The sequence below is a fragment of the Borostomias antarcticus genome (genome assembly GCF_949987555.1).
Source record: "Borostomias antarcticus genome assembly, chromosome: 5".
In the NCBI taxonomy this organism is placed as follows: Eukaryota; Metazoa; Chordata; class Actinopteri; order Stomiiformes; family Stomiidae; genus Borostomias; species Borostomias antarcticus.
The window spans coordinates 16,110,885-16,173,304 of NC_140238.1; the positions used below are offsets into that span (position 1 = coordinate 16,110,885).

The 62,420-nt window shown below is 43.0% G+C and overlaps 2 protein-coding genes across 2 annotated transcripts; one reads left to right on the plus strand and one right to left on the minus strand.

The window, feature by feature from the left end:
* Positions 1-9,407: 9,407 nt before the first annotated feature.
* On the minus strand, positions 9,408-12,802 carry LOC311309631 (galectin-3-binding protein A-like; the record flags this gene model as incomplete). The annotated part of the gene is made up of 6 exons (XM_084438962.1): positions 9,408-10,515; positions 10,666-10,745; positions 10,840-10,928; positions 11,118-11,249; positions 11,439-11,642; positions 12,775-12,802. The coding sequence occupies 6 exons, from the start codon at positions 12,800-12,802 to the stop codon at positions 9,408-9,410; spliced, it is 1,641 nt and encodes a 546-aa protein (XP_084295088.1).
* Positions 12,803-17,953: 5,151 nt separating this feature from the next.
* Positions 17,954-49,663, plus strand: LOC311309632 (T-cell receptor beta-1 chain C region; the record flags this gene model as incomplete). The annotated part of the gene is made up of 6 exons (XM_084438963.1): positions 17,954-18,073; positions 45,223-45,262; positions 48,675-49,031; positions 49,134-49,157; positions 49,266-49,372; positions 49,524-49,663. 6 exons carry the CDS (start codon positions 17,954-17,956, stop codon positions 49,545-49,547), a joined length of 672 nt encoding a protein of 223 aa, XP_084295089.1. The 3' UTR covers positions 49,548-49,663.
* Between the last annotated feature and the right edge of the window lie 12,757 nt (positions 49,664-62,420).

Below are 62,420 nucleotides of genomic sequence, written 5' to 3' on the forward strand. Positions count from 1 at the left end.
TCATATTTGACTGTTCTCCCCCATCCCGGACATTTTTTACAATATTCGTACGAATTTACTATTCGGTAAAAAGCTACTATTTGTACTCATCCGAATACCGTATTCGGGCACACCACATGTGTGTGTGTGTGTATGAATGAATGAATGACATTTTTGGACATGCAGCTATAGTTAGCCTGACAGTTATGGTGCATTCGTTTATAACTGGGAGGTGGCAAATTGCGACTTGCTACTAGGAATTATTAAATAAAACACCGCATGAACTCGCACTTCCTCGTCGCAAATTCGGATATGTTTCTCAGCCCCCAGTTGCTCGAATGCACTAGATATAACTAGGTAAACTGTGATATAATGGTATATAGCTCGAATGCACACAGGTCGGAGGTAGGTATTTTGCCACTTGCGACTTGCCACCTCCGACAACAAACGAATACACCATTAACCGTTAACTAAGGAAAAATGAATGCCTAAAAACAAACACATACTAACGGTGTCGTGGGTTAATGCGAAATCAATGAGTAAGCTAATTATCGCATTTTATTCCAAGCGATGAAACAGTACGAACGTGCAGGAGCTCGCGCGAGCCTGCTAGACTCGAGAAGACTCCACCATTGCCCGTAATTAGGAAACAATGGCCCACGACAACACTTCATAAAAGTTATAGTGTACACAACTGAAATATTCTCAAGTTGCCAAGCCAACATTATAATTTAAGCTACAATTACACAAAAGCGAAAGTTATAACAATAATGCTCTGGAGCAGACAAGTTCTGTGTCATAATTTACCAAGGTTACTGAGCTAGACTTCAAATGAGCCACGGTGATGGAAGGAACCGAACTCTCGTTAAAATAAGTCAGACTTGGTGAAATAAGACAGGATTTGCCTTAATCCGGCTTGATGGAATACCCCCCCTGGGTGACGGACGGGGCAAGGGCATCCAGGATGACACTGGTTCGAAATGAGCTGCATTAAGAGACAGTAGGTGTGCCGGAAGAAGTCTGCTTCCGACAGGGGGAGGCACAGCCCAGATGTTAGGACGATGTGGTGATGAATTAAACGTCTCTCTCTCTTTACCCAAGACAGCAGAGAAGCTGTGTCTCTCTCACAGCAGATCCGTTGATGGATGTTTCCAGAAATGTATCCACTTAGATTCCTCAGTTTCTTGATCTTATTTCCATGTAAGGTTTCCTCATGCTAATGCAGTTCTCAATTATTTTAACCTATGTCTTTCAAGATTGCATACTGTAAAACACAATTGTCTCCCCTTGTTGTCATTAACAACCACAATTTGAAACATATTTTCCACAGGTGCTGTGAAGTGTGTGAGTTTTTGGCAGCTTCCATCCCAGATAGCCAAGAAGGACACCAAGGTGGAGATTCAATGCAGTCATGATGATAACAACTTGGATACAATGCTCTGGTACCAACAGAGACCAGACAGTCGGGATATGACCCTTATTGTGTATGGCTATGCCACTGGAGATCCTACTTATGAGAAGCAGTTCAAGGAAAGGTTCCAGATGATGAGAAATGGCAATCGGAACGGAACTCTCATCATCCCCAAGACGGCTCTCTCACACTCAGCTGTGTATTTCTGCGCAGCGAAAGATATCACAGTGATGTGGCTTCATACCACTCCTTCACCAAAACCCTGACACGCTCACACACACAGGAAAACCAGTTCATACCCCTGCTCAGTCATTTTGGTTTCTCCCTATTCATATTTTAAAAGTTTATAAAGGTCAATATTTATGAAAATACTGGGCATTCATTTTTAACATTTGTGTCAGTCACCAGCACCACACAATTAAAACATCAAACTCATTACAGAATGTTTACACTGAAGTCTTCTCATGTACAGTATAGCCTATAATACTGTAGGCTATATCTTGAACCAGGCCAGGTATGGCTGGCTTGTTTCTGTTCAGGACTGGTAGGACGTTAAAAGAAATATAGGCTATTTTAATTTGCGTGATACCGGTTTTCAATCTGTTGGCATATGAGCTTAACTTTTATAGTCATTAAGCAGGGTTAGGTTTAAGATTGACAATTCATCTTGGAGCTGCAGGTTTGGTAATGAGAGTGTAGTTTCAGATATTTCTTTTAACCCATGGAAGGTCTTCAATACAAATGTGAGAACATAAGAATGTAACTTGACCCGCGGTATTCTAACAGACGCTTTACGGCATTCCGCACCACCGCTCGCATGCCCATAGAGGGCGCAGTAATACTAGGCTACTCATTGAACCATTGACCCCCTCATCTCGCACATTAGATGAGCCTACCTTGTTCTCAAACTCCTGTTGTTCTCTGTCTGGTTGTAATTTAATTATTACGAACAAAGCCTATCTATCTATAGTATTTATCTCTGTAACTGTCGCCGGGTCTGTATCTGTTAACTCATGTGTCGGGACAAGTAGATCGGTTTAATACAGTAGGCTAACTAAGTGTTCTCATATGGAACATGGCATCAGGACAAGTAAGATGGCTAACGATGGCTATATCCAAATGCCTAGAAATAGGCTACTTGTTAGTCCATCCTATCCCAGTGATTTGTCTAAGGATAAGCATGCCATGGCTTTTTCCACTTTATTCAAGATTCAAGATCCGTATATTCGCCATGTACTGTACATGGTTTACACATCCATATTGATGTCTGCATCACATAGGCTACACTTTTAAAACGTTCATCCACTTTAGGGATCCATTCCTTAATGTGCTCAAAGAAAGCCTCAGTAGGCTACCTAGAGCATCTGCATCAGCAGGCTATCTATTCTCATGAGATGAGTCCTACAGTTTAGTGTAGAACTGGGGTCCGTAGGCAATAGTATCCAGCTGCAGGCTTGCATGCAGAAGTTTCAGTGCTGCAGAAATAGGGCCCGCAGGGGGCGTGGCCTTTAAACCGGGTACTTGATCTATTGGCCGCCGACATCATCCCCGCCGAGTATCATAGCTCTGTGACCTTTAGAACCAAAGTTATTAACAAACCAGGCCAGGTCCAGCCTGGCTTATGTGTGTGGCTGGCTTGTTTCTGTTCAGGATTGGTAGGACGGAAGCTAGTCATGAAATAGCTGAAATAGCTGTGAATTTAAATGACATGAAATAATGTCTGATAAATTAAGATAGGTCTTGTCGCCTGGACACATCAGTTCCAATGCTTCCAATGCTAATCCAGCACAATAAGAGCGGGATAGCCAGTTAGCTCATGAGCTCACAACAACTAGCAGCAGCTTCCATAACATTAATGGTAGCGGTCAGTGGCTAAAGCAGTTACACTGATGATTCCTGTAACGTTAGCTAGGCTATTTTGCTGCAATTGGTTCAACTTCAGTTTCTGGACAAAGGTAAGGGATAAACCCAGATAACACAAGGCTAGCGGACCTACAGCTGGTCCCCGATGGAAGAGTTGGCGGACCTCCGGTGGAATATAACACAAGGCTAGCGGACCTACACCACGTCCCCGATGGACAAGCTGGCGGACCTCCGGCCGAATCTGCTGTGACCTTTATTGGGTATATCTTTGGGGATCCCAGTTAAGAGGGCCAGTTTGAGGATATTCTTCATGACTAAAAACGGCACAGAGAAAGGAGCTTTCATCATCCCCAAGTCGGCTCTCAGACTCAGCTGTGTATTTCTGCGCTGCAAGAAATATTACAGTGATGTGGCTTTATACCACTCCCTCACTAGAACCCTGACACGCTCACACACAGGAAAAACAACTCAAACCCCTGCTCAGTTATTTGGTTAGTTTCTAACTCTTCATATTTCAGTAGTTAAATAAAAGTTTACACACACTTTATGATCCATATGCACCAATATACAAGACATTCATTTAACATTTGTCACAAATAACATCTCACATTAATATTATTAAATCCTAAAATCTCATTAATATAAGCACTGAAAGCTTGTGACTGTTTAATATCACCACATCAATGGAGATACTGTATACTGCATGCAGTAGGCCTATATCTCAGCTCTAGAATTTCTGTGAAATATTGTGGTTGAAAATGAGCTGCACTAAGAGAGTGCTTCCGATAGGGGCCCAGATGTCTTAATCAGGAGGAAGAGGTGATAAATTACACTAATTAAATGTATCTCTCTCATCTCTCTTTCTCTCTCTCTCTCTCTCTCTCTCTCTCTCTCTCTTTACTCAAGACAGCAGTGGGGGGAAGCTGTCTTTCACAGCAGATCTGTTGATGGATGTTTCCAGATATGTATACACTTGGATTTCTGAGTTTCTTGATCTTATTTCCATGTAAGCTTTCTTCATGCTGCTGCAGCTTTGATATTTTTTAACCTAAGCATTTAAAGGTTGCATTCATTTATATGTCTGTAATACTGTACATAGCTTCCATGTTGTCTGTATAGAACATTCTAAATGTCCATATCCTAAATGTCTTTTCCACAGGTGCTGTGAAGTGTGTGATGTTTCAGCAGTCTCCATCCCTGATAGTCAAGAAGGACACCAAGGTGGAGATTCAGTGTAGCCATGACAATAACAACTTGGATTACATGCTCTGGTACCAACAGAGACCAGACAGTTGGAATATGACCCTCATTGGGTATTTCTATGGGGATGTCGTCTATGAGGAGCAGTTCAAAGAAAGATTTCAGATAACAAAAAACAGCAATCTGAACGGAACTCTCATCATCCCCAAGACGGCTCTCCCTAACTCAGCTGTGTATTTCTGCGCTGCGAGTACACAGTGATGTGGCTTTATACCACTCCCTCAACAAAACCCTGACACACTCACACACACAGTTCATACCCCTGCTCAGTCATTTGGTTCCTCACTATCATATTTGAAGTTCCATATTTATGAGAATACTGGGCATTCAATTATAACATTTGTGCTAGAACCACCATCTTCCACTATTAAAACACCATAGGGGGTCCACGGTGGCGTAGCGGTCTAATGCGTCCTCCTTTGTGTCGATGCAGTTGTCCACCGGGGACCGAGATTTGCGCCCTGGTCTCGCCAGATCCGAGTTTGGCCGGATCCCAGAGGGAGCAGCACACTGGGCAGCCGCTCCCTGAGGATGGTTAGTTTAATCTCAGCTGGAGGGTTCGTCATGCTACAGCGACCCTGGTGTCGGAATTACGGTCGCGAGCTGAGCGAGTCGAGAAGTTGTCTCTCCTTCACATCACCAACCGAAATCTCAAGTGAAGTCTACTGAAGTATTCTCATATAGGTTATATCTTGAATAATAATACAAGCACTATAAGCTTCATCAAATGTGGTGCAACTAGGAAGTAGTTAGAACAGTAGATTCGGTACTGCAAAGTCAGTCCACAGGAGAGGGGCTACCATACCATAAGGTTCTCAGTGAGTGTACATCTGATCACAAACCAGGAACAAGCACAGGCCAAGCTGCTTGTTTACATGGATCTTTATTCTCATGCCAAGTGAGGGAGAGTCTTCTAAGGGACAATTTATCTATGTTTTGAACTTGAGTCATTCTTAACTAGTTTCATAATTTCTTTACCACTCTAACTCGTCCTTTACCCTCTCTGTCTCGTTCAGGCTGAGGTGTGAGCATGATGACAGAACCCATGACTACATGGACATGTTGTACAAACAGGACCAGCAGGGCTTCAGGCTCATGGCCTACCCTTCCCAGGCTCACTACGAGGAGCAGGAGAGGGACTTTGAGATGTATTTCAGCGTGAAGAGACCTTTGATTACGACGCCCACCTTACAGATCGAACGCCTCCCAGTGCAAGATATGGCGGTATACCTCTGCGCTACCAAGTCTGCACCGTGGAACAAGACTCACGTGACCTACTCTGTTGTTTCCTCTAGGGTTTTGTTGGTGTGGTTGCAACGTCATTCAGCCGTGAAGGAAGAAACCAGTAACATGCTTGTCACAGTCCTGGTTCAGTCACTGTTTCTGTTCTCCTCAGGTGAGCACATTAAATAAGAGTCGTATATTCTAGTGAGCACTGCCACTTCCAACGGCATCGGCAAGTAGCCTATACTGTAGATAGCAATCTGAAAATACAGGTCACTTTTATCCATCGCAATGGTTTTACTAACCTGTGACAACCGAAAAATGAATTATGTTTCTTCTGCCTCAAACGCCCCCATCAGGTGAGGGCGCTGTCCCCACCGTGTTCCAGATGCCCAGACACCAACTCGTCTCTGTGGGCCGGAACGGTACGGTGACACTGCGGTGCAGCATGGCCCCGGGCTTCGGCATGACCAGCTACACCATGCTGTGGTACAGGCAGGCCCGCCACGGGGCCTCCGTAGAGTACCTCACCAAGGAGTATGAGGAGCCCCAGGGCCGCCTCCAGGCGTCCATCGACGTTTCCAAGAACAGCTTCACCCTGCAGATCTCCGAGCCGGCCCCAGCAGACGGCGCCACCTACCTGTGCGCTGCCAGTCAGCACAGTGCAGCGTGGTAGCCGGGGAGCCGTGCAAAATAGCAAGTCTGAGCAGATGACATTGAGCTTTGCGTAACACAGATGGCGCGCAGGAAGACATTGTGGTTTTGATAATAAACGGTCTGTGATGAACTGTCACAGCATGACCGCCTGTACAGTACATTCTGCAGGGAAACCTCAAAAGGGCTGTTGAACTCCTGCGGTCGATTCATAGTGATTGAGGGAGGGGTGGTAGTTGTGAGTGGGTGGGGACTACACAGAAGATGAGAGAAAGAGAGATGAAAAGTGACATACGTTCGTCGCAGTCCCCTCATTCATGTCAATATGAGGCTGTGCTATGTGTTCATGGCATTTCTCCTGACTTACAGTAAGGACTGTATTCCATCTTAACACATGTAACTCAACACTGTTCTCTCTCCGTGTGAATTCATATATATCACTTTTCTCTCCGACAGGAACAACAGTTGGTGTAACTGTCACTCAAGATCCTCTAGCTTTAGTAAGCAGAGATGGAACTAAATCAGAGACTCTAGAATGTGTACACGACGATGCAGATTTCTACAGACTGTCCTGGTACAAACAGCTCCGCAACAGGACTATGCAGCTAATAGGTTATTCTGCGGGGACAGACGTGGTAGATATTGAGCCTATCTTTGAGAAATCCAAGTACACGATGACCCGGCCTGTGGTGACCAGGTCTTCCCTGCAGATTAACAACATGGAGGCCGTAGACTCGGCTGTGTACTTTTGTGCTTCCAGTAGGGCACAGTGACTCAGAACAGCCTGGCTGCCCCACAAAAACCTGCGGTGACATCAAGAGAAGAGAGGACAGACATCCACTTTATTATCATAGAGCAACTGACACACCCTTAGTGTGCAGGAAGCAGTGACCAGACACACACACAACACATATGAAATTTGATCTCTGCCTTTGACCCATCCACGCTGTCCTTCCTCCAAGGGCAGCCAGGAGCAGTGGTCAGCTGTCAGCGCCCGGGAATCAAGTCCAAGTGCCCAGTCCAAGTCCTGGTCCGGGACAGGGAAAAAGCAATACTACATGTTTTTCATACTGGGGTTCTATGTGGAGGGAACCAGAGAGAGCACAGGGAGAACATGCAAACTCAGCAAAGAGGATATACGGCATGCTCACCCCACAAGTATTGCCTTTGATGTACAGTACAGTATTTTCTATGGTTTGTATATATTATTTTTTGGTGATGTATTGTGTTTATTATGGTGGTTATCTATTTATATGGGTCAATTGCACCTAGGCGGGGTAAGCGCTGACATAGGCCAGAGGGCTGAAACGTGTCCGTTCATTGTCTGCTGTATACAGTATATGCATTAAAAGCAGTTAAAACTTATTTGAGAGTGCGGATTTCCCCCCTTTTTGTTATATAGAACATGTTAACTCCACACAGGAATCTAACCCTGGTCCCTCTTGCTGTGAGGTGACTGTGTAACACCCCTCTTGCTGTGAGGGGACTGTGTAACCCACAAGCAATTTGGCGTTCAGTGTCTTGCTCAAGAACACTTCGACATGCCAGAGGCTGGGATCGAACCAGGGACCTTCCGATTCACAGCCAGCTGCTCTACCTAGAAAGCACCCATAGGAAAACCAGACCAGGTCTAGCCTGGCTTATGTGCGTGGCTGGCTTGTTTCTGTTCAGGACTGGTAGAACGGAAGCTAGTCATGCCACTGAAATAGCTGTGAATTTAAATTACATGAAATAATGTCTGATAAATTAAGATAGGTCTTGTTGCCTGGACACATCAGTTCCAATGCTTCCAATGCTAATCCAGCACAATAAGAGCAGGATAGCCAGTTAGCTCATGAGCATATTTATTCCTCATGTACCATAATTTATGCTAGAATTCAGGAGAGAGGTCCACTTTTTGCTGTTTTATCGATTTCCAAAAAGCCTTTGATTGTGTAAATCATGATCTTCTCTGTTTTAAGTTATTGAAAGCTGGGGTGGATGGTCATCTTTATAAGGCCCTAATAGCAATGTACCAGAGCCTAGTGGCTTGTGTTCAGGTCAATAACCATAAGACTGGTTGGGGTGAAACAGGGCGACATACTTTCCCCCACACTGTTCGCCATTTTTATAAATTATTTAATAACTGAAATTAAGCAAGTAGACATTGGCGTTAGGGTGGGTGATATTACGGTCAGTTGTCTTTGTTATGCAGATGACTTAGTCTTGCAGAAACCGAAATATATCTCCAAAACCTGCTGAATACTGTCCATAGTTGGTGTAATAAATGGAGAATGAAGATAAATAATGACAAAACGAAGGTTACAGTGGTCTGTTTGTGCTCAGTTCAGATGTGGTATCCTGCCTCTGGCTCTGGAAATAGGGCGTTTCCACTCTATCCCAGAAGAGGACAGAAAGTCGATTGTGTAATCTAGATGAAGTTGAGAATGAAATGCACTTTTTGTTTTACTCTCCCTTATACCATGCCTATAGATATAAGCTCTTTTCTAAAATCTCAGATGTTCATGATTTATTTTCTTTTTCTGATGAGGTAAACTTACAATACCTGTTCGCAGAACATGTTTTTCATCTATCAAAGTTTTTGTTAGACGCTTATCAGCTTTGTAAAACTACCATCTTTGTTGTGAGGTAGCATAAATATGTATGTATTTATATGTGTTCGTAATTGTCTTTGCCATCCTTGTTTCTACTTGTTTTGCTTCCCTCTGGAATATGTAGGGGTGGGATGTCTGCCCACCTCCCTTGTTCTCTGTAAAGCGCATTGTGTTGCCTCTGGGTATGAAATGCGCTATATAAATAAAGCTTTGATTGATTGATTGATTGTAGTGTCTTGTAAGCCCATGGGGCTGGGTACCTAGGTGGTGCATGACACTATTGAGATAATAAAAACTTACTTACATACTGTATCCAAGAAAACTTTCCAACTCTAACCAATATGTTGGTGCTTGATTGGTGACAAACCATAATCATTTGATTGGAGGTACAGTGAGATCCTTGAGGCATCAGTGCTACCTAACTACTCCGCCAAGTACCCTGGCCTCACCACAAAGCGATAACCATAATTGTCATCGCGACAGGGGAAGGCCAAGGACTGGCTACTATTACTAATGGGCACCAGAGCCAGGTTCCCCTTGAAGCCCTGGACCTGAGGCACACACTTGCCCTTGCACAGTATGAGCAGCCTGTTGCTGAAGCGAATGCTGTCCTGGTACTGTCTGAAACTGGATTGGGTGGAGAGCCTCACGGCGGGGGCGGAGTCACAGTTGAATCCATTGTATGAACATTCACGTTGGCTCATGAAGATGTTTGCAGCCCAGCCGATACTGGTCTTCTGGAAGATCATACTATTGTGGACCGGTGTGCTGAAATGTTGGCTCCTGCTGTAGACTGGGCTGGGGGTGGTGTAATACTGGTATCTATGCCTAAAGAACATTTCTTGCCTTGAGATTGGTGGTCTTCTTGGTGGGCTTGACATTGCTTGGCTGGTTGTGTTGATGGTGATGCTCCATGGCTCAGCTGTGTATATCCTGGATTGGTATTGAGCCATGTTGGTCTTGAAGCCTGCATGCTTCTTCAGCGTGCCAAAGAGCAAGACGGTAAGTTCATATCCCCTCAGCATGCCACTGCTGTACAGCTTCTCCTGGTTCTTGTAAAGCTGGGAGGTGAACGGCAGGTCGTAGAGCTTCTCGACAGGGATCATGGGTAAGTGAATGTGGCTCAGCCGGGCAGCATGGCTCCCCGGGCCGATGGAGGCGCCCCTCTCTAAGATCCAGCCCTCCGGCGCCTGCAGGAGGAAGGCCTTGTCTGGCACCACCAGGTCGGAGCGAGACAGCAAGGCCAGCAGCACGTCTACGGGGAGCTCCTTCCAGACAGGAGAGCTGGTCAGACCCTCATAGTTCCAGGACAGGTACTGGAGACAGGTCTCCTGGAGCAGCAGGTCCCCGGTGTCCACAGAGTACTGGTAGAGGGACACCTGAGTGTGGAAGGTGCCGTCCTCTGTGAGAAGCACAGGGAAGAGCCTGCCAGTGTCCTGCCTCAGCTGATCCACATCAAACTCAGAGGCCAGCTGATGGAGGCAGTGGGCAGAGGAGACGGTCACCTCTATCTGACGCGTGTAAAGGTATCTAGAGAGCCGGAAAGTTAGCATGAAACAACAAGACAATTAATTCAAAAGCCTGCTTGAGAGGTGAATAATGCAATAGAAATCGAATGAAAATATATAGACCACTTAATATCCACAAGAAATAAGACTGTGTCACTTGGAGGGGCAGTACCTGATGAAGCTGGTAACGTATCTCTTGCAGGACAAGCTCACTTCGATGGTTACGTTTGTGGATTTGCGAGTAACGTTGAACTTTGGGAGGCGGGAGAAGACCAGTCTGTGTGCGCAGATGTCCGTCTCCTCCATACCCAAGGAGCCATTATTCGATTCGTGGGTCACATCTGACCGCCGCGTCAAACAGCTGGTCCAACTCCTCAGACTGGCCCCAGCTGTGATCCAGGAAGTGAACTGTAGTATCACTGCTCGTATTGGTGCCTACAACAGCAGGAGGAGCACAAGGGGTTAGGAGAGCACAGGAGGGCAGAGATGCAGAGCAGTCACAGTCAGGGGCATTGTTGGGTGAGGATGTTGATAGGGGAAGAACAGGGACCATAGTGTTAATGAATTAGGGATGTAGTATAGACAGATATACAGACAGGGTTTCAGATGCAAGGTGAATGGTGCCTGTCTCACAAACAACCCCGGCATCCTCATGGTGGGAGCAGTCGTGTATTCCCCAGCCTTTGAATGAACAAATAGACAGGGACTTCTCTGTTTCATTGCAATCCATGTTATCCAGCCAGATTGGCCCAGAACCTTGCACACAAAAAACATCAATAAACAATTATCTAAAATAAGTGCAGGTAACTATCAATTACATCTTGAATGTTATGTACTCAACCTTTTCCACTGAGATACACATAGCACAAATTAATTTCCACAATAACCGGCTGCCTCCTGCTGGCTGAATGGAGTAAGAAGGGGATAGGCTGGTGAAATGCTCACCCTCTCCATATGTCCCCATGTAGACTGCAGCTTTAGCAGCAGGGAACTGCAGCTGCCGACACACCACCTGGGCTTCTTCCAGGTCCCAGGCATCGTCACACACCGTCCCCCAGCGGCCATCATGGTAGATCTCCACCCGGCCCTCTGATGGCAGTGGACCCCCCACCAGCCTCACCTTACCCTCCCGAGGTCCCCTTTCTCTCACTGTCGACACAGGGAGGGGGCCTCAAAACCAACAAAGTGACTGAACAAATCTTTTTTGGGTTTACATTCTATCTAGAGATAGCTACAGTGCGCAAACAAACTGAAGCCTAGCGGGCGGAACTCATCTCAACTTTTGAAGTTGAAAGTGTAACTTATACAGTATTATGGCGTTGTCTCATCAATAGTGTTGTGCCATAGGCTGACTTACTGAATAGACTCCCTGTTCTGGAGACAGAGACATGAAGCAGGAGCAGGAGAAGCCGCAGGGGATGTGATTACACCAGTCAGCATGTCTACCAACCAGCTAGAGACCCTGACAGACAACCCAGAAAAATACATTTTTATCTCGTCAGTGACTGATGGGGTTGTTTCAGAATGTATAATCACTGAGTTAACCAGTTAACTTTTCAAATCAACTGGATATAGCTGTTGATCTTCTGGTATAAATATGAAACTAAATTCCTTTCACATCCAACACTACATGATAGAATGTCTAAAAACTATTTAGATGTTTAAATTGAATACATTTGAAAATGATTCAGTCATTTCAGTGGATGACTTGAAAGTCTACACTGAAAAACAAAAGTATTGATTAATTAAAAAGAATGTCATAATCCAAAAATCACTGAATCAGAATTAAGTTAAATTCAGTGTTTTTTAGAATTATGCTTTTATTACAGTAGTTTATTTGTCAGGGACAATACAAACAAAATTGTGACAGGCTGCAATAACATGAAACAGTTGTGTTGCATAACCACAGTGAGTTTCTAGCCAAGGCTAATTTGCGACCCAAAACAAAAAATTAAAAGCTTTGTGCCAAATGCATAAATTGAATGAGCCAACGGTGGCAGACATACTGTGCAAAAGGTCCTATGATGATGAGTACAATTAAACGACAGTACTTCCCCAACAATAATAATAAATCAGCACCAAACACGTCTGCAGCTGAAGTGTTCCTGCAGTGACATAGCTACAGTATGACCTTACCTCTTGATATCTGATCGTTAATTTCAAGCCGTGACAAGGTCACACTGCTTATATACTCACAAGGATGAGAGTGTTTGCTGATGTAAGCAGTTCTCACTTCTGTAACTCAGTTCCCTATAGTAGGTTTCGATTCTATAGAACTCACACGACGAGAGGGCCGGATACCCGGTCATGCTCCAACTTGATAGTTGAAGGGTTACGGCTCTCGGCGAGTTAATTGCATCACTTCCCAAATTTGCAATACAGATACGACTGAGACCACCAAGAACGTTTTTTTGTGCAAATGCTTTACTACATAATGCTTATTGTTCATTGTACACCCTGTAGTAATGGTGCATGTGTATGATGCTAATATAACTTGACCTTCCTTCCACAGCATCACCTTTAACCCAACCCCCTCCCTTTCCTCCCTCTTGCCCCCCCCCCCCCCCCCCCACACACTTTGGCTACTGCATGCTCTATTTTATCTCTCTCCCTTCTTTTGTCTGTGTTCTCTGTCGTCTGGCCAACTGTGTTCTAGAATTGTCTGTCTTTGTTTTAGTTTTGTGTTGTTTTTTATGGTGCCATTTTGGTCAGGTGTTGCTCGAAAAAGAGTTCTTTGATCTCAAGCTTCTTTACCTGGTTAAATAAAGGTTAAATGAAATAAAATGAAATAAATTAGTTAAAAATCAACCAGAACACATTTATTATGAGGTGACAAGAGAATTGGCGTGTTACACATTCCTTCAAAATAATATTGTACTTTCCAGAAAAGTCTGACCTTCAATGAACCATGTGTTGGAGTTTTTTGATTTGATGCAATGAAAAGGAAGAATCAAGTGTGAGATTAAACCAAATGAAACCTTTCCAGAATGTGCGTGTGTACAGTATGAGCATGTTACAACAGTTGGAATTTTAAAAAAATCACAACAGTGTACAGTACTTTTGAGGAGCACAGTTGGCCTGGGAAGAGGACGAAGGAACTACCGTCGCTGTGTGTGGCCTACTCCCAGTTCCCATTCACTAACCAAGTCACCAGTCTCAACCTTTAGCCCCTCTGGTCCCAACAAAGAGACCTGTGATCTGTTAGCCCCTGCTGGGCTGCCTGCTCGCCCTCACAGGGACCGTGACAAGCAGCAAGTTACGCCAGCATTGAGTAGACTGGACTGTAAACATCAATCATAGTAGTGCGGCCTGGAATGCATTCTGCTCTGCAAGAGTCTCTCCGTCTCTCCTCAACCTCTTATATGAATTCCAGTCCCTCGTACTTCTGTTAATGAAATTTCAGTCTCACTAATGTGTTACTCACACCATTTGTTCTTTTCTGGTTTCCTACCTGACTGTTCTAACTTTGTAGTTCGTTCCCCTAGAATCAGTCTGTTAAAACTACAATTTGTTTCTGTGTGACATCACTTCCCTATCCTCTTCATCCTGAAACTGCATGTGACTTCCTTTCCCACGTTATAAGATATCACTCCCGAGAGTCATTCACCGCTCTGTTAGCGAAACCCACCTCTCCGCTCAGAGTCCGCTTTGCAAAACGTAACATCAGAATAAACCTATTGTCTCTGTTTAAACCCACCTTGACTGACCACTCAGCGTGTTCTTGAAATCTAAACTAAACCAAGTAAGATTTTCATTCATAATTTGGGCGACGAGTCTGTTTTTTTGGGACAACTATCTTCTTTCAGCGTGTTTTCGTTCGAGTAGCATGGACGCACGGATGGCCGAAAGCCATTGGACCCAACTCCGAGCGCTGTTTTAGGCTAATGGTTTTATCTCGGAGCCCTACTCGTGCGAAGATCTCGCTGAAAATTGGTATGTTGGTCGAATCTTGATTATAGTGGTTATATTCTTTGCTCAGCTGTTTTAACTTAGACAATGGGTTTTATTCGAGCCGGTTATATGTATCTAAAACGTGTTGTCTGTATGTGAAGCTTCTTGTGAAACTGGTTGTTGCTCGAATCGGCTATTGCCGCATATCCGCTTGATAAAACCTATATAGCCTATAACTAACTAGGGTTTGGGTTTTGTTCTGAAGCATTTAAAATGTTAAAGTTCTAAACGTTACAGTACTGAAAGCATTCATAACTCGAAAAGCCTCATCTTTTGTTAACTTTTGTTTTGAGATCCGTGTCGTGGCGTAGTTCGACTCGATAGAGCCTTGTCATTTCAGGCCTGTTATTTTTGTTTTTACTCCTGTTGTGAAGAGCACAACACAGAGATGGCTGTTGTAATTCGAATAGTTCTTTAAAAAAAAAAAAATCCCGGATGATTGAGCTAAATACGACCAGGAGGCCTTTGTTTTATTTTGTTTGTTTGTTCTGTTTGCCTAGGTTGTCATTCTTGTATTGGGATTTGAGATCCTGTTTTCTGTTTTTGTTTAGTGTTCAACCCATGTTTATGCTAGCTTTGTTGAACAAGTGAAAAAAAAGAGTAAAAAAGATATTAACAGGAAAAAAAACAATCTCGATAGGTTGCTTGAACGTGTCTAGTCTTATTTGTTGTAATTTTTACAAGTTTTAATCCATTTTGTACTCATTGGGTTTTATTTTCTTTCTTTTAAACAAAGAAATGTGGTGCTTTTTGTCTGTGAACAGATTGCATTATGGGCTAAATATAGTGATTTTCCCCAGTTCAAGTACGTTATCTGTTACATTGTTAGGGTTAAGTTAAGGGACAGCTTGATCATTTTGAAATTGACTAGATTAGGGAAGAAAAACAAAGACTGCCATAGATTGGTCTCATTTTTCTGCCAAAAGGCCGCTGCTAAAACCGCTCATTGGTTGTAAAACGGTCCTCAATGAAATGCCTTCATCAAAGAACTCTGTTACTCTGTTGCAGCTCATACCTCCTCAGACGTCACAGTTCACATCTCCTCCTGTCACCCATACGCCTGCCATATCACAAGTGTCACCTCCCGTTAGAGCCCCCTTCCCTCCAACCCCTTTGATTTCCCAAGCGTTGCACCCTCCAGGTTACTTAAAGGTGCCCAATGTAACGTGAATAAAAAAATCATTTTTTTGTTTATTTTCAAAATTACTTGATTAAATTGTTCCTTGTTGTCTAATAAACATGTTGAATCACTCAAATGTATGTCCTACCTTGTATATTCTTCGCTAAATTATATTTAGCTAATGTTTTGTATACAACGTTTGTTTATGTCCTCTGAGTGGGCGGTTCCTGCCAGTTGAGTTTAATTGACAGGAGTGGGAGTGTCTCGCTTCTTCATCTACGTGTGCGAGCGGTGCACCGTAGTTTACTGCTAGGTAACGGATTGACACTCAACACCATGTCAGCAGCCGAGGTCAGAAATATAGCCTAGGCTATATAAAACAGCAACCATATGATGCGTGAATTGCAAGAGGGAAATTCTGAAATAACAACTCAAATGCAACGATATGAGTCAGAAATAGTTAGCCTAGGATCCAAAGCGGTCATATATTGTTGTTTAGTCTTGTATCATGGTTACCCAAATAGGCTAGTCTAACCTTTACATTAGCCTATTAGTGTAGGGCCTACTGTAGACCTAGTTAATTTTCATACATAAGCATAATTCAAAACAATATGTTGCAATTCTTCCACTCGGTTCATAGCCTTCAACATCCAGGGGTGGTGCTGGTCGCCGAGTGCGGGGCCGGGGAGGATGATCAGACATACATTCCCTGACCCATTTCAACAGTACATTGGATTCATTCCTGGAAGACTGTAGAACCTTGCTGAAGTCCATAGTGGAGATGGCTTTTTAGTACATTTAGTCAGGGATATAAATCTTCTTAGTTTTATTTATTTATTATTATTACAAATGTTCTTATTTTTATATTTCACTTTTTGGATCAATAATTATGTTCAGTTTATATTTTACTTTTTGGATCAATAAAAATGTTCAGTCTAAAAACATGACTTACTGTACTCCACAGGATACACGGTTCAAATTAGTTGGTAACGTTTTGAAAAAATATGGAGACATTTTTATTCATAGAACAATGTAGTGCCAGTATGAGTCTGAAAATCAACCTTCACTGTTGTACATATGGCATTTAAATAGAGACATTGCAAATTAGAAAACATTACTTCATAAATAGATTCAGTTATCAACATCCCTCAGAGCACATCCCAGAGCTAATAATAATAATTCTGATTTAAATATAGCGCTTTTCACATACTCAGTAGCTTTACACTAGAGGTGGGGGGAGGGGGTGAGACAAAAAGAATATCGCCACAGAACCAACACAAGGACACAAGAAAAGGTAGAGACGGGCTAGGAGAAGAGAAGAGGAAGGGGAGACGGTGGTGCCATCTATGGTGAGATTGAAGTTGTTGATAGGCCAATGTCAAAACATTGCAGATAAGAGCTGTTCAGGAGTCCAGACTGGATCAGGACTGTTTTTTGGGTCCTGTAGAATAGAAAAATGTCATTAGTGTTTGTTTTTCTACATGAATATTTAATGAAATCTGGATGTAAATAATCAGCACATGAATCACAATTCCATATTGAAGTTTAGACTTTGAAATAATCATCACATGATGCTAGTAACACAATCAGATACAGAATGGGCAGTGAATCTTAGACTATTGTTCACATACCAAGTCCTCTGGACATGTGTGCCTGTACCAGGTCCTCAACTGATGGAGGTGGTACTGGAGGGAGCAGACCTAGGTGTCTTGGGTCACTTTCACTTGGTGGCCTCGTCCTCGGAATCCCTGTTCCCGATTCCAGTCGTGTACTGACAATGTTGGCTTGGAGATCACTGATGTAGCTGTAAGTCTTTGGCTCTAATTCTGCAACAACCGTCCAGCGCTGTGACTTCTTGTTGAACTTCCGTTTAAAGCTGCATGATGGAAAAGGGAAAATAAACATAGACACAAAGTACATAAATTACTGTGATAAAAAATTAAATCTAGCTTGATTAAAAAGTACAGCATGGTTAATCAGTGTCCAGCTGATCCATAATGCCATGGCTTATTTGATGTGTGTGTGCCTACTACTCGCTACAAGTATACTTACATTTTATGGCCATTCTTGTTGATTGCCTGGGGCCGATCCTTGTGTGCATTGTAGTCTATAGCTGCCAAAAGGACCCGGGCGTGGCACACAGGAGGGGTGAAAGCGTAGCGTTTGCTGGCATACATCAACAAGTGATTGTGGTAGCTTTCCAGGTCTGCAGTGGATCTACAAATACATTCAGCACAAAGATGTTTCCTTTAGGCTTGTGACCAAGATTAGATTTCTCTAACATTTGATACACCAAACAATTACAGAAGCAAGACCAAGGAGCTGGTTGTGGACTTCTGACGGAGGACAGACCCCCCAACCCGATACCATCAAGGGTGAGGAAGTGGAGATGGTGAACTCATGCAAGTACCTGGGAGTGCACTTGAACAAGAGGCTAGACTGGACAGACAACACGGAGGCCATCTACAAGAAAGGACAGAGCAGGCTGCTACGGATGTTCTACCAGTCTGTAGAAGCCAGTGCACTGTTCTTTGCTATGGCCTCTTTGCTGTGGCCTGCTGGGGAGGCAGCACCAAGACTGGAGAGTCCAACAAACTCAACAAGCTGGTGAGAAAGGCCAGCTCCATTGTTGGACAGAAACTGGACAGTCTAGAGGCAGTGGTGGAGAAGAGGATGAGAGAAAAGCTGAACACCATATTTGAAAACCCCTCCCACCCCGTCTATGATGAACTGTGGAAGATGGGGAGTACCTTCAGCCACAGGCTCATCTCCCCCAGGTGCAGAACAGAGCGGTTCTCACACTCCTTCGTACCAGCAGCCATCAGACTGCACAACAGCCATCATATTGAACACCGAAACAGAATGTGCGGTAGTGAACACTGAACCCCCCCACCCTTCCTCAGACTCATAGCCCCCCCCCGGCTCATAAACACTGCTACCAATACTGCTACTAGCATCATAAATACTACTACTATCATGTTCATTGTTATGTTTGTTTATTATAATTATTGTGTTATGCTTATTATAGTTATTATTATTATTATTACTATTATTATTACTATTTCTTCTCTGTATCTGATTATACATAGGACTTTCAGACAAACCTGAATGTTATGTATTTGTGAGCCTGACGTAGCAACTTTGTGTCAAGGACAATGGCTCTCAAGGCTTGATGCGCTGGCGAGTCCATCTCCATCCACTCCTTGTTGATGTCCTCCTGAGGCTCATGGTGGCATCTTCCAAAAATCCAGCAGTGTTGATTTACCACGTGATTCAGCACACCTTGCCAATGTTTCTTTGAGAAAAATATATTTGAAACACAAATGGAGTTTAACACAACTAGGGGAAATGCACATTCCTGTGTAGGGTTCTACAGAGTATGTTACTGTGAGGTAAATTTGCTGAGATCAATATAACATGGACAACAATAGAGAGGATGGAGGATCAGGTCTGTTGGAAAATTCTCATGTAATCTACATCTGAGTATTTGATAATAGGTCTAGAGGCGGGGTTCTCAATTTAGGCTACAACAATTGAAATGGCTCAGACGCCAGTAAGAAAAGATTAGAAAAATGCCTATGTACACTCATCAGGAACTCATGTAAATCACTTTTAGATGATTGTTTTTACCACTACGCAGGGCCTAGCCATGGTGTAGAGCTGACAAGTTCAGGTTGTGTAAGTAAGTAAATCAGTGATGGTTAGTGGGGACGCTATGCGAGTGACGTGTAAAGGGTGCCAGAGTGCCGTGGTCTGTAATGGACTTGGTGCTTGTTTCTGTGTACCTACCACAAACTCTTCAACTGTGGTTGCCATTCTACAACTGTACCAATAGTGGTTGACTATGTCTCGCATCCAGTACAGTAGGGCTCCATTTCCCTTGAGTTGTCCTGCCTGTTTATGGACAAAGCAGATAGTACAGACCTGCAAACTCTGGAGTAGCGAAAAAGGTGATGACATACAAAACTAACACCCTCTAGATTCACTGAAACTACCATGGTTAACATAAAAAAGGTGACTGTAGCCAAAAGGTGACAGGTTTGCAGGTCTGAGATAAGTGATTAGTCATTCATGGCTTCACTAAGACCACTACTTGGATTTTTTGCATACATCAGATACATACCGCATTGATTTTTTGGGCCAAACACTTTGCACCATGCCACATATCCAGAGAGTGTTTCACCCCAGAGTCTTTGTACTTCCCTTTCTCTGGATCTGTAAAGATAAAACATTTGTGATCGAAATTATTGTAGTAAGGACAATAATTAGTTACAATTCAATTAACATTTTGAACACACGGTATTGACATGGCTACACCGTCAAAAACAGTATGCTCACCCCAGTCCCAATCAATGACACCAGTACTGGTGAGCTCACCTATACCTGTATGCTGTACACCCTTACACTACCCAGTGTTCAAACAACAATATTGCATCAATAAAACACCACACACATAATGGCAAAATTGGGTTATATAAAGATTGATTATATTATTATAAATCAGGCATACTCATCAGCGCTGCGATCTGAATGTGCCCATCAGTGACAAACTTACGTAGACAATGGGATTGGAGGGACAGAACGGTACATTTTCAGAGGAGTGGATGCTATTTCGCCTTCTCGTTCATACCTAACAAACAGCCGACAGTAATGTTACCGATAAAACATCTGCCCCATACTAATCGATAGAAAAGGAGAAGGAATAATATTAGCTAGCAAGCTAGCGAGGCTGCCTTCTCATTCATACCTAACAAACAGCGCACAGTAACATTACAGAAAAAACATCTGCACCATACTAATCGAGGGAAAATAAAGTAATAGGGTTTGACATCCTTGTTTTCAACTTAGCAATCTTAGCAAGCTAGTGAGACAAAAATGACTTACCAGTCCAGTAGAAAGACGGCCACCTCGGCGTCCGTTCTGAATCCCCTCTCAGCCTGCAACTTTCTCCACCTTGTAAAAGCCTCTCCACCAATGTTTACTCTCTTCTTTCTCTGATCCATTAGCCTTCGCCATTGGACATCCCTGTCCGGCTTCATTTTATCTCCTCCGGCAGACATACTGTACTGTACACTGTAGCTAGCTAGCTAACTTGGTTGTCTCTCGAAGTTCTTTCTAAAATACCCCGCTGTGAACTGAGCCAATCAGCAACGAACTGCTGGAATATGGGGGTATAACGTCACTATTATGTGCTCGGCGCGTGTTCGTGCGCTTGCTCGTGCGTCCTCGTGCGCGTGCGAGAAATGACGTATACGCAATTTTCGGGGACCACCTTCTCAAATTTGCTCTAGAGCGCATACTAGTGGTCAAAAACTACATCGCGTACCTTTAACTCCTTCGTCCGAGCCCTCTTCCAAGCCGTACTCTCCTGCTGTGTCTCGCCCTCCATTTGGTTTCTCTGGGATCCCTAATCACACCTTTGCCTCTGCCTCACCTACTCTCTCCGTTCCTGCTCCTGACTCACAAGATGACCGTCCAGGTTATGATCTCAGATCTGCTGGCTCTGTTGATTACCATCTGTTTACTGAGTTTGGTAAGGTGCTCTTACCAATAATCAGGTTTGCAGAGCATTTCGGTCTACTCAATGGACAACATGAAGCCGAAGACGATAAAACAAAAGGGCAGAGGTAATGAGATATTCGCAACACAACAGCAGGTTTGACATTTCTAATGAGCGTTATTTCTGCAACCGCAAACGGCATTTCCTGAGGGAGTGTAGACACTACGCTAGAATGCTGAAGTCTTCCCCTACTCAATAGGGACCTGCACTCTGTCAGTTCTCGAGGAAAAGTTGACTGACAAAAAAGGAGGAGGCACTCAGGATGCAAATAAAAAGTGATTTCATGTGGAGACAGACACAAAAAAAGGAGGAACGTTTCAGTCATTTTGGACCATTTTCAGCCCTGAATGCAAACATTTCAGCATGGTATATATAGGCGACAGCAATTGGCAAATGCCAAAAAAGGGGAGGGGCTGATCAATTGACCTAATTAGTAATCGAGCAGTCATCCTATATGACCACACAGAAAAAACATAGGGTGCGTGGACATGGCAATTAGACCCACAAAATACTTAGACAGATTCCATCTAAACTCCTAGCAAACAACATTGATATGAATTGATAATGTAGAAGAGCAATCAAACTACAAGGAAGTACAGGAGAAATCCAAGTTCCACAGTCCCAGTCCTAGAGTGGGGAAAAAATAAAAAATGAACAAGCAGTCATAGAAAGCAAGATAGAGATAATTCCTCATTGAGGCAATTGGGGTGCAGAGTTTCCATGTAGAATATCCATTTTGATTCTGCTTGCAATAGTCTCTGTTCAAGGTTACCGGTTTAAATAGGAGATATACTCATGCAGCACATCTAATGGCCCCTGCCACAAAACAAAACAGTCGATATATCTCTTATACATGAGAATATAATCAGAGAATGGATTGTTATATCTACCTGGGGCGGCTGTAGCTCAGTTGGTAGAGCGGGTCGTTCAGTGATCGAAGGGTCAGTGGTTCGAATCCCAGCTCCGACTGTCCACATGTCAAAGTGTCCTTGAGCAAGACACCTAACCCCAAATTGCTCCCAATGAGCAGGTTAGCACCTTGCATGGCAGCTGCTGCCATTGGTGTGTGAATGTGTGTGTGAATGGGTGAATGAGAGACCATTGTAAAGCGCTTTGAGTGCCGCTAAGGTGGAAAAGCGCTATATAAGTGCAGTCCATTTACCTACAAACACATGGTGTCTCGATGGGTTCCAGTTTTGGTCCTGACTTCGCCAACCTGTTCATGGGGTATTTGGAACATAAATTTTTCCACAATAACAATCCATTCTCTGATCATATTCTCATGTATAAGATATATATCGACGACTGTTTTGTTTTGTGGCAGGGGCCATTAGATGTGCTGCACGAGTATGTCTCCTATTTAAACGACATAACCCCCTCAATCAAGTTTAAGCTTAGAGCACAGCATGCACGAGGTCCCTTTTTTAGATACTAGGGTATGTATACAAGACAACTGTATCTCCACCACCTTGTATACAAAACCCACTGACAAAAACCGTCTCCTACATGCCACAAGTTTTCACCCTACCTCCTTAAAGAAGGGTCTTCCTTTTTCTCAATTTTTGAGATTGAGATCGAAACTTGGTTATGTGTATTGTTTGCCTTGTCCATGGCCATGTCCGAATACCCATACTAAGATATGCGATTGGTCATTTCAAGCAAATACCTCCCCTTTTACCGTGAACGCGCTCATAGCTAGATTGGACCAGCTGTAGACTTAACGAGTTGATAGCCACTGTCCGTTTAAATCTGTGATTGCGGTTGTAGTTTACTTGAGCGCGCTAGTGAAAAGTTATCCTGGATATGTTGAACGAGCTTCGTAGTAGAGGGCTCTGGTGGTGCTTAGTCAGTTATTGAATTTATGTGCAGTAATTGAACATTTGAAATACTCCTGTTTTGAAATTGAATGAACGTCCAGCCTGGCTTATGTGCATGGCTGGCTAGTTTCTGTTCCGAGGCCTCATTTATAAAACCTTGCTCGTACTAAAGGTTGCGGACATCCGCAAGTTCCAAAAGGTACACACAACGATTTTCTGATTTATAACGAAATGCGCACCCCTACTAACACACGCAGGTTGCGCAAACGTTCTACATACGGCCGCTATAGGTGACGATTCATCTGCGCCACGTGCGGAAATTACGCGGCCATTTATGGAAACGCGAGATCTGCCGATTAGTAGCCGCTACGTTAGAACGACACGTCATTTAGAAGTTGCGGCCGCGTGCAAAGAATGCACGTGATCACGTGGGCAGGAACTTCCGTAATAAACTCACTTGGCTGACACTAGATTTACAGGTATTTATATGACTTGGTCTGCACGTCTTTTTCGCACGGTGCAAATATGGTTGCGGCCGCGTGCAAAAAACGTGGGCAGGAACTTCCGTAATAAACTCACTTGGCTGACACTAGATTTACAGGTATTTATATGACTTGGTCTGCACGTCTTTTTTGCACGGTGCAAATATGGTCACTTACTTACTAAACCCTGACCACTGGCTATATTTAGCATTTGCAGTACCACTGGCTATATTTAGCATTTGCAGTACCACTGGCTATATTTAGCATTTACCAGTACAAAAACGAATTAATGCTATATGGGGATATAGCAGCAGGCATTATGATACAAACCAATATAAGACTGAACACCATTAACAGTTTAGAACATATTATTACACAAAGTACATTACAAATTAAAAGTATACATATTTACAAGGATGAGGTTTACGGTCTGTCACATTACGCATAGCCAGAAAAGCAAAAAAAAGTATGTACAAGCTCTGGCTAGCAACCCATTATCTGACAATTGCAAAAGTTCTAAAAACAAAAATGAAACAAAGTGCGCATTCTGTGGCAGGCAGACCGGGAACAGACCGTTGTATCCCACAAAAAAAAGGTTAAAATTTACAAAAACTATTTACAAAAAAGGCATCCATCCTGGCAGGCTGGAAATGCAGGTTTAGGGAGACGGGCTGGGGGTCACCCACATCTGAATCGAGGGTCTGGGCAGAAGAGGTCATCCTCATCTGAATACTCCACTGTGGTCAGGGCTGGAGCTGCGGTCAGGGGCTGGGCTGGGGAGGTCAGCTGGGCTGGAGCAGATGCCTAAGGACATAATGAAATGTCTGTAAAAGCAAGTCGCATACGTTCATTGGAAGCGTGCCATGTCACTGGATACGAGAAAATGAACTGCCTGACATCACATACCTTTTTGCATCGAGCAGGGGCATGTTTCAGAATCTCCTGCAGCTGGGCAGACACCTCCGTCACAGTGGTGCTTGGCTTACAGGCCATAACTGCACCTTTTAACCAAAAAGGGAATGGTTTCAATGCACATGGCATGAAGCAAAGACAATGTATTATTTTGCGAAAATATGAACAATCCCTTACATAATATGACATTGTAGAGGGTCATATTCTTCAGAGGCTTCTTCCCCCTCTTCCCATGGATGCTGTAGACACACCACACTCTGTGTATGGCAATGGCTGACAGCACCCGCCGTCCACATCTGGCAGATCTTTGCCGCCAATGGAACTCAGATATCGTGTCTGCAAAACATAAAGACAATCATTTACTTTTACATTTCCTTAACACTTCCCTGCAAAAATAAGGAACAAAGTTCTGCCCTGAAGTTACTCACCATCTTCCTTTGATGATCCTTGTCCTTCAGCTGCTCCTCCTCCGTTTTAGCAGGGTGCAGGTCATCCAGTACTGCTCCCCGATAGCTGTCTGCAGACTCGCCGGACAGTCTCTGCTCCAGCCTCTGCTCCAGCCTCATCATTGTTTGTGCCATCTCCCTCAGACTCTGCATGACGCTGGAGAACTGCTGACACATCATCCTCTGGAAGTCTGGATATTAAACACAGATGTGGCTATAAGTAATTGTACGGTCCCATAATGGATATTCAACTCAAAGTATATCCCTACATGCAGCATTAAGTAGTTCACAAAATTCAGCATACCAGCATCTGCAGAGCTTGATGGCAACACTGCTGGAGCTGTTGGTCTCACAGGCGATGGCATCAGAGAACTACCTGAAAACCAGAGGATAAAGGGATGAGCAGGAAACTATGGTGCTTGCGCCGTAGTGATTCTGGCATAAGGGGAAGAATCAACTCGACATGAGACATGTCAGACCCTGACCTGGTCTGGCCGGGGTGCTAATCGCTGATGCATGCTGCTCGTGCCTGGACGTCTGAAGGTCTGAAGGGCCTGGGCTTACAGCGCCTTGGCTCAAAGGACCCGGGCGATGAACATCTACTGCCGAGTAGTGAGATGTGAGATGAGTGAATTAGTGAACTGAGTACATGAGTCTTCAGAAAGTCCTGAGTTAACTGTAAGTGTGTAAATATGCATAGACATTTCACCAACACAAACATGCATGGATACCTGCATTGATAACTGGCAGAGCAGGCCTTCCGGCTCTGGCACCTGGCATAGCTGGTCTGGTCTGAGTTCTGCCGACCGGCTGCCTGGGCACTGGAACATATAGTAGAGGTAAATTAGCTCAGATTAGTCAACTCAAGTAGTACTCTTTTGGGACTGTTGAATGCACTTTATTATATTACCTTCGTCACTGGAGTCATAGCGCGTGTTGCGCTGTCTCTTCCTTGTGTCTTGGGAGTTAATCCATGGATGACTGCTGCTCAAACACCTTCGCCAAGGCACTGGCTACTTCATAATGCTCTGTGTGTTCCTCAGCAGAGACAGAGGTTGTCATGGCTCCTCTTGATGTGCTTTTGGAGGTAGATCTGGGAGGTATAGGAGAATGGGCACTCAGAGCAGGAGAACACCCAAGTCTTGTACAACTCTAACATCACAGCTAGGAGAGCGAATGAGAGAGACCATTAAAAAGGATTATCTCACCTGTAGTACTAGTTCAAATATAGAGTGATTATACGTCATTGTAAATGAGAGCTTACTCTCAATTGATTCACGAGGTTAAATAAAGATTGAATGAATATGTAGCTAGTGGGGGGTTACAACCACACAACTGTGGAGAGAGAATGAGACACTTGGTTCCCTCCTCTACTGGTGTTCATGGCAATGGCCACACACCTGGAATACTCCAACCCTGATTTAAAGGCATAAAAGTGGGGAACACATTCTTGAGACGGTTCCTAAAACTGGAGGGGAAAAAAACGGGAAAATGATCTTCCCTCTCCTCATCACTCACTTCTGCATGGGGCTGAGCTCTACCCTGTCAGCAGTGGCAATACATGGGATAGCGGCTCAGCACACAGGAGAACTGCACAGAGAGGAAGGAGGAGAGAGAAAACCAACAACAAAAAAGGCAAGAAGGGTTAATAACTGAGCGAATCTTGCAAGTTTGCACTGCAGGGAAGCAATTGCTCAATTTCCCTGATATTGTGGCGTCACTGGCGTCAGTGATGCGTCTTATGAATCTCACATGCCTACCGCTAACATTAACTCAATATCAATATTCCCATTTGTTTATCCCGTCTATGGAAACGTATGTGCATTTGTTCTTACGTGTGCCTGCCTATATTGATGATCAGGTGTTTCTCCACCTAAGGGCTGGCCAGACAGAACCATCAGAGACCATTGGGCTGAGCTGAGGAGAGAGCGACATGTTAGAGTGTATGTGTGCATATGTATATGGTGCTCTTCTGTTAATACTCATGAGGGCATTCAACTGAACAAGACTCACAGAGCCTGTGGTGCTGTCCCAGGACTGCCCCTGGGCACGCCTGTCACCGTCTTAGCGCCTCTTCCTGTCCCGCTCACCTGCTTCTTGCTCAGTTCAAACAAGAACTGGGAGGTTGGCAACTGAGAGCATGGGAGGGGAGAGAGAGAGAGAGAGTGGGTGGACCCTCTCGTTGGCTGACATGCACACTCCACAGGACCACGTGATTTCTGACACGTTTAGAGGAACAGGGCAACATGTCTACCACCCTTCACACTCAGTAATTAAATAGATTTTGCAAGACACTATATTAGTAGTCCACATCATGAGTACCTATTATGCAAAATTTGGATTTGTATGTGAGTCTTAACGTAGTACACAATTCTTTACCCGTTTGACAGCATGAGCAACCATTTCAACAGTTAAGAGTAACATGAAATCACATCCCAAAGCCACCAAGATGGCTGCTGTAACCAAAAAAGCCAAGATGGCTGCTATAACAAATCCTGCTAGCTAGCCTAGCTCCGTTGTTGGGGCTTCTAGTATTCTGTTAACGTTAACTTCGGAAAAATGAATGCCTAAAAACAAACACATACTAACAGTGTCGTGGGTTAATGCGAAATCAATGAGTAAGCTAATTATCGCATTTTATTCCAAGCGATGAAACAGTACGAACGTGCAGGAGCTCGCGCGAGCCTGCTAGACTTGAGAAGACTCCACCATTGCCCGTAATTAGGAAACAATGGCCCACGACAACACTTCATAAAAGTTATAGTGTACACAACTGAAATATTCTCAGGTTGCCAAGCCAACATTATAATTTAAGCTACAATTACACAAAAGCGAAAGTTATAACAATAATTGCGACAGAGTAATTTTACGTAGGCTACTTAGCTAGCCATGATGTACAGAAAAAGGCTAATCACGTTAGCTGGCTAGCTAGTTAGCTAACATTGGAAAGAGAGCATCTTCATATAGATAATCATTACAAAAGGGTAGCTTGCACATAACTTTGGTGTTTTATCTGGGACGATACCAAAATACATAGCTAGCTATGTATACATTGAAATTGAGATACTTACAGGATCTGTGTTGTCGCGGGGACAAAGACAGCGTGTTGGTCTTTCTCAATCGTTTCTGTTTCGAACGGAAGTAACCTGTCGTCGTTTTCTTCTTCTTCGCTGGATTTAGTGGCGGATCGCAAACAACTTTAATGTGCATACAGCCACCTACTGTACCAGAGTGTGTAACTTGTTTGTCTAGTTCTTCAATTGTGTCACCTAAGAAAGTAGCCCAATGCCTTGCATTCTTTGTTTTACGTTCACTGCTCAGCGTTCATTGCTCACATTTAGGTTGCAAAATTAGGACTTTATTCATAGGCATATTTTTTATCATTATTTTTATTAGGCCTAGACTGCAAATCTTTAGTGTTTATATTAACTGTAAATGAGAAATTACACACAAAACAGTCTTGCAGGATTTCTCCTCATTATTACAATTCTGTAACTGTATGACTTCAAATTTTATAAAATTTTATAAAAGTAATTTACAAATGTTCTGACCCACTGTGACACATTTCCAATAAAGTCAGATTGGGACTGTGATGTAACCACATTGTCACGTTATTTAATTACATCGTAGTTACGGATTTAAGCAGCAGTGGCGGCTACATTCCCTTACAGCAGTGGTTCCCAAAGTGGGGGTCGGGACCCCCTGGGGGGTCGCGAGACGGGGATGGGGGGTCCTGAGATGATGAGGTGGGGAGGTTGCGAGATCATGAAAACAATTCAAAATATCCTGTTAACCATAATTGTTACAAAAGGTAAAAATAGTATTTACATTAATAATAATACAGCTACTGCTTTTGTAAAATATTACAATAGATTGTGATCTTTTGTTGTTGTTATGCCTATTAGTGCGTGTGCGCGCAAACATTTGCATGCTTCAACCACCTGCAGGTATAATAGAGGGGGTCGCAAGTCTCTGGCACCGTTATTTTGGGGTCGCGGGCTGAAAAGTTTGGGGACCCCTGCCTTACAGTGTCCTTGAGGACGGCTATTTTGGTTATTTTGCGACTGAAAAGGCAAGTGTCAGCTAGGTGTCAGCTAGGTCCGCTGCTGGTACCGTTGCAAAGTTACCACAATACCACCAATGTGTCCCGTCAGTTTTACGTACTGTGTTAGTAGGGACATATGTCCCACACCGGGTTCCCCATTATAAATCTCAATCAACTCTAAACTTGGTGCACGTGAGCGCGCGTTTTGTCCCACCCTCTTAACGCCCATAAATGCCTATAAATGGCCAGTGAAACGCCTCCAATTCACAGAAATCGATACAGCCCAAATCTAACATGACAGCGAATGTGGCAGCAAAAAATCGGAAGCGGCTCATGCATAGACATATACACCAGACGTCGCATTGACGTTGAGTTGATTGCTGCCGGACGAAAAATGCGGCCGCCTTCTTGGTCCGGTAAACGTACCGGTACGGAGCTCCGCGAGTCAACTAGTGATGGGTCGGTCGCGAACGATACGGCTCTATGTGCCGGCTCTTTTAAGTGAACAATGATAAATACATAGTTGTTAGCTGATAGACACAACTAAAACTGTTGGATGCTGCTGTTTTGCACTTTGTAATTTTTTATTTTATTCATTTATTATTTATGTTATTTGACTGTTATGGATAGTTCAAAGACAAAAATATTTGTTTCTACTTATCTTTAGAGTTATCTCTTGATGCAGGGTTACTTTTACTGACTGAAACTGCTGAGGAGAGCGGTTTTCACGTGACATCGGTACCGGACCAATATGGTGGCCGTATTTTGCACCGCTCAATCCATTACGAGTCATACCGTGTTCATATCTATGGGCTCATGAGCCACTCGTCGTCATTGGCCAGTAAGTCTTGCCGGTCCCTGCCGAATTCCTTCATCCACATCATCCAAAAGCAGTAGGCTAGCCTACATATAAAGCAGACATTGTGCGTCATTACGCATTGGAATTGCATGCCTTTTTATACCCACCCACGGACATTATATGGAACAGGTGCGATTGTCATTGACAATATATGAACCACGCACATGCTTGTTTGATTTCATTTCTGGGTATAGGAGACGATACAGGGATGACATGTAGAGGCGAGGACACTTATTTCCGACAATGCTGGATCCCTACTAACACAGTGGGTTGCAGCAACGTTGCACATAAGTTGTACTTAGGTAAATTGCAATGTTGTGACAACGTCCATCTATGGTCGAAAATAACTTTACCCTCCTAAGTCTAATTAGACTTTACTGCAACGTTGCAGAAACATTGGCAACATGGGTCCCTGCAACGTCATCACATAACGTGACAGTAACGTTGTATTACAGTCCTATTAGGCTAGCAATCGGGCTATCCCGTGACGTCACTGCTTGCTGGTTCACAGTTAAAGTAGGCAGGATTCTTTGCCAAACTGCTCCTGTATTATTATTATTTTAAAATTTTCGCTTATATCCTTCATATTGTACTGTATGTTGAGGTTAATAACTCATCTTAGAAATGTTATTGATTGTATATTTCCCTGTTTGTTATAAATTGAATGCTTTTTCATTAATTAAAAAAAATTCTAACTTTTCGGTGTCGACCAAGATATCATTTTTCAAAAGACGAGTCGAGAAATCCCATTCATTCTCTCGGCATTATGGAACGCTACCACTAGGGGGCGATGATATTACTTTCCCTCCCTATAGATGGGTTCGCCGCCTACGTCACAGCAGAGTGCGCACGCAGCCTCTTGGTAAAAAGGCAAACGAACTCGCTAGCCGCAGTAGCTCCGTTTCATGTAGCTAATTATGCCTCAAAGCTGCTGTGCTGTGAACTGTACAAACAGAAAAGGACAAGATGATGGCCACAGATTCTTCAGCATCCCCTCGAGATGTCACCCTTTTCAGAGGAACCGCCGAAAGCTGTGGTTTAAAGCCATAAAGAGAGCAGATTGGGGACCAACAAACACTTTTTGGTGTGGTGCGCACTTCATCTCTGGTAGCTTACGTCACATCTGGGTTTTTTTCTCATCAAATTACATTGATTTGACCGTTGGTTTAGCTATTTATTTGTTTACTTACCGGTAATATAAAATTTAAGTAAACAGAAGTAACTGGGCAATTCCATGTAAATGTCAACCTCATCATGAAAAAATAAAGTTATACTATACATAGCAAAATCACTTTAAAATATATCATCAAGGTCTATATTTTGGTGTACTGAATTCATCTGATCAGATCATTTAAGAAATTGCATATTTCCACCCATTACAACAGGTATCAGAGTAATTAAAAAATAACATTTTCAGTTAACCTAATTGTATGAGTTGTTGAAAGGGCATAAGGGCCTATTTTTTCCACTCACACGGGTTCCACAGCCTCTCATGTGGAGATAAGGGGCTTGTAATGCAATATGTATAATATTGGGTCATTTGAGTTCATCCCTTTAACGGTTGAGCCATGTCAAGATGACGCGCTTTTACAGGACAGCCAATGTCACGTCCGTAACGTTTTTCAGCAAAAGTCGTTATAAAAATTACAATTTACATGCAATATTGCCCAAACTTTCTGTGCAAAGCTAACTTTCACTGATGTCATATATGCATCATATAGTTGTTCTAATCTCTTTCTAAATGTGTATTTTCCACGTTACGGATGTGACCGTTATGGACGTGACATAAACCCCAACATTGCTGAGCGCAGATTTCCCGTTAGAATCGCAAATAACCAAATTGCCAGTCCTGTTATAGCTTATTACACATTCTGTCTGGCATGCAGTCTCGACATCAGTTAAGTAAATTATTATGATTTATTTCAAGTGAATGTCAAATTTGAGATCATTGTCTATCATGAAGCATTTGTTAGAAGAAAGGTTACATTTAAGAATTCCCACCGCGATGTCCATGAAGCATTTAGAGAAGCTCCCGTTTACCAAAATGAAGGCTACAATTAATGGCTACGATTATAAGGTCCATTGCATTGTTAAAACCAGGCCAGGTCCAGCCTGGCTTATGTGCGTGGCTGGCTTGTTTCTGTTCAGGACTGGTCGAACGGAACGGAAGCTAGTTATGCCACTGAAATAGCTGTGAATTGAAATGACATGAAATAATGTCTGATAAATTAAGATAGGTCTTGTCGCCTGGACACATCAGTTCACATGCTTCCAATGCTAATCCAGCACAATAAGAGCAGGATAGCCAATTAGCTCATGAAATCGCAACAACTAGCAGCAGCTTCCATAACATTAATGGTAGCGGTCAGTAGGGCTGTCGCGGTTTAGAAATTTCCCCAGCGATACAAAAGGGTGGCTTTCAAAGGGTGGCTTTTTATGCGGTATTATTGCGCTATTTTTTCTTCTTCCCCCCTGTGCTTTATAAATGAGATTTTTATAGTGTGTGTACTGTAGCCTACCTCTTATTTGTTTCAATACATTTTTATCAAACGAAAACATCGGCTACATTAAATAAATACTGTAGCAGTCAATCGGAATTTCATTACAGGAATACAATGGTGCCTTTTAACACAAACAGGCAATACACAGAATACAAATTTAATAATAAAGCAAAATAAATAGGCTATAAAACAAATATGCTTCTTTTATGAAATGGTTACCAAAGAAAGACAAGATAAACTGTAAATTAAAGTAGGCTCTAAAAAATAGGAAAATCCGAACCATTTAGCCTATAATTAAACAATAGCCTAACAATAATACAATGAAAGACTTCTCTAAAGCACAACTTAACTTGTATGGTAGAGTGTAGGCCTACATGAGAAGGCACTGGCTATACTGACAGGGGTTTTCATGTCCTTGTTACACTTAAGGAACACCAACATATTTACTTTGTGTGGTTTCAGTGAGGATCGGAGTGGGGTAACAATGTTACCGGCAGCACTAAAAACTCTGAAGATGTGCTCGTTGCACAAATGCACATATACTTGCGTGCGACTTTAGAGAGCAGGGGAAATCTAGCTTTGTTTTCGTGCCACCAGGCGAGGGGGATCCCCGTTGGGGTTGATGGGCTCCTCCTGCAGGTAATGTGTGAGTTCTGTGTCTGCTCAAGCTCTCTTGGGAATGCGCACGGGGGTGGTTGCGCGTGACTTCAGCATGTCTCCAAGTGTCCTCCTCTTCTTTGCTGCAGGTGGCTCCTCTTGCGCCTCTTCCTCTCCAAGCGCTTTTATTACTATTATTTACATTTATGGGCTTGAGCGCAATTAAAACCCGACATTTTCTTTCTAAATTGGCTGTTTATAAGTAACTCATTCATTCCGAGTTGTTTGGATGACAGAACTATGCTACGTGCTAGATCTTCTTCCATATAGCCTTCTTCTCGCAATGGACTCGCAAGGTGTAGTAGGCCTACCTGCAGGTGCCATAGAAGGCATGCGAAAACCCTTACATTTCAAATAGTAGGCTAACCTTTGATTCACTGGTGATAAAAATCATAATTGACAAAAGGAATTAACAATCAGACTTCTGAAATACGTTATGAACCTAAATGTGTTCAGAATTATTACGCACGGAATCATAAATACCTAAACATGGATTGGAAGCAAAATTGCGTCTATCGGGCAAAAAAACAATATGCGTGTCCCATTTATTTTGTCACTTATCTACACAGCCTACTGACAAGTGTTAGGCCTGATTGTAAATACATGCTTCGGAAATTGATTTACAAATGGAAATAAATGCTTTGGAAATTGATTAACAAATTTCGAATATCTGTCTCAACTCCGTGTAATGCTGAAGACACGGCCTGTCGGAATGGTGTGTTTGTTTAGGGAAGGCTAAGTGAGAAAAAAGTAAGTCCATACCTGATATTTATTTGACAGCTCTAATGGGAAAAGCCTCATGAAACATAAGAACAAAATGAAAAAACGTTAGTTACCGCGGTTGATGCGGTCGTCTGAGGAGTAGCGCGTTTTGTTTCACAGTACCGTGGTCGTGCAATATTGTGGTAACCGCGACAGCCTTAGCGGCCAGTGGCTAAAGCAGTTACACTGATGATTCCTGTAACGTTAGCTATTTCGCTGCAATTGGTTGAACTTATGTTTCTGGACAAAGGTAAGAGATAAAAAGATTGGAGTAAAAAGATGAACGTGTGGAGGTTTGGGGTATAGTCCCATAAAGTCATCCCCACCAGGGCCTTGAACCCCCGTCTCCCGGGTGGGAGTCCTATGCTTTCACCGCAACTCTACTTGTGCAGTGGAGATCGGCAGGTTGATTTTGGTGTCCTTCTTTATTTTGGTGTGCTGGGACTACTGCCTCTTGTGGTGCCAACAGAGAAATGCAGGTCAACATTGACCGGAGGGAGGGAGGGATAACCAGACAAACGCTATTCTAGGTGTGCTGGCTTACAGCCATGCACAAAAACACACTGCCTCTTGTGGTAGCAACACAGAACTGCAGGTCAACCCGACGGAGGGAGTGACAACCGGACATTTGCTATCTTTGGTGCGTCGCCACGCACAACAATGCATTTAGACACAATCCCCTCAATAGCCTACTATTTTGGCGGCCGTCTTGAAAATCTTCAGAGCCATTTAAAATGGTTTTCTTCATGTCAAAACTGACATTTAGAGTCACTTTAGGTGTCAATAAAAGTGCTGTGATAGTTTGATTGTTGATTTCCCAAAGTGTTTCTATGTGCATTTCAGATGCGTCACATCCATAACGGCACAACGTCACATCCATAACGCTGTTTATTAGGGCCCGAGCACTGGCGGTGCGAGGCCCTATTGAATTTCGAAGGATTATTAGGGCCCGAGCACTGGCGGTGCGAGGCCCTATTGAATTTCGAAGGATTATTAGGGCCCGAGCACTGGCGGTGCGAGGCCCTATTGTATTTCGAAGGATTATTATTCTCCTACCTTCTTCTTCCAAAACAAATGCCTTTTTGGCGGCCTAAACATCGATGAAAACTTTGCAGATACGTCAGTCCCGATGAAAAATTTGATAATTCATGGGTGACGAAAATGGGCGTGGCAAAACGGCTCAAGAGCGCCCCCTGGAAAATTTAAAATGGCGAGCCCCACCTTTCAGTTTGATGTAGGCGAACGAAATTCGGAGGGCATATGTAGTTCATCGAGACGCACTAAAATGTCTCTTGGAGCTATACCCAACATGCAACAGGAAGGCCGCCATTTTGCTTTTAATGTGCCATTTTGTCCTTGTTTTGACCATTTCCATGCCTCGTACTTCGACGAACTCCTCCTACAGATTTCATCCGATCAACTTCATATCGGGTCAGCTTAATCTTAAGACCTTTGTGATCAAAAGTTATCAAAAAAATTGAGTTTTCACCAAACACCCTTGCCGTGGCGCCCCGCCAAAGTTTGACATTTCGCCATAAAACACGAAGTCATCATAACTCCTCCATACATTATCCAATTCGTCCGATATATCTCACGCTTCATGAAGGTTCTGTCCTGAACACATCTATGTGTCAGTATTGCGTCATACTTATAGCGCCACCTATTGGTGAAACAGGAAGTCCTCATAACTCCTCCATACATTATCCGATTTGTCCGATTTATCTCACGCTTCATGACGGTTCTGTCCTGAACACATCTATGTGTCAGTATTGCGTCATACTTATAGCGCCACCTATTGGTGAAACAGGAAGTCCTCATAACTCCTCCATACATTATCCAATTTGTCCGATTTATCTCACGCTTCATGACGGTTCTGTCCTGAACACATCTGTGTCAGTATTGCATCATACTTATAGCGCCACCTATTGGTGAAACAGGAAGTCCTCATAACTACTACATACATTATCCAATTTGTCTGATATATCTCACGCTTCATGACGGTTCTGTCCTGAACACATCTATGTGTCAGTATTGCGTCATACTTATAGCGCCACCTATTGGTGAAACAGGAAGTCCTCATAACTCCTCCATACATTATCCGATTTGTCCGATATATCTCACGCTTCATGAAGGTTCTGTCCTGAACACATCTATGTGTCAGTATTGCGTCATACTTATAGCGCCACCTATTGGTGAAACAGGAAGTCCTCATAACTCCTACATACATTATCCAATTTGTCCGATATATCTCACGCTTCATGACGGTTCTGTCCTGAACACATCTTTGTGTCAGTATTGCGTCATACTTATAGCGCCACCTATTGGTGAAACAGGAAGTCCTCATAACTCCTGCATACATCATCCGATTTACACCAAATTGCTGACGCTTCATGAAGGTCACCTTCTGAACACATCTATGTGTCGGTATTGAGTCACACTTACAGCGCCACCTACTGGTGAAACAGGAAGTCCTCATAACTCCTACATACGTTATCCGATTTACTCAACATTTCTCACGCTTCATCAAGGTACCGTCCTGAACACATCTATGCTTCGGTATTGAGTCACGCCTAGAGCGCCACCTACTGGTGACAGGAAGTTTCTCTCAGTACTGCACACCGAAATAGCACAGCCTTTAACGGCGCAGCACCCCGACACGCATGGGGTGCGAGGGCCCGCTCACTGCTGCTCGCAGCCCTAGTTCCTCATACAATTCTAAATAAATTATTAAATATTTTAAATCCTGCTATTTTCATGTTCAGCCAAGACTCCATCATCATGTGGATATCAACATTTCTGCATTAGACTTAAAAGTTAACAGTTTTTTTTTTAAAGTATAGTGTCCAGAAAACGACCGTCTTTTTTTGTTGTCATTTTGAGTGCGGATGTCACATCCATAACGCTGGAATTGCCCAACTCATAACCTGCACGCTAAACTAAGTTCAGGAATTGGAAGCCTAATGCTAGCTAGCTAACATTAGCTAATGCTAGCTAGCACGCTACCTAGTGTTAGCTAGCTAAGTCAAGGCCCGAACTTGGCTAACGTTTAGACAATATTGCAAATACTCCGACAAACTATTGCAAACCTTTTTTCTGTTACTGCTGGCTTGGTGTTCGCCGCGAACATTTGCAGAAACATAAGCGAACGGTCTGAGCTGGTAGTTTGTGTTAGTTAACGTTACTCTAAAATGGCCGCTGGACATGTGAATTGTTTGTTTGTTTGACTCTGCTGAATTTGAGACTCACATTGGGAGCTCGCTCGTGTCAGGCTTTCTAAGGCCATCATGAATCTTAGGCTAATTTTACATAGGCAAAAGTGAAGGCGAAGCCAAGATAATGCTTTATATATTTTCCATTTGTCTGGAAAGTGGGAGACTGAGAACGATGCCACCCACGAGGTAAGCGGGGTACCATGGACAATAACGTTGGCTCGAAACAAAGATGGAGGCAACTTTGTTTGCCACATTAGTAGTATCGGTGTGTATTGTTGGAGTTCACGAGTCAAAAACAGGCGTTCCTGTTAAAACTGCGAGTAGTAACGCGTGATTCACGGGCCTTATACATTTAATCTGTGCACTGCAGTGGCTAATGCCTAAACTAGCTTCATGTTTCCCACACTGATGATTGACCGCCATTGACCGCATCTGTCCTGGGCAGATGCCGGCAGAGAATAAAAAAAAAAAAAAAAAGAATAGTATAGAATAGTGCCGTGTCACTAATTACTTATCGGCTGTAATGACTTGTTGAATTGTTGTTTTAGTCGCTTCTTCCCCTCTGCCTACTTTTCCATAGGGTCCTTATGTGTTTATAACCTTAATATTTTTTTGTTTATTGGGCAGACTGTATTGCAGTGTGGAGTTTCTGGGGGAGGACACTGTGTCGGTTGTCCCAGTATCCTGGCTCTCCAAAAAGGATGGGGTAAGAACATGTTTGTGTGAACAATGTTTCTGATTGGTGTGCTACTTTTCAATTGTACAGGGAAGCGGGTACTAACATGGTTTCACTCACAGTTGCAGATGTGTTCCTGGCCAATGAACAAAGTCAGCCAACGGATAAAGAGCTGTGTGGAACCTAACCCTGGCTGGGCGCTCCACAGAGTTTGGGTTTTCCCAAAGTCCACAACTGGTACTGTTTGCATTTTAAGCTGTTAAAAAATACTGATGGGGGGGGGGGGAGATCATGACTCATTATTCTGAGGAAAAAGGATGGCTGAAATGTATTGATTATGGTACTTTATGCACACAGATCATTACGAAGGGGCCAGGCTCATGGCAAAAGAAATGAAATGTCTATGCCTATTGCACACTGATAGTTGGACTATTTTTTATTTATTTTGAATACCATTTTACTCATCTTGCAGATTTTCCAAGCTTGTCCCATGTGAGCGAGCGGGGCCCAGGCCCCATGTATAGCACCCCAGCCAGATCATATAGCACCCCAGCCAGACCAGGTAAGAGTGGCATGTACTGCTGTGGTGTTGTGGTGTCTACCTGTCATGTCTTTATTTAGTTTCCCTCCAAATGCCAGAAGCCAAAGCCAACACCATAAAGTTTCCTGCTTTAAGGTTTTCAGTTAGCTCTGTGATTGGCTTTTTTTGATTGAATACCATTTTACTCATCTTGCAGATTTTCCGAGCTCATCCCCTGTGAGCGAAAACCACATGAGCCCAGGCCTCATGTATAGCACCCCAGCCAGACCAGGTAAGAGTGGCATGTACTGCTGTGGTGTTGTGATGTCTACCTGTTAATGTCTTAATTTATTTTCCTTCAAATGCCAGAAGCCAAAGCATGCTGCCAACACCATATAGTTTCCTGCTAACCCCTTTCCTTTATCCCTTTTGTTTTTCAGTTAGGTCTGTGATGCCATCGCCCAAGAAAACGGCTCCAGCACCATTGACTCCATGTACCCCTCTACCGAATCGATGCTGCTCTGCAGATGCTGGTATGGAACTACTTCATGTTGCATGCAGGGATATATTTTGAGTTTAATTTAGTTTTATGTCAATGTACTTATAGCCACATCTGTGTTTATCTAGATTTCCAGAGGTCTGTACATCAGCAGTTCTCAGACTTGCGGGAGCAACTCCGTGAGCTTGCACAGAGTGTGAGGGAACTGGCCCAGAGCATGCGGCCTGGGGAGTCTGGAGCCCAGGGAGAAGTGCTGGATGTACTGGACCCTGCCCAAACAGAGGAGCTGCTGGTCTTTGAGGCCAGGTTGAAGGACCGGGAACATCAGAGGAAGATGGTGAGTGTCTGCAGGGCAGAACTTTGTCTTATTTTTGCAGGGAAGGGTACAGTAAATTACTCTTTGTTTTGCAGACACAATACCTAGGTGCCATTGGTGGCAGAGACTTGGCGGACACAGTCCGACGGGTGCTGTCAGCTGTTGCCACACATGCGGTGTGGAGCGCCTACAGTGTGCACGGGAAGAAGGGGAAGAAGCCACTGAAGAGTATGACACTCTTGTCAATGTTCTAACACGTAAGAAATGGTTCATATTTTTAATATTTTTTAATACATCGTCTTTATTCCATGACCGATGTGAATTGAAACCATTACCTTTCTTGATAACTTAAAGGTGCAGTTATGGTCTCCATGCCGAAGGCTACGACGGCGGAGGTGGCCGCCCAGCTGCAGGAGACATTAAAACATGCCCCTGCTAAATGCAGAAGGGTAAGTGATGTATTTTTTGGGGGGTTTCTCCTTCCCAGTGACACTGCATGGTTCCAAAGATTGTTTACCACTTTTTTGTGCATGTATGTGCGTTGTGTATTTACGGCCATTTCATTATGTCTTTAGGTATCTGCAGAAGTCTGCCTGAGCACATCCCATCCAAGAACAGTCCATCTGAGCACTCCCCAGCATTCTGATGAGGAAGACTTCCCTTCCTAGCTGCCCCCCAGCCCATCTGACGCCCACCCGCAGCCCATCTGAGCACAGCCCCCCCCCCCCCCCAGCCTATCTGAGCACAGCCTGTCATTTTTTTTGTAAATAACTTTTTTTTGTCAATGTTTTTTTTTTTTTTTTTTTTTTAAATCCTTTTTGTTTTTAAAACTTGTTTATCATGTTGCAGGCCAGACATTGTGTGTCCATACAGACATTTTTTTTTATAAAATAAATTGTTCTTAACTGTTAATGGTGTTGTCATAACTTTTGTACCATAATTTTGCTTGCTGCATTGACTATGACATTAATAGGCTCTTTGCACAAGCTCCACTACTTCCTGACACACTACAGGCGTATTTCTTTCCTGTCCTATACTAGTGGATGGAAGTGATTGATCAGGTGTGCTGCACACCGGATTCATCGCAATTTATATCCAATAGTATAGGACGGTAAAGAAATATGCCTGTAGAGTTTCAGGAAGTAGTGGAGCTTGTGCAAGGAGCTGATTTGTTTTGTAATGCAAATTATAAATGTAGCCAACGTTAGTGTAGACCACGTTGCAGCCATATACATCGAAATCATCACGGAAATCACAACGTTGTGTGCACATTACAGGCACGTTGCAGACACGTTGGACCTGCACGTTGCAGCAACTTGTGTGCAGATACCGCGTTTGCGTTGCATGCACGTTTAACTTGACGTTGAGTGGACCATACAAAAGTCTAAATCGCACGTTTCTGCAACATTGCTGCAACCTGATTGTGTTAGTAGGGATATCAAGAAAACAGAACAGCCGATGACACATAACATCCATAACATCTAAGACAATTACTCTTATCTGCCTGACTGAGGCATCGAAAACGGGATCAGTTTAGCCTATTTAATTTATCAAATATGCATGACGATCTCTAAATAGCCTAAATAGCTATAATGGGCGCCCTATGAATGAGGATTCCTGAGTCAAACAATGAGGCAATGAAACACCATCAACAGACACCGCCTATTTCAGTGTAACACAGCTTACAGTCAATCATATTAGGCTATCCTTATAATATATTAGCCTACACATTGCTTATGTGCACAACAGTGCACATAGAGATTTCTTGTTGCGGAAGGCTAGGCTGCATGTCGGCACTGTCATTTTCCCCACGGTGAGAGGGCCTTCTCTAAGACTAGATTGTTGCTCTACCAAAATTGGGATTCACATATCCATCCATCCAAATAAACAAATAAAGGAATAATTTATGAGAATAAATAAATACAATAATTATTTATGAGAATAAATAAACAAATCAATTGTTAAGCGATGACAGATCCAGTTGATTATGATTCCCGGTTGGACTGTGCAACATATTTGAGGGGTTATTTCGCAATATCGGATATATTTATCGTTCACAATGGTGTCAATTTCAAAGCGTTTCTCGGGTTTCACCTTTCTGCCATTAGGATCACAGTTTCTCATTTCGCCACAAATGTGCGTACGCATGGGTCAGAGTGTGCTTGGAGGTGAGCACATTCTCCGCCATTCTCCCGTCAAGTTTGTTTTTTTCATAAATCCCTAAGTTTGCTCAGGAGTGGCGTACGCATACTTTTGTGCTTAGGCTACGCAAGCTTTATAAATGAGGCCCCAGGACTGGTAGGACGGAAGCTAGTCATTCCACTGAAATAGCTGTGAATTGAAATGACATGAAATAACGAAATAATGAAACGTTAGCTATTTTGCTGCAATTGGTTCCACTTTGGATTCTGGACAAAGGTAAGGGATAAACCCAGATAACACAAAGCTAGTGGACCTACAGCGGGTCCCAAATGGACGAGCTGGCGGACCTCCGGCCGAATCTGCTGGCGGGTTCCTGGCCATTTGCACATCGAATGGCAAGCAGACCTCTGGTGGATTATTGGCATCAGGGATAGCAGTCCGCTAGTAATCGGAAATGCTCCCGCTATTGCTCCACCACCATTCCACCGGTAGTTTATTGTCTATATCCTATAGGCCCATTGGCGCTAGGCTTATGGATTTCTATTGCTAAATTAACTTACGCTGAATGTTTTTGGGGTAACCCTTCCTTTCATAGTCCCCCGATTACTAAACATTTACCTGGTAAATACATGCAAAGTATAGCCTAATACAGGGATCGGCAATAGGCAGCCCGCAGACCAAAGTTGGCACGCCAGCAATAATATCTGGCCCGCCAGATTATTTTGAGATTTTTTTTTTAACACAAAATCAGACCGACAGTCCCAAATAAAGGCTAACTATATATTCAAGCTATAATGTCCAGAGAAATTATCACAACCTAAGAAGAATGCTTATAGACAGTTTTAAGTTTATAGTTTATTAACAGTAACCGGCAGACAGTGAATTAACCAGCACGGCCAATAACGTGCTTGCTCACGTGGAAAAAAAAGTCGTCAGACTGCGCCTGCTGAAATAGCAAACAAATAAAACATCAGTTCAGTAAGTCAAATGTATATGACTCTGATGGCACGAACGGTAGGCTAAAATGCAATTAAACTGAAAGAAAAAAATAAGCTGAATCCGGACTTGATCGTGGACTGGAGTGCTTCAAGAAAGAAGAAAGAAGCTCCTGAAACGACAAAGCAGATGCGCTATAGGTAGGCCTATATACGAATTACAACAAGACATTCATTATCTAAATCAAAAATACAATTGGGATTTTAAATACAATAACAGGCTTAGTAGCCTACTCACTTAACTGGCGAAAGGAATGATCCCCGCATTAGACAAGGCTAATTGATTTCCAAACAACATCCCTTGGCAGCGATGCGCTCAGAAGTGCGGAGTCTATGAGTGCCTTTTGGATAGCATGCTCAATGTTCCCCTCCACCTATGTCTGCGAGTCCTCCTTTTCATCCATGAATGCGATAAAGGAATCGACCGAAAGGAATCGACCGACGCACAAACACCTGGAGAACTGTCTTCGGATTAATATGACGTCCATATCACCAGACATCCGGAGAATAGTGACAGACGGGAGATGTCACTTTTCACACTAAGTGAGTAGGCTACTAAGCCTGTTATTGTATTTAAAATCCCAATTATATTTTTAATTTAGATAATGAATGTCTCTCTTAGGCCTACCTAAGGTAGTGCATCTGCTCTGTCGTTTCAGGAGCTTTCATTATCAATATCATTATCAATTTATTTTTCACTATCAATTCATAAAATTTACCGTGGATTTTGGTTCTGGCCTGCCATGTAATGGCTTGGAAAAAATCTGGCCCAAGGCCAAACTTAATTGCCAACCCCTGGCCTAATATGTAATGGGTAATTACTGAGACACCTATACAGTATAATTTCAAAACAGGAATATTTCAAATGTTCAATTACTGCACATAAATTCAATAACGGACATAGCACCACCAGGTAACCACATTTGTACATAGCTTCTATAACATCCAGTGACAAAGAAAAATCTTCCCCTGAACCCCTGTCCTTCCGCATGGGAGTCAGACGCTTTATCCACTATACTACCGAGGATTTGGACAGTGCATGGTGTCATAGTGTATTTATTTTAGTGCGCTGGGACTACTGCCTCTAGTGGTGGCAACATAGAACTGCAGGTCAACAATGGGATGGAGAGAAAGGGGGAAGGAGGGAGGGAGTGACAACCAGACAAATGCTATCTATGGTGCACTGGCTTACAGCCATGCACAAAAAGGTTTCAAAGATGATAATAAGGTTTCAAAGATGATCATACACTGACCTCTTTGGGTTAAAAATGGAATTACACATCAATCATGACAAACCTGGAGAACTCGCATGTGATTCTAACAGTAAAATGAGTTTGAGATGATAAAATCTATATTTTAATTCATATTTAACTTTGATTCGCATATCTGAATCAAACCTTACCCTAAGACATTGTGAGTGGCAGCCCCCTGACATGCTGGATTAACAAGGTGACAAAAACATCATTTTCCACCTTAGAAACATTGTAGAACCATTTATAAAGTACGACCATTTATAAATCAAAAGATTTTGAAAAACGGATTCATGGCTTTATTATAAGACGACTTGATTACTGTAATTAATTTTTCACTGGCCTCCTGAAAAAAAAAATGCGGAGACTTTAGCTCATTCAAAGCTCTGCAGCTGGGCTACTGTATTAATCAGAACCAAGAGGAGAGAGCACAGCACATTAGACCAGTCTTGGCTGCTCTGCACTGGCTTCCGGTTACATTTAGAGTTGATTTTAAGGTCCTCCTCCCTATACACAATATACAAACAACCAAGCTTGCTACTGTAACTCCCTTGTCTAAATGCCTTCAAAACACTGCGATCATCTGCTCCTGCTTTATAAGAGGTTCCCAGCAACAGTTGTTCGGGGATGCAGCCTTTGTCATTATGCCCCAAAGCTATGGAATACACTACCTATATAGTAGATATCAGGAAGCCAAATATTTTTTTTAAAGAAAGCTAAAAGCATATCTCCTCACTTTAGCCTTTAACTGGCTCCTTTTGCACTTGCTTGCTACTGCACCTCTTTTAAAATGTTATATTTTATCTGTACCCACAGCATAATAGGGCACAGCATTTTTTTTATGCTTAACTGTCATTGGAAAGATAGAGTTACAGTATGTACAGTAGGAAGGAGGTTTTGTATGAAAAATGCTATACAAATAAAGTTATTATTATTATTATTAAGGCAGCATAAAACATGATTTTGGGGGGGCTCTATGATATAAGGTACAGCAGTTCCATCTACAGTTAGATAACAATAGATAGATAGATAGATAGATAGATAGATAGATACATACATAGATACATAGATACATAGATACATAGATGATATTAATTCATCATGTTTGAGGTAGGATGTGACAGCTTAGTGGGTGTGCCCTTGGGAGGTGTCATTTACATTTGAAACAGGAAAGGGAAGGAAAACAAAGCTTCTTGCCTGTCCTCGCCTCCTCTTTGCTGCTTTTCTTAGTACTCACAGAAATAGAACCTGACAGTTGGAGCGAGTTCAAACATCCGCAACCCCCTGTCAGTGCACCTGCTCTCAGAGACAGATACTAAAAGATGGGGGGAGAGATATGGAGGAGAGAAGAGCTAGCGAGAGAGAAATTGTGTTTTTGTGTGATGGTTTAACACCGTGGGGACAGGGGGCCACAGTGATACAATCCTATTGAGGCGCTGTACAAAAACCTCCTCCCATTCACTTACACACAGGAGAGCACAGCTGACAACCTGGAATGTATGAGTTCCTGGATATCATCAATAATGAGATTCGACAGGATTTCAGACACCTTTTAGAATCAAAAATTTAATTTAAAATTAATATTTGTTTGTAAACACACTAAAATAGAGTGATTCCTATAGTTTAGATAGGGTTGTTTGTTTCCCTCTTGCTTGACAACAACACACCTGCTTGTGCCAAATTGGACTAGATCAGTATGTTCTTTAACTTGCTCATGGAAAACAACAATGTGTTTCAGTATCAGTTTTCAGTTTCAGTTAAGTTTTGATTATGAAGGGAACTGTGGCTTTTTGGAAGAGCAGACAATCAATGTGACTCTGCAAGTCAAGCCTACTTTGGGGATGGAACAAAACTCACAGTTTTAGGTAAGTTCAACTCATCTAAAGTCATGTTGCTCAAATTAATCAAAAACCCTGAAATGGGTATCTATCTGGTTACAAGAGAATAATTTGTGTTCTGTCAAGAGCTGAATTAATGGTTTGATCTGAAAACACTGTGACGACTCAGCCAGCCTACTTTGGCAGTGGAACCAAACTGACCGTTTTAGGTAAATATGTTCAAAATGTTTGAATAACTGGGCACTTATTCTCATTGGAGTCTTTGTCAATGGCATCTTAGCATGAAGTGAATACAGTAGTTCTACAACAATGAAGAGCAGAAACAGAAAACATGTCAGTTATGATCAGCATATTATGATTACTGTAGCTTCAGAACTGTGAATAACGAGAACCCAGCAATCTTTGGAGCTGGAACAAAACTGACTGTTTTGGGTAAGAAAACGTTTGTGATGATATAATTTATGTCAATTTAATCAGTGTTCACTGAAGTAGCTATATGAGAATGTGACTATAATATACAGTACAGGATACTATTGGTACGCTTAGGCTACTCCACTCAACCCGTTTTGATGTTAAGCTTGTGCAGTGTGCCAACTATGAAGCCTACTTTGGACCAGGCACAAAATTGACTGTTCTTGGTGAGTAATCCATGTTAAATGTTTGGGTTGAGACTGAATACCGATGCAAAAGAGATGGGATGCATATATATATATATATATATATATATATATATATATATGTCAATGGTGAACAACAGTATTTTTGTCTAATCCGCATGAGTATGAGAATGTTACAGTAGGACCTAGTAGGTGTCTTGGATAAGAGCCGAGAAAAGCCATTAATGACTTGGATTAGATACAGTGTATACTGTACAATAAAGGAGAAAAGCACTTGTTAGACCACTGCTAAATTTGAGTAGTGATGTAGTGTGCTGTGCCACTGGTGGCGGCCAGGCTTACTTCGGTGGAGGGACCAGGTTGACTGTCTTAGGTGAGAAATTTCCCTTAAATAATCCTCCCAAAATATTATGAAAACAACATGTAATTTGGACACTTTTACATTATATTATGTGGCTGGAGTTTGTAGGCAGCAGTACATGGTTGATTGATAGACTGTGATCTACTGGTTGCTGAATTTGAAAAGGAATCGTATTGGTGAAAACTAAAGTAAATCATAAATTATGAAGTTATTTCTATGTAAACTTGGGTGAAAGGTAATCTCTCTTGGATTTATGCATGTTGTAATGATCAATATGATCCTTAGAGAGTCGCAAAGACAGAGCAAACCCAGACATAAAGCTAAAACTCTAGAGGCTCTAAAGAGGAGAGTTTATGTTATAGAGTAAACACTGTGCACGTATTCGGAGGCATACTTTGGATCTGGCACTAAACTCACCATTTTAGGTAAGAAAATCTGCTGCAAACTGTTCAATATATTATGTCACATGTTGAGGACAGGGAAGAGAATGGACTTGATAAATAATTGCATAATAATTCCACTGATTAAAACATTTTGTTTCGCTGGAACAAGTGTGTGCTGCTATTTCAACTGTAAGAGTAAAATAATTGTTTGAGGGAGAGTTTAGAAGCATTGCCTATTTTCTCCTCTCATAGAATTGTGGTCATTAGAAATGTGGCTCTCTGGCCAGATCTACATTGCTGCTCTTGTAGTTGAGTTGTTCTCATCAGCTCTGTAGGCTGTGTGCCCAGACGCAGGCTTACTTTGGGACTGGAACAAAACTCACAGTTTTAGGTAAGGCAAAAACTAAAATGGCCTCATCTGGCAATATCTGTCCTAGTGATGTATTGGCTTCCATGACTACGTAGAGCTGATTAGATATTAATTTCGGTTTATTTTAGTTTTAAAGTGTTATGAAAAACACTTGTTATTAATAAGATGTTCAGCAGTCTAATGGGGTCATCAAAAGAGTAAGGATGATATAATTTCCGTAAGGTTTTCTGTGTATTTGTGTCTGAGTATAGCATAGAATAACTAGGAATTGGTGCAAAAGACAGCAGGTTGCAGTGTACTGAGAATGTTGAGCAGGGTGTTTTTCTGTAGCCTTCTATCAGTGTGAACTACAACCCAGCTTACTTCGGCGGTGGCACCAAACTCACCGTCCTAGGTGAGAAATCTGTGATTCAGTCTTTAAACTGTGGCCTTATGGATTATTTGTTTGAGCAGAGAGCAGAGTAAGAGGGTATAAGGTGTTGACCATGATCTGGTTTCATTACAGGGTTCAGTCGTTGGCTTGGATGACTCCTATAATGTTGTGACAGTTGTAATAAAAGGTTTCTTCAAATATTATATCACATGCTTAGGTCAGTTAAGAGAATGGTCATGATAAATAATGTTTAGTAATTCCACTGATTAAGACATTTTGTTAATAATTAATTAATTGACAAGTGGATGTTGCTTTTTCAACTGTGTAAAATAATTGTTTATAGGATAGAAGCATTGGCTATGCTATCCTGTCATAGAATTGTAAAAATCTACATTGCTGCTCGGATAGTACAGTTGTTCTTATCAGATCCGTAAGCTGTACATTTCCAGAAGCAAAAGACAGCAAGCTGTGGTGTACTGAGATAGAATGTTGAGCGGAGTGTTTTTTCTGTAGCCTTCTATCAGTGTGAGCAACAACTACCCAGCGTACTTCGGCGGTGGTACCAAACTCACTGTCCTAGGTGAGAAATCTGTAATCTTTAAACTGTGACCTTATAGATACCTCTGAAACACACAAGGTCATTATACGAATCATTTGTTTGAGCAGAGAGTAAGATTACAAGGTGTTGACTTGGTCATGATCTGGTTTTCATTAGGGGGTTCAGTCATGATGTTGCATGGCAGATAAGGTGTCCTCAAACTAGCAAAGAAATTGTACTTTGACATGTCAGTGTGGTGTAGTTGAGTCCCTATGCTAATAATGTTGGGGTCTGCCTCTGAAAGCTGAGTTTGGTCCTGGGACCTGGCTCACCGTTGTGGGTAAGACATTAACCCCCTTAAATCCTTCCTGCTAATTAATGAATAATTGTAGACCCTAGACCCAAGAACATGCTGAAATGAATGTAATAATCTGACTAGCTACAGTAGACGGGCAGGAAAAGCAAGATAAATCAAGCAAGATAAATCAAGAAATCTCCTCTAACTGAGAGGTGAGGTGAAAGGACGAAAAGATGGTCATGGAAGAAGATAGACATCTCCGGACTGTGGAAGGGACAGGGAGTGATGAAGTTAAGCGGACAGCTGTTTATAATCCAGTGATGAGATATAAATGCAAGGATGAAATAATGTTATTGCTTCTTTCTGCTATGTAAATACAAAACAAACTGGTGTATTCTGAATCCTTGCTGGAATAGCCTTAGTTTTCTGCTTGTGAGAATGTGCTGTGCTCTGGTAGCTATGCTGCCTACTTTGGAGGGGGGACTAAGCTGACTGTTCTCGGTAAGAAAGCTGTGACGATTACATAATATCTTTTATTCCTCAAAAGGCTTAATTCCACAACGGCATGGGAAAAAAAGGATAATCATTGATGAATGAAAAATGTACTTGACTGTTTGGATTGAAAAAAGAGACAGCTGGATTGACTATTCAATGTCAAGACTTCTATTTATCTCCTTCCAGACCCAAACATCAATGTCACTGCACCCACAGTCAAAGTCTTGAAACCTTCTCAGCGGGAGTGTAAGGACAAGCAAGAAAACAAAAAGAAGAAGACCCTGGTGTGTGTGGCCACTGACTTCTACCCTGACCATGTCAGCGTGTCCTGGAAGGTTGCTGGGACACCAAGAGTCAAGGGAGTGGGGACCGACAATTGGGCCAAGTGGAATGAAGACAGAAAAAGATACAGCATCACCAGCAGACTGAGAGTGCCGGCCAAAGAGTGGTACAAACCCACTAGGGAGTTTGAATGCATTGTCAGCTTCTGCAATGGTACAGATTACCAGGATGAGATAAAAGATAAGATTACAGGAGAAAAAGGTACACACAGCAAACGCTTAGAAGCTAATTAAACTTGTACGATCATCTAACAAATATGATGGTGAATATTATGTTTCTTAATTAATTCTTTGTTTCTGACAGATAAAGGTGAAAACATGAGTGCAGGTGTGTAAAAGCATTTTGTAAAAGCTCTCACTGTATCAAATTATTGGCAGACAATTGTCAGAATCATCTGAAATTATGCTTATCAAAGTTATCACAATTTCCCCTCAGAGGAATATGTGAAGATTACACTGACTGCCAAACTGGCCTATGGCATGTTCATTGTCAAAAGCAGCTTCTATGGGCTCTTCGTCATGTTCTTTGTGTGGAGGCTCCGGGTGAGTGTCCTACTGCAACAAGTCCACCCATACAATCTTATTTATTCTTATTGTATTTAATATCACTGGTTGCAGATTAAGGTTTAGAAATGTTCAAAAATGACACCATGATTTATGTAGGCTCTTTCTATTCTCTCTGTATCTTTCACAGGGTTCGTCTGGAAAGACCCAGTAACTGAGCCCAGAGTCGGAGCCCTGACCAGCTAACTTCTGGTGCCTGGACTTCTTGAGTTCTAATGTGTTTAATAATGCCATTGGCTGGGTTTCCCGAACAAGTTAAGGAGCACTTAACTACAAAGTAATTCTTAACTCCCATGCAAAGGGTTGCTTAAGAAGGGTTCCTTAAGAAGGTTATTTATCGGGAAACCCAGCCATTGTCATACATCTTTGTGAGGATGATTTTGATCTACTCATATTAACTAATGGAATTAACTGTAACCTATGGTAATTGCAATTATTGTAAAAATGAGTCAAATCTGCTTGTGTAACAAAAAAAAGCTCTATGAAAATTATCTGCTACCACATAATGTTATGTTTGTGACATGTAGGCCTATGGAAATGAATGCATAATAGATTATTTTCACTTTTGAAAGCATAATCCTACTGCTATGATATTCTGAAAGCTGCAACTGCAAACATATTGTACTACATGTTACAGGTTATTCAGTGTTATTTTGATCTCAATCTGTATTATTTCTTATCTATAATAAAGTTTTAAAAATCACTGTGAGTCTGGTTGATATTTTAAATGTTTGTGTCTCTTTGACAAAGACAATGGAAAGTGCAGTGTTGCTGTTTTAACTTTTCTTCGTAGCTTCATCATTTCCAGAGGACGTGCATGAAAGCAGGATATTTTGGGTGGCAGGGTTTTTCATTCTGACATGAGTTTCTGAGAAATACGCCGCTCACAGCCCACACATTGAGGAGGTTTCCGTTTGCTTTGCAGCGCACCACCTTGTCCCAGATGTGAGAGCTCAGTGTGGGTTTATCTGGGTCATGTCTAGTTTTCCACTGAGCAAAACTGAGAGATGACCGCAGTTTATCTCTTAACATGTGAATTGTGCTCATCTTTTCACTTGCCCAAATGGAGTTATCGTCTTAAATGAAATACAGGACAATTAGGCTTGGCCTACTCAATTCTTCACTCTTGTGATGTCCTGAACTATAGCTCTGTGGTATCCTATGGCTTAAAATCTGTCCATGAGTAAAGAATGAGCTTTCTTACACAAAGGCCTATGTCCTTACTAGGCTACTCTAACAATATGATCAGTGAGTGAGCTCGGGGGGAGGGGTGAATCTAGCGTAGACCTGTAGCCTAACTGGTGATGAATTTGGCTGATTTTCAGAGAAATGTCTTTTAATCTGATCCTGTTAGCCGTTTCTAATTATGATGATTGACCCCTGAGTATGGCTGTCGGATGGAGTTTTCTGTAAGAAACGGTGTCTCCCTTCCATAGACTTATGAGATAAAGATGACATTCTTAGAGCTGGTACATTCTGTGCCAAACAGCAATTGTTGTGGTTAGAGAGAGAGACCTAGGCTTGGATGCAAGGCCATAAACAACGACCAGTCCAGACCAGTCTTATCGGTGAAGAGGGGGGGGGACACTCGAACCACTTAAGAGCGTTGCAACGAGACCAATGCTTTGATTTGAGTCAAGACAGCATACAGTCAGGTCAGGTCATAATTAGACTATATGCCATCGTCTTTTGTATGTTAAACCTGATGTAATTAAACAGCTTTTGATTGTCGCTCAAATCCTGTGTGTGAGATTGGGGGCCGTCTTTTATTGAAATCAAAACACAACGCAGAGCTGAATAAGGACAATGATAAAAGACAACGAAAGTCAACAATTGGTGCCGTGACGATATGTTATATGTTACCTCTGGGGACAAGAAGAATTCCCCAACTGAGGGCCTGTGAGAGACCAGGAGATAATCATCCACGTAAGACGTGGGATGGTTTTATATGTATGTAGCCTCTGGGGACAAGTAGTATTCTCCAAACGAGGTCCTGTGAAATATCAGGCGATACCATCCACGTGAAATACGGGGGATGGTTGTGTTTTTGTTAGTTTTAAGGTAAACCTGTGCGGGACACAGGACCGAATGCGAGAGCGCTGTCATTTTTGTGGGAGCAGAGGCCATGGGAGAAAGAACTGTAAACAGAGGAGAGAACAGCTGTCCTAACTTCATACCCGGCTCCCCATTATCAGTAGATGCCACCGCTCCGCGTCCTAGGCCGCCCTGTTACAAAAGCCAGAAGGCCTGTATGTAACAACCACCTTGAACGGATGCCAATGTAGAGTTCCTCCTTGACGCGAGGGGGGGGGTGGCTACCGTCACTCCACATTGCTGTCTAGAGGGAACCGACACCAAATGAGAGAGCGAAAGCAAGGCATGCATGGTGCAGGGGGGGGGGGGGGGCTATTTTGGGTGAGAAAAACCAGGCCATTCCTGCTGGAATTGGGATCTGTGTCTTTCACGACCTCTGTGTGGGTGGGACCGGTAGGATAACCCCTACTGGGTCTTGATGTGATGAAGGTCAAAAGACACACTTGTGGAGACACTCCCGAGAGTCAAGGTAACACTCTGGCTGACCAAGCAGCAAAACAGTCAGCTTGAGACAGAGAGAGACCATACAAGCAAATTTGTCCTCAGTCCAACCCGCACCCCCGTATCAGATTGATAGAATCACTGTCATTAAGGTGATGCAGGCAGAGACTGGGGGGGGGGGGTTGACATGGAGGGAGAATGGTGCAAAAATGGACACAGACGAAGTGTAGCGACAGGGTCAGAAATTGGTTGCACCACAACGGTTGCTCCCTTATCTGTTAACACAGATTCACTCCACTGTTCTTACCATCCTCAGAGTAGTGGACTCAGACTGAATGAATGAACCGTGTCGTCAAGGAGAGACTCACAAAGTCATCAGGAGGGCGTGCTTTGGCCCGGCGCTTTGAGTCTCGAGCTTTGCTCCATTCGAGCAACACACAATCAGGAGACGGGCCTTAGCCCTTTCAAGGTCATCTGTGGCAAGCGTTGAGTGGTTACTGTGAGGAATTGAACATGGCTGTGGCCAGGGCTCACAAACAGGTGCTGGCAGCATGGAGCGAGATCCCTGAGGGGGGACATGCTCTAATTCCAGGCCAGTACGTGATGATAAAGAAGTTTCAAGAGAGACATTAGATGCGAAGTGGGAGGAGCCTTATCAGATCTGGCTCATCACCCACACAGCAGTTAAGGTAGTAGGGAAACCCAACTGGAGCCAAGCTAGTTAATGTAAGGTGGTCGAGACACCTGACACAGATTAAGCTAAACCTCAAAGTAAATGTACACCAATAGATTGGATAGCTGGTAGAGCCAAAACACTCCAGACTAACAACATCGTGGTAGGATAGCGTCAGTCTTAGCACCCCAAAATCAGGGACAGTGGTGGCAGCTGTTGTTCGAGCAGAGCCCTTGAGCTAAAGATCCATATGTCTAGCGATGGGGACCGTCTTGGGGTGAAGATAGCAAATATTGGAGAATTAAACTGTAATGTTCCAATTTGTTCCAACTGTTCGGATGACTGTAGCGCTGCTAAAGGGCTAGAGAGAATGGGTGCTGGGACCGTAGGCAGTTTAGAACGAACCTTCCCACAGGTCAAGTCTGGAGTCGACAGTGGCTCGTCTATAAAAAGATAATGAATAATAACCTCTATATATGATCTGAGAGAGGGAGAGAGAGGAGACATGCTCTCACAATTAGAAAGTGGAATGCATAATGCTGTCGCAGTTTTCTTGTGTTTTTCTGTGCTCACAGGTGGAGTTGGAGAGAAGGCCTTCCGGGTTGACTTGGGACACGGTGGCCACGTGTGCTGGAGCTCAACAGGGAAGACTAAACTACTCCGGGTGGAGACGTCGACAACCAAGACGGGACACTTGAACCTTCACCCCACATACACTAACCTTTTCATCCTCCATTCAAGGATTGCTGGTTAGGGAGAAGGAAGCTGATGTGAAGTGTGTGGATTATTGTCATACTGTGAATAAAACTCCAGGTTGCATTTGAAATATACTAATTAAAACGGAGACAGGGGTATTGTGAAGTGTATTTTGTTAAAAAGGTTTTTTTTTTATCTCTGGGTCGGGGACCCTCGAATGTGGAGCAATTTTCCTTTCACAGCAGAAATTCACACAGCAATACATGAAGTGATCTGAAAGATAAATGTTTCGCTTTGCTTTAGAATTGTAATCATGCTAGAGGAAGGTATGATTACAGTATGTTATGGTTTAGACATTAACCTGTTTTAGCTTAGGCATGTTTCCATGTTTGCTTCTTTTTCTTTCTGCATAATGCCATTTCTTTCTGCATAATGGCAGGTTTAGGTTTTGGAAGTCAACATTTCTCTTGATCATTATGATTTTGCGTGTTCTCGTATAATCTAGAGGGAATTGATGAATTTGGCAGATTTTCAGAGAAATGTCTTTTAATCTTATCCTGTTAGCCGTTTCTATTTATGATGATTGACGATTTAAATAAAAACACAACACAGAGCTTAAGAAGGACAATAATAAAAGACAACGAAAGTCAACACTGGTAACAGGAAATCAAATGTTCTTTCCATGCCATGGTGTGAGTTAGTGGCCATGGCGAGACGAGTCTTGAGGGGGTGAAGCAGCTTGAAGCGTTGCGGGGGTGGAGCGCAACAGCAGATCGAGGACAGGATGTGGTCACATATAGCACGCTGTCGCTCCAGCAAGGCGCTGAGAAACGGCGCCCGTGTGCAACCTTGCAAACTCACCACAACCCACGCCGTGCACCTGCGGCTTTGCAGTCTTCGCTCTGCAGCTCTCTGCAACACAAAACAAAACGACAAAAAAGCTTTTACAGAGACTGTCGAACACGGGAGGATGATTCCTATCTATGTCAACTGAAATGTACGACATGGCCTAGTGAGTTACATGTGCTATGCCATATCATCACACAGCTGTTTGTTCTAATCTGGTGCAGGTAAATGTTGTGCCGTATCTCATTAGGCAAGAACTGCTCATAAAACATGTTTCATTGAGTCGTCTATTCTGAGGCAAAGACAAGATCAGAGATGCGTATAGTATGGTTGTAAGAAACGTGCCTCTCAGGGTGCATCGATTTATACAGAAATGGGGAACGACAGAACCTGACAAGTTTGATGCTGTAAACACTGAATACCACCTACTAGCAAACAAAACATGTTCAGTCACAATTATACTGTTAAAACTAAGATGCCTGGATAAAAAAATATGTTTTCCAACGGATATATTTGACGAAAGTAGATTAATAAGCAAGCCGATTTTCATCGCTAACTCAGAGCGGGGAAAGCCATGAACGCAATCTATTCGTGGACTACAAGAACGCGTCATTGATACCTTTGACTGTGCATGTCAATGGTATCAGTGACGCGTTTCTTTTAAAGATGGCGCGGTTCAATAGGGTGTAATAGTAAAATAACTGATCTAGTCAAAAGGATTTACCAAGATTCGTTCAAAAGGTTAAGTCTGGTTTATTGTGAAAAGCATACGAGCGCAAGGACTTCCTGAACAACGCAACAAGGGTGGTTTATTCAGCGAAATGCCCGTTTGGTCTTTTGCTGTGCCTTATATGCAGTCAAACCACAGGTAAGGTCCTTCCAGGATGTGATTGGCTACTGCATTGTACGTCATATGAAATGGCAGGCGTGGCCAAGAGTACAGACATGTGACATGAGAAAAAGGCGGCAATTTGGGGACAAAGGATGACAAAGGATGGTTATTCTGTTGTAGACAGATGGCCTCTCTGGAAGCCATTTTGTATGTTAGCACAGCTATGTGAATATTTGGGGGAGGTGATGAATTACAAGAGAAGTGAGAGGACAAAGGTTTAAGGTGTTTGGATGTAAATTCCTCAACAATCCCCCATTTGTGCCTGAACAGGTACACAAAAATAAAATATAAAATCCAAACACAAAGTGTAAACATTCAGCTATGCTATACATGTGGAAAGGAAGTAATCTCTCCACTAGGTGGAGAAAAAAAAAAAAAAAAAAAAAAATTTATTGTGAAATATTTAACCAAAAAATAGATTATTTTCTTTCCACGTGCAAAATCACGCACCAAAACCCCTTGTTTCAGAAATGGTCCTGGTCCAGCAGGGTGAAGGTGCGGTGGGACACGGTGTCCGTGTGGACCCCACACAGCCAGGCCGCCAGCAACACGTACAGGCTGATGAAGTGCTCCGTCTGTGGATCCACAGATGAGAGAGACAACAGAGACAAAACAGAAGAGCAAAAAGAGAGTCCTCTGGTCTGGTTTCCCTGTTCCCCTCTTTGAGTCCTCTGGTCTGGTCTCCCTGTTCCCCTCTTTGAGTCCTCTGGTCTGGTCTCCCTGTTCCCCTCTTTGGTCAGGAACGGTTATCAGCAGTCTGTTGGAGATACTCAGAAACATGGTTAAGTGCAAGCTCCTCTTCTGCATTTGAGGACAGAGTATTGGGCACCTCTTCGGACAAAATGGTCTCTTCCCTATGTCATACTTATCCGTCGCTCACGGTGAGTCGGTGACATGGCGTTGGCCCTGCATCCCACGAACCACCGTCTCCTGGTTCGGCATTCACCCATCACTCCCGGAACGACAGTTGTCTGTAAAAACACTCAGAAAAACACTCAGACCCGATGAATGTGCCTCAAACTATAAACATGAGATATTTAACATAAACATTAAAAATATATAATTGGGTTAGGAGATGCTGTATTCAGATTAAGACACTGGCAAACATTATCTATCCCCCCCACCATCATGTACAAACCTTACGTCCTCAGCTACATCTGTCTTGTCCTGTTTATTTACCTTAAAAAAAATGGGTCTATATTGGCTAGTTAAAATCTACCTTGTGGGTTGTTCAAGGGAACTCCAGCAGGTGGCGCCGAATCCCAGGTTGCAGGATTCTCCCTTTCAATTTGCCTGCGGTAACTGCGACAGTTCCTGATCCAGTGACCAGTTTTACCACAGTGAAAACACACGTCAGTTCTGTCTCCGTTTTCGTTTCCCTCCCTCGGTTTCATTCTGTAGTCCATTCTGTTTCTATCCCTACGATTCTTGTTCGTGTGACGACCCTGTGGTCGTTGTTGGTTGGGAGCAGACGGAAAAACAGAGTTGGGAGGCGGGGCAGCAGCTACAACAGCGGGTGAACCAGTCATAGTTTGGGAAAGAGGTGTGAGCTCTGAGTGCCGAGTCGGCGTGATAGAGTTCAAAATGGAATGACTAGGAGGGGGGAGGGACTCTGAATATTCACCTCTCTGATTAACTTCCTCAGCTACGCGTCTTTCTGACTTGAAAAAACACTCGTGTGCGACTATTTCCCACTTCCTGAATGCATTCCAATCTATCGCATTTCCAGGCTCCCTTCCTAACCTAGTCATCTCAAACGCCTGTAACTGAGCCCTAACAGTCGCTAACTCACTAATCTTGAGTGTACCGGACAGGGGGAAATCAGAATGCTTCGCCCAGATCAAAAACTGCACACAAGCATCATCCCAAAACCTTTGCGCAACAATCTTAGCTGGCCCAGACAGCGAACTAGTATTGGTATTCATAATTAACACAATACCCTACAGCCTATAATTCAAAACTAACGGTGAAAAGAAAAGTATAGTTAAAACAGTGTACAAAATACTTACAATACTTTACCTGGATCAATGGCGCGCTTAACAAACAATACAAGGCAAGAGCCGAAGCTCAAACAGTAAACAGCAGACTAACAAAACGAACAACCCCGTGCAGGGACACAGAACACAAAGAACGACCAAAGAGGACGAACACACGACGAACACACGAACACACGACGAACACACAAGCCCACGTTTACGACAAGCATGCCCGGCTGCACCAGCCACTTGGTCAAAGCTAAAACTCGTTTAGGTTTACCAAACCGCTGCACCAGCCACTTGGTCAAAGCTAAAACTCGTTTAGGTCTACCAAACCACCCGGGATCAAAGGGGAAAACGTTTCTCCAAGAAACGCGGATTGGAAACACCAATCACTCCCGTAGCTACATCTGTTGGTAATCGTTCTAAAACGAAACATCAACAATCACTTCGAAGATAGTTGGCAATCGTGCTAACACGAACATCAACAACGGGGCTTAAGCTAGTTGGTAATCGTTCTGAAACGAAACATCAACAATCAAGATTCGTTCAAAAGGTTAAGTCTGGTTTATTGTGAAAAGCATACGAGCGCAAGGACTTCCTGAACAACGCAACAAGGGTGGTTTATTCAGCGAAGTGCCCGTTTGGTCTTTTGCTGTGCCTTATATGCAGTCAAACCACAGGTAAGGTCCTTCCAGGATGTGATTGGCTACTGCATTGTACGTCATATGAAATGGCAGGCGTGGCCAAGAGTACAGACATGTGACATGAGAAAAAGGCGGCAATTTGGGGACAAAGGATGACAAAGGATGGTTATTCTGTTGTAGACAGATGGCCTCTCTGGAAGCCATTTTGTATGTTAGCACAGCTATGTGAATATTTGGGGGAGGTGATGAATTACAAGAGAAGTGAGAGGACAAAGGTTTAAGGTGTTTGGATGTAAATTCCTCAACAAGGGCTTCACTCTTTCAAGCAGTCAGTGACCCTATCCAGTTTTATTAATACATCCATGGAAAACCCTCGTTTTGGAGGGCTGTTTGAACGTCCACTAGCCCTCGATATGCCCTCTGGCCCTCGAAGCTAAAAGGAATGGGACACACTACCCTACGCGTGGACGCGCAAAATGTAGGGGTAGGGCCCAGGGCTAGGGCTAAGGGGGGGTATTGGGATTGGGCCTATCTTACATGTAAGCAACAGGAGACAGAAAAGAGATTCCATAGTTAGTCTCAGGGTGACTGACTGACTGACTGACTGATTCTTGGCAGACTCACATTGATATAGTCTACAGGAAATTTCTTTGACCCAGAAATTGTGTTTTCTATGAACTTTTATGATTGAAATGTCATCTATAAACGTAGTGGATGAAATCTAAAGTTGCTAAGAGTTGCATGTTGAGCAATTCACACAATTAGCATAATTAGCTCATTATCAGGTAAAATAATGAAAATACTGAAAATCGTCACAGATCATCGAGTGGTCTACAGCCTCCCATCTTTGTCTCCAGTTATCCCAGTCCTCCATACACCTGCCTATCTCATCGGTGGTCTCCACTTCCACATTCCACATCCCAGAGTACTTTTTTAAAATGGTAATACTATTTCTAGCCTCATTTCCATGCCCTTATTAGCATAATAATTAATAACAACTAGCCTTGTGAGACCATCCTGATTTTGCGATCAGTCTTGATACTCTCTATAGAGATCTGTTTGTGCCAGATCAGAAAACTATCTCACCAATCAGCATTGGTTCTGAGGAATTTGAAATACAAACAGCTACGCTGGGTGGGTTTAGGTGTGATGACAATGTCAATGTCTTGTATTTATATAGCACTATTCGTACAAATTAATGTAGCACATCGTGCTTTACATAAAAAGAGATGGATAAAAACATAAATCATAAAAACACAGAACAGATTTAAAAGAAACAAATTAAAATAAAATAAAATAAATAAAAAAATCAAGATAGTGTAAAATAGAATAAAAACTATATCCAGCTATGCAGAGTGCAGAATTGAAGCCTGTCTAATCAGCGTATGCAGCCTGGTTCCAGACATCCAGACTTTCAGCCTGTCTGCTTCTACTTCGCCGGCGGACCGTGGATGCTATGTTCAAATTAATTTGTTCAAAGTCAAAAACACCATTTCAATATCGCAAGAAAAAGGTTGTGGTATTTGGTAGCTAGCTAGCTAACAAGCATAGTAGGCCTAGCAACCAAGGAGGTTGAAGGATGCTAGCATTCCTCTTTATGTTAGCTTACATTTGCCAGGTAGCTAAATTTAGCTAGGTGGCAATTAAGTTAACTAATAGCTACAGATTCATAGGTAACAGTCACCAACAGTAGCCTACCTTTATCCTGCGCTTTTTTCCTGCTGTCGTTTTTAATTTCCAGATGGAAATTTCTTTCATCATGGATATTCATAGGGCACCGTGAGTCAAGTGGAGAGTAGCAGATGACGCCGTTGGGCGGCGGGGTGCACATCGTTGCTCATAAAATAATGTTTACAATAATAATAATAACTAGGGCTGCGAGCAGCAGTGAGCGGGCCCTCGCACCCCACGCGTCTCGGGGTGTGGCGCCGTTAAAGGGTGTGCTATTTCGGTGTGCAGTACTGAGAGAAACCTCCTGTCACCAGTAGGTGGCGCTCTAAGCGTGACTCAATACCGAACCATAGATGTGTTCAGGACGGTACCTTGATGAAGCGTGGGAAATATAGAGTAAATCAGACAATGTATGTAGGAGTAATGATGACTTCCTGCTTGACCTGTAGGCGGCGCTACAAGTATGACTCGATACTGAAATCGGACAAAGTATGTAGGAGTTATGAGGACTTCCTGTAAGCAGTAGGTGGCGCTGTAGGTATGACGCAATACTGACCTACAGATGTGTTCAAGATGCGACCTTCATCAAGCATGAGCAATTTGGAGTAAATCGGATAATGTATGTAGGAGTTATGAGTACTTCCTGTTTCACCAGTAGGTGGCGCTGTAAGTGTAACTCAATACCGACGCATAGATGTGTTCAGAAGGTGACCTTCATGAAGCGTCAGCAATTTGGTGCAAATCGGATGATGTATGCAGGAGTTATGAGGACTTCCTGTTTCACCAATAGGTGGCGCTATAAGTATGACGCAATACTGACACATAGATGTGTTCAGGACAGAACCGTCATGAAGCGTGAGATAAATCGGACAAATCGGATAATGTATGGAGGAGTTATGAGGACTTCCTGTTTCACCAATAGGTGGCGCTATAAGTATGACGCAATACTGACACATAGATGTGTTCAGGACAGAACCGTCATGAAGCGTGAGATATATCGGACAAATTGGATAATGTATGTAGGAGTTATGAGGACTTCCTGTTTCACCAATAGGTGGCGCTATAAGTATGATGCAATACTGACACAAAGATGTGTTCAGGACAGAACCGTCATGAAGCGTGAGATATATCGGACAAATTGGATATATTCTGCTATATTCAGCTATATTCTGAGCTGCTGTGGAGTTTGGCGGGGGACGTCTCTTCCCTCATCAGAACAGAACTCTCTGATCTTGTCAAAGAGATACGTCTGTCTGGCCATGTCCAGTCCGGGTGGGGCTTGCACAAGAAGACCTTCTCTGGGGGGCAGGACATCAGGCTTGCGCAGCAGCTGAAACTCGACTGCCGGTGCATCACGGTGTTCTCTGGCCACAACCATGCCAGGTCTCTCAGCATCAAAACTGCAATAGAATAGAAGGAAGAAAGTACATTAAACTATTGCCCACAGTACTGGCACTCCATATAGATAAAATAGTACCAGAATGTGTTGATTAAATAGACTAGCTAATGCATGATAGGATGAACGTATTCTCACCTGTTGTGCAAAATCAAAGCTGTAGTGCATAGTGATCTTCTTGCTGGCTGGTATGAAGGGGCCAAGGGAGAGCTGCAAATCCTCACCTTTTTGCTCATCCTGTAACCAAAACAAAAAACAAAGGTGTCAGACTACCATAGCTCTCATGGTCTCTCATTCTGTTTCTCTCTATAATATAGCTACCTAGCTCGATATTAGCTGCCACGCTGGCTAGTTTAGGAACAAAGGGCTAGCTCACTAGCTAGCATGTTAGCTAACGTTAGCTAGCTAGCCTTTGTTAGTTTGTTATGCTAGCTAGACTTAGTCACTTGTTTAGAAAGGAGCTACTGCTAAACGACTAACGTTAATCTAATGTAAACAGCACAGATAGTATAAAGATCAGCTTACCCCAAAGCAAAGCAGAATGCTTGGCGGTGGTGTGAATCTGGTACCTCGTTCGCGTTCGCTTGGTAGCAACTTGCTTTGCTGATACAGTCATCTCTGTATCACAGGACATCAAGAATAAACTCTGTGTACGAACGAGTCCTGCTCTGCTGGAGTTTTAACTGCTCTTAAAACTCTTTCCATGTCCTGGATGCCATCCCCGTCTTCTCTTTAGCAAAAGCTGTAGCATCCATGGTTTAACTTGGGACTGAATGTAAACACAGCCGGCGTGTTGGGGGCGGAGAACCCGGAAGCAATAGCCAATGAAACCAAATCATGCTAATCGATCTGCCCGCCCCCAAGCCCGGCTCAAAATCAGCTAAAAACGAGCTTAGTTTGCAGACTAATTAAACGTATTTCGTGAACCTAAAACTGTTGTCTGTTGTAGTAAGTAGGTTCTTCACAACTTCAACTTTGGTAATACCCAAAAAAACAAAAAACGAAAAAAAAAGTTTTTTTTAGTTATTTTGCCCCCTAGCGCATTTCGGGGTTTGCCGAGTTGCGGACCAAATCACCAGCCGCTGTCACATATTTGCACACTTACAGTTAACTCAGGACTTTCTGAAGACTCATGTACTCAGTTCACTAATTCGCTCATCTCACATCTCACTACTCGGCAGTAGATGTTCATCGCCCGGGTCCTTTGAGCCAAGGCGCTGTGAGCCCAGGCCCTTCAGCCCTTCAGACGTCCAGGCACGAGCAGCATGCATCAGCTATTAGCACCCCGGCCAGACCAGGTCAGGGTCTGACATGTCTCATGTCGAGTTGATTCTTCCCCTTATGCCAGAATCACTACGCCGCAAGCACCATAGTTTCCTGCTCATTCCTTTATCCTCTGGTTTTCAGGTAGTTCTCTGATGCCATCGCCTGTGAGACCAACAGCTCCAGCAGTGTTGCCATCAAGCTCTGCAGATGCTGGTATGCTGAATTTTGTGAACTACTTCATGCTGCATGTAGGGATATACTTTGAGTTGAATATTCATTATGGGACCGTACAATTACTTATAGCCACATCTGTGTTTAATATCCAGACTTCCAGAGGATGATGTGTCAGCAGTTCTCCAGCGTCATGCAGAGTCTGAGGGAGATGGCACAGACAATGATGAGGCTGGAGCAGAGGCTGGAGCAGAGACT